Raw genomic sequence first — 60,948 nt, 5'->3', positions numbered from 1 at the left:
ACTTGTTCTCCTGGGTCACACGTGAGTGGTGCGGCAGGTTCCGGTTCGGAGTCTACGCCGGGATTGTCCGTTTCTGGTGGTGAGATGTCTGGATCTACTGAGACTTTATCTCTTGAATCTTCTGCGGATTCTGGACCTTCTATGGCTCAGCAAGGTGAACAACAGAACATTCAGCCTGTTGTGGTGTCCCGGCCTCATACTCGTCTTCAAAGTAATATTCGTAAGCCACTTACTCGTACAGATGGAACGATTAGATGGGGTATGTATAGTGGTTCTGACAAGGAACCTACTTGTTTCGATGATGCTCTAGCTGATGAAAATTGGAAGAAGGCCATGGATGAGGAATATAATGCACTGATTAAAAATAATACTTGGCATTTAGTGCCTGCACCGATAGGAAAAAATATTATTGATTGCAAGTGGGTGTTTAAGATCAAGCGAAAATCTGATGGTACAATTGATCGGTATAAAGCTCGGTTGGTGGCGAAAGGATTTAAGCAGAGGTATGGCATTGATTACGAGGATACTTTTAGTCCTGTTGTTAAGATCTCTACTATTCGTCTCGTTCTGTCTCTTGTGGTCTCCAAAGGTTGGAGTATACGTCAACTAGATGTCAAGAATGCGTTTCTTCATGGCATTTTGGAAGAGGAAGTATATATGAAGCAACCGCCTGGGTACGTTGATAAGTCTTCTTCATATTATGTGTGCAAGTTAGACAAAGCATTATATGGTTTGAAACAGGCTCCTAGAGCATGGTATTATCGTCTCTATGACAAATTATGCCAACTTGGGTTCAGTGCTTCCAAGGCAGACACTTCATTGTTTTTCTATAGGAAAGGTGATGTGGTTATATACTTCTTGGTCTACGTGGATGATATCATTGTGGTTAGCTCAAGTGATCAAGCTATTCCTGCTTTACTTAAAGATCTTAATGCTGAGTTTGCACTTAAGGATCTTGGTAATTTACATTACTTCTTGGGTATAGAAGTAACGCCGTCATCTGAAGGAAGTTTGGTGCTGTCACAAAGGAAATATGCAACTGAGTTGATCAGTAGAGCTAGGTTAAGGAATTGCAAACCGGTAAGTACTCCACTTGCTGTTTCGGAAAAGTTTTCATCGGTAGGTGGAGTACTGTTGAGTGAAGAAGATGGTACAAAGTATAGGAGTATTGTTGGTGGGTTACAATATTTAACGTTAACTCGTCCTGACATAGCCTTTGCGGTGAATAAGGCATGTCAATATTTACACTCACCAACAACTTTGCACTGGACGGCGGTAAAGAGAGTTTTGAGATATGTTAGTGGCACTTTGACATTTGGTCTAAAAATTGGAAGATCAGACTCCACTACTATTAGTGCGTTCTCAGATGCAGATTGGGCAGGATGTTCAGATGATAGACGTTCAACTGGTGGTTTTGCTATTTTCCTTGGTTCCAATTTAATATCATGGAGTGCAAGAAAACAAGCTACAGTTTCCCGCTCTAGCACAGAAGCAGAGTACAAGGCATTAGCTAATGCTACTGCTGAAGTCATTTGGATTCAAACCTTGCTTAAGGAACTTGGAGTATCACAACCAAAGGCTGCAGTACTTTGGTGTGACAATATTGGTGCAACTTATCTCTCTGCTAACCCTGTGTTTCATGCCAGAACTAAACACATCGAAGTAGATTATCATTTTGTTAGAGAACGGGTTGCGCAACGGTTGTTGGATATCCGGTTTATATCTTCTGGTGATCAATTAGCAGATGGTTTCACTAAGGCACAATCTCTAAGCAAGTTGCAAATTTTCAGGAACAATCTTAACTTGTGCAAAGTTATGATTGAGGGGGAGTGTTAAACAATAGAGATGCTGCTGCTTACGTTACTGCATAACTGATTCGTTTTCGATGCTGTATAGGTGTTTTCCTTGTGTATGTAGAATCTGTATAGGTTAGTAATATACGATTCGGTCTTGAGTTGTACTATTGTTGTATCTCTGTCTGGTATATAATGACTTGAACAGCCTCCACGAGAGGTAGATTGCCTCAATAGTTTTCACAAAGTGCATGGATGTTTATGGACTACGACTTTTATTTTCTATGTGTGGACTTGATGGATGGAATGGCTGCAATGTTTGCTTCTGCTGGAATGGATGGATGGTTTCTGAAAGTTGTGTTCCTGTGCTGCAATGTATGCTTGTGTGTTGAAATGGATGGAATGGATGGATGTTTGATGAAATGGCTTACTATGTTGAATTTATGACAAAATGTGCCTATGCTGCTTTTGTAACTTGCCTGGGCTATTGATATGGCGCAGATAGCCGGCAGGTTGCTGTGTTGTCTGCAAACTCAGCGCCAAGCAAAATGACGCTGAGATTTCAAATCTCAGCGCCAGGTAGAGCACCCATCAGAGACATTGCTAAGTTCCAAAAGTCAGCGCCAATGCGCTTGGTGCTGACGTTGGCCACCTCAGTGCCAATTGCCTTGGCGCTGAGGTCCCTGCCACGTCGGCTGGGGGATCGGCTCGGCCGCCATGGTGGCACGATGTCAGCGCCAGACCAGTTGGAGTTGCTGTGTATAAGCTCAGCGCCAAGAGCATTGGCGCGGAGCCGACGGCCTATTTTTTGTTGAAGTTTTTTTTAGGGGTTATTTTTGAAATAAGTTTTTGTAAAGGGTCAATTTGTCAAAAAAAAGGCACCTCTTAAGCTGGTTTTTTTAAAAAAAAATACTTCCTCCCTATTAGATCAACATCTCTTGATTCTGAGCTAACAAACGATATCATAGCCAAATCTACAATCTCTATATCTGGATTCTGTCTCGGATTGTTGTGTCGCTGTAGCATGCTTAATGCTACTCTGCATCCTGTTGGTACTAATATTGTGTACTACTCATCATTATCGGTAAATAAAAGAAATTGTATTTTGCTAGATATTTGTCAATTGAAATTCTATAGAAAATTTGTCAAAATTTAGACCGTTGGACCGTTATACATTGCTTCGAGATTTATAAACGAGGGAAAGAAAAAATAAAACACCACGTGCACGAGTGAGGGGCAGGGCTGCAAATACAATAGCACGATGCTCTTGTGGTAGGCTAAAGCCTAGCTCAATAATTTCACCTTGACTCCTTTAAATATGAGTGTAATCTAATTCGTATTTCCAACCGTAATACCAGATATCTTGATCCTCCTCCAACTATTAAAACCGATGCAATTTGACTCCCAGGGCAGTACAGAGAGCAGTATTTGCTGACATGGTATCCACGTATTATCCTAGTCATCAAAGAAAAACTTAAAATAAAGCGGGACTCACCTGTTATGCTCCCTTTTCTTTCCCTTTCCTTTCCTTGTCTACCCCACACACTATCTCCCCAATGTTTTCTCCACCATGAGCGGGCGGGCGACGACAGGGGGATGGAACATTGAGGAGTGCACAACGGTGGCAAGGGAGTTGGACGGTGGCTGCAACCTGATGTGATCGCAGGCCTTCCGCATCAAGCGGTGCCTCGACGAGGCTTGGATCAGCCACCCTGAGCACCTCCTCATTCACGGCACAATTTTGGTGGCGGAGACGGAACAACATGGTGGAAGGCATCGGCCATCAGGGAAGATGGGGAGCGCGCTCCACGCCACCGCTCCTCATCCCCGCTCAGCATCGTCGGTGGAAAGCGTAGGCAGAGACTGATCCACACCGCTACTACTCGTCTTCTCTCGTCTTTGCTGCTCCACGCCGCCGTCCTCGTCCCTGCTCCGTGTCGCCGTCCTCATCCCCACTCCGCGCTGCTGCTCCTTGGCGCCGGTGGAGACCACTCCACGCAGTCGCTCCTCGTCCCCGCTCCGTGCCGCCATCCTCACTCTACGCTACCGCTCCTTATTGTTGGTGGAAGGTGTCGGCGAAGAGCCGGAGACCGCTCCACGCCGCCGCTCCTCGTGGGGGCACCACACATCGGGTTGTCGCCGCCGCCCAGCTCCCTTGACATGGGGAGAAAACATCGTTAAGAGAGTATGTGGGATAGAGAAGGAAGGAAAGGGAGAGAGATGGGAATATAACAGGTGGGTCTTACTTTATTTTTAATTTTCTTTGATGACTGGGATGACATGTGAACGCCACATTAGCGAATACCACTCTCAATACTATTTTAGAAGTTAATAGTTGCACCAGTTTTTATAGTTGGGGAGTCTAGATATCTAGTATTATAGTTGAGGGATACAAATCAGATTACACTCATATTCGAGGGAGTCAACCGGACTAATCCCAAGCCTAGCTGAGAGTAGACAAAATGTGGCCCAACATCATTAGTTTTTCCCCTGCCGAGCCTACCTGTGAACCAATTTTTGCTTTGAAAAGGTCATACCTTTTATCTGTGCTGTGCAACTGATGCGGACGGTCCTGAAATAGTACAACGTAGGCATAATGTCTTCCACAATCATGCTGTTACGATCTGATCCGTTTATGAATACTGAATGATGAATCATCAATGTACTAATGTTCCACAGTCATGCTGTTTAGGTTCTTTTGGCGCCGCTCTGAATTCAGAGGTTACCACTACATCCAGTACTAATAATGTACTGGTGGATGTCTGCCGCATGGTAAGTGCAAGCGAAGAAGATCTTTTCTTTTATGTAGCGGGGTTATATGTCCGTATCTTTTAAGTTAGAGGATATGTTTCCTTATGCAAGAAATATAAAACTGCTTAACTTGTAATCCTATATATCTATAAAGTTTATCTCCATTAAATATAGGTAATGTTAACTCTCTCTTCTTTTATAAAGTCACATCATCTTAATTGTTTTTAGCCTTTGGATGATTTCACCAAGAATGCAAATTGCCTCTCTTCTCTCATAAACCACAACATACAACCTAATCATTTATAATCTTTGAATAATTGATTAATATACAAAATATATAAAGCATATGAAAGAAAATCGTACAATATATATATATATATATATGTAAACTTAATCTCCACTAAGTATAATTAATGTTAATTCTCTCTTCTATTATGGAACCATATTATCTCAATTGTTTCTAGCCTCACATAATTATCCCGCAGTAACCCGCGGGTACTCATCTAGTAAGATCATACAAAGTGTTTCTGGCTGTTGACGTAAAACACAATGTCTGGGAGATCTGCTTAACTCCAGTGCATGTCCAAAACTCGTCTTCGGGTGTGTTAGCGTGCCAGTTGATTTGATCCTGCAATCAACAAGAAATATAGACAAAGAAACCGCAGTTAAATCTATAAATGATAGCCGATCGGCTAAGTGCCGATGACATATCATTTATCTCTGAGCCGATGTCATATGTAGATCGATCGGCAGTTGGAAATAGATAATAAAGAACTAAATCTACTCGATCGGCTAAAGATATTAACAATATATAATTCTTATATCGATATATATTTAAATCAAGTGATTGGGATAGATCGGTCGCCATGCCGAGACAGTATAAATCACTTAGATCGAAATATATATTAATAATGGGACTATATATGTTCATAACATAGCTGATCAGATAGATCTAGCATGTATCGGCTAATACTCCGATACAACTCTGTGTCAAGATTTTAAAACAAGCAGAATATACCAAACAGAAGCTTAATATACTTAGATGCAATAATATCTTGACATAAAGGACATATTTAACGTATCAATGAAGCATATAGAGCAAATATAGTTAAATCAGATAAGATCGGCTGAAACTCCGATGCTACTCTAATCGGCAACCAGAAGGCAGGCTAGAGATTGATATTCTAAGCACGACTTAATAGATCAAACTCAACTGATGCAGCATTAAGTATGAAAAGAAGAACAATATCTATACAATCAAGCCGCTGGAGGTTTCATAGGGTGGTGGATATCTTATATAAACTAAACCAACGTCAAAATCTAACCTAGCCGGCTGCCCTCTGCTAACAGATGTTAGCCGATTATAGGTTAGATAACGATATTGCTAGAGATTATGTAAGATATATGATAACTCGATGAATTACATAAACAAGATTAGAGTATCATGAAGATGGAAGCACTAATCCCGAGAACGCAAACCATCATAACAAGTTTTACCTCTTGTTGAAGATCGAAACCAATGCAGCTCAACCCGAAAGCAAGAACTCGTCGAAATAAAACAAAAGCAAAAGGTGGCGATGCGCCGAAATTGTATTGAACATGTGTGTTCCCTGATTAAATGGGGTTCGGGGTCTATTTATACCCGAAAATTACAAACTATGTCCATACCGGATACGACTCTTATCTCTAACAAACTCTAAGATACTATAAGTCTTTGCGGCAGACTTTTGCCCAAACATATCTCTAAGGAAATTACATAAAATATCCTAATTAATAGATACAATTGTTTTCTCAGGACTCTATCCATGTGCGGCAATCATCTAGAAGTACCTCGATTTAACCCGATGTCATACATCAAGTCGTATTGTCGGAATCGGCTGCATCAGCTTACCTAATACGACTCAGACCCAGCCGATCCTAATCGTAGCCGATCTGGACTCCAGCCGATTCTTGCTTTGTTCTCGAACCGATCTCCGCCTTCAACTCCACTTCGATCTAATCTTCTTTTCCGATACCGATATTACCAAATTTGGTTGTTAACACTGGCAACACAGAGCTGAACTACACAACGATCAGAGAAGCAACAGTGCCAGATTTGCTGACTGACACAACGGAAGAAGAACAAGCTCTGAAATAGAAAACATAACTCGGCAACTGAAACTGAATTCAGTATGTTCATGTAATCTTTGGTTTCGTATATTCACCTATGAACATAAAGGCTGTATTTCTACCCATTATCTTTTTATTTATAAAAAAAAGATTGGTGACTAAGAAACCTTCACCAATGCAGTACCCTACTATCAATCCTCGTAGCAGAACACAGAAGACTTCTGAAAGAATAAATCATTGCTTATCCGTCTTTCCTCCTTACAATCTTCGCTTAAGACCCCCATCAATATCAACTTAGGTAACCCAACTCGAACAACCAAGTGACCAACAACAACACATTGACAATAAACAAGTTCAGCATTTGATCAACGTAACACCTTATGTTTGAGTCAATCTCAATGCCATACACTCGCATGCGAATTCCGCAATCAACTTGAGTTTTTATACTTCTGTCCGGTGTCCAGGAGTTCTGCACGAACTTGGAAGAAAACGACATGCATGATTCCTCTAAATTCCAAACAAAGAACACCGTTCCATGTAGTTGTAAGCAAGAAACTAATCACTCATGGGTTGACATTTTTCTATTAGCTGTTCATTTCTTCCAAAGTAGTAATATATCATGGACCATTAGCAGAGACGTGAATTCTTCTGCTACTCTTCTGAATTTGCCTCTAAATCTCTGACGTTGGTAGTATATTCAGTAGTTTTAATACCCCTGAGTAGGAGTATGTTGAATCGTAATAATAACCTAATTGACGGAATCATTTTTTCGCTTTAGTTTCCTAACATGCCAAGCATCCGAGGCTTCCATTTTTCCAGTGTGGTTTCAGTTGCCCAATTATTTTTTTAAAGCAGGATTTAAAAAAAGCAGTAACATGACCATGTGGGAAGATCTCAGGATGAAGTTATTTAAAATACAAACTGGATCTGTGAATCTGTCATTGCTTACGTCAATCTGTCTACTTCAGTTAAGCAAGTCAAAGTTGCTGACAAAATATAGTTTGTTTCAAGATTGGACAAGGCCAGACCCAGATCCAAAATTTCAACACGGTTTGGCAATCATGAGAATTGAGAAGAGAAGAAACTTACAAAAATCAAAATAAATATCAATCAATACAATATATAAACTTAAAATTTCAAACAATTCGGACCAGGCAATCTGCTTTCGAGGGCTCATAATATAGACATAGCCCAGACAGAAACATGCATGAGAAGCATTTCACTTCCCATTGTACAGCAGTAGCTACAATTTCAATACTTACAACACCCATCTGTGTAATTGAATATCTTTGCTAAGGAAAGGAAAAATAGAAGGAAAAGCTGAAACAACAAATCATGCACAATACGCCTTCTGTCTTTTCTGCATTTTACCTCCATCTTGCCCCCCCCCCCCCCCCCTCTTTTGAACTCCTCCAAATCCATACATTTTGTCTGTAAATAACTTACGTCCCCGTCGTTATGTTCATCCAGGTTTTGCCTTTCCATAGAGAACACAAGTTGTTGTCCACTTGTCCTTGGTTTAACCAAGTTGTTGCTACCAAAATCAACACATGAAAGATTTTACGCGCTTCACGACGAAGACGGAATGATACTCTCTTGGGGCCTGGTTCCTTTTGGCCTCCACATGGTCCTGGCCTTGACGATGGTAGGTCCTGATTCCAGGCTCAGCAAATGCTCACAGTGCAAAGTGGTTTGTCCAGAGTGCTTGTTGCAGTCAGTGTACACGGTAGTGTGTGATTGCAGCACGCTGTCTCGGCCACACTCCCTCTTGTAATCCAGGACAATACTTGCCAGCTCATGTTTCTCCAGAATGGAGATTGGTGCGCTCTGAGGGGAAAAAAGGACAAAAAGGTAGGGTTAAGCAACATGTGCGCATGTTGGTAATAAATATTTCTGTATGTTAGGAAATGCCTGAAGTGTTAATTTCCCTAATATTTTGGGTTGTTTTGGGCCCATCTAGGTTGCAGGTCACCTGAACAATTTCTTTTTCCTCATTATGTGGTCCACTGGATAAATACATACATGACTACCCCTCCCCTTCTTCCAAAACACACATACACACGGCAGATTGTCAACCAGGCAAATATGCATTATATGCAGGTGTTGATCACTCTAAAAAAAATTGAATTAAGTGAATGACTTGTGATCAAATTGCATATAAGTATTCCAGCCAAGCTCTTTATCGGAAGCAACAAGCGTACAGGGTTAGGTACGTAGGTGACCAACCTAATGTAGTAAAATCTGCTAGGATACATTACTTCTCCAACTAGTGCAACAGATATTTTTCGTATAGCTTGAAAGAGTACAAAGCTGCCAGATAAGTGGTTGCGTGCTTGAGGATAAAGTTAGGTGGACACTTGTAGAACCATAGGCACACCCTTTTGGGACCTTGACCAAGTTTATCTAAACTCCTACAGTAATGCCTAATCATAGGCATGATCTGAGCCCCCCCCCCCCCCCACACACACACACAAAAAATAAAGTACCTACAAATCCAGTACTCTTCTGATTACTGTTTATTCCCAAATTCTTGGAACATAACATATGGGAAATATAGCGAGATAAATGAATCTCTTTGAATTATGTAGCACCATCAATAGTACTAAATGTATGCCCAAAGAGAAAAAGGCAAGTAAAGCAACACAAAGTTATGCTCCACCATGTGACAACTTAATAATGAATACCGCGACAAAGATGCCTAACAGCAACTCCATGGAGTGTTTACAGTAAATAAAAACAAATGGATATTTTTTCTGAAAGTAACATACTGAACTTCAAGAAGCATTTTTTTCCCTCAAGAATCATCTAGGCAAGAGGTGTTAGCAAGGGCAATAAAGATGAACATAATAGGGGAACTTTTTTTACCTCTAGGATCCACCCTATGTATTTAACGTTATTAACATGCTGATTGATATCAAGGTCGGCCCATCGTGGCTGCATTATGAGACAGAAGAAGATGTAAAAAATGAAAGAAAAACATGCACATTTTGTATACTTGTAAACTGTAATCTTGTATAATTCCACAAAACTTACAGTCAGGCCTGTCCGGACATATTTGGCTACATTAGCACCTTCAATATCTGGCAGTTTTGGAAGTTTCTGGTTGTCTTCATCTACAATAGAAGCATGCTCAAAAAAGTATGGCTCTATTTCAGTACGTACTTCATCAGGAATTCTTGCTAGCCTCCTTGTAAGCTTGTGCATCATAACCCATTTACTGCACATTGAGCAAACAATTAGGACAAATAGGTAGCTTCATGTTGCTGTAAGGCAGCTTATAATATGTTCAGAAGAAACAGAACTTCTAGACTTCATATGCAAACAGTGGTAATAAGATGGGTAGGAAGTTGAATAGCAGATGCTAATACAGTTTTCATGATCATCAGTATTTATGAGAGTGACAATAATTCAAACCTTGTAGCCTTCAATATTGTATGGCCTGTTACAGAATCACGTATATGCCAGTCTCTGCGCATTCCATTTTTACCATGAGCACCAACCCATGTATCTACTTCGACAGTATCACCCCTGCACACAGATAAGAAGTTAATTATTGGCAACATGGCACTTTCAGGTAACAAACACGAACAATTATAACATCTCACAGAAAATATGATACATGATCAATAATATTAAGAGCACAGGAGGCTTCTGCATCATCATCGTTTACTGAAAGTCTACCAGTTGCACAAATATTTAATGCCGATAGCAAAAACAGTTAAGAGATGGGAGTTGCTCATCCATTTAAAATTGATACAAACACTTGGGAAAATCTTTTTCATATTCATTGCCAAACAACTTGAAAACTCCATTTACCTAAACCTGTTATTCCATGACTGCTGTGAAGCAAGATGATAGCTACTATAACTACAGTAACGTACTGTGACAGCCAACCATACATCTATGTGCCTCCTAATTGTCATGTAACACGAAAGCAGAAAAGCAACACCCTATTTGGAGCTCAAACTATGTAAGAAAACAAAACCAAGAACATGCTGATATGTGAAATTATAGTATTATACCAGCACGGATAACGCTCAACGATTGCCTGCATTTGGCTGACAACCCAGAACAAGTCTCGTTTACTCATCTCTGGCGTTGAGCCAAAACCATCTCCTAGCAGCCCAGCGCTCTTCACATGATTCAGTGCGGTTTCCTGCATCAAAACCAAAAACATTTCAATGTTCTGATGCCCAGCCCGAGCAATCCGACGCCTGAAAATTCACAATATTTCACCTGCAAATGGTTCATCAGCGTTTCTATAGACGCCGTCCTATCGGCCCCGATCTCATAGGACCTAATCGAGAAGTTCTGCCTGAACATGAGCCCCTCATGTATCATCCTGCCGAAACCGAACGTGTCGGTGAGCATGTCGGGCCGCTTCGGCTTCCAGTCCAGCAGCGTCCACTGCTTCTCCGCGGCCAAGAAGATGGTCGTGATGGCTGCGAGGAGCATGCTCCAGTCGGGGAGCTGGTTGTAGAACGTCCTCGGCGCCGCGGAGGAGGAGGAGGAGGACATCGTGTCGTGCTCCGGATCCGCCAGCGCCGAACTGCCGCCGTTCACCTTGGGGATGGCGGCGTGGGTGCGCGTCTTGCCGGCCCTCAGGGCGGCGGCCGACGACGAGGAGCCCGGCTTCGCGGCGATGCCGCGGACGTCCAGGCTGTCCGGGCGCTCGCCCAGGACGCTCTTGGGCGGCGCGGCCGCCGGCGACCCCGGCAAGAACGCCGAGGCGGCGATTGAGCCGGCCATCCGGAGTACGGATTACAACTTTACGCGCCAAATCAAAGACGCGCGCGAATAGGGAGGATCCCAACCTGAATCAACACGAGCACAACATTATCATCACCAGGAAATCACAAATTCCAGAAAATGGAAACAAACGAAGAGTGAGAAGCATCTTTTATCTAATCCAAGCACAAAAATCATTAGCTGCAAATCATAGCTTGCTCACGACTCACGAGGAAGAATAATCGAGGATAAACCGCTGGTCAAACGTCAAAGCAGGCGAAGCAAAGCAAGCCGCCTAAAATAAAGAAAAAAACGAGACCAAAAATCTAGAGAAACTTTTACCACGGCCGTAGCCCGTAGACCACCACTAGACCGTACAGACGAAGGAACGAGAGAGAAGATGCGGAGAGAAGAAAAAAAACACCCAAATCTCGCGGCAAATAACACGACGCAGATTACTCGAGATCCAACCCCGCCCGAAAGAAGAACTAACAAAACAAAGATCCTGAATTCCCCCGCGATTCCCCCAGCCGCGAAACCTAACCGAAATCCAGCAGCGAGTGCGTGAGAGAGCCCCTCCCCCTCCCCCTCCCCACAACAATTCATCCGGCCAGCCAAGAAACCGCCGACGAACACGGACAAAACTCCAACCGGAATGCGGCGGAGGCGGGGAGGCAAACCGACCTTAGGCAAAGCTTCTGCCGCTGTCTCCGCTGCTGCTGCTGCTGCTGCGCTTCACGACGCGGCCATTGGCGCCGGGAAGAGAGGTGGAGGCGGCTGCGGTGGCGGGACCGGATTACACTGCTTTCTCCGCTGTCAACACAGGCTCGCATCGCATCGCAGCCGCTGCTGGCCACGGCGACCTTAAAAACCGAGGCTTTTTCTTCTCTGCGTGGCGCCGGGGGGTGTGCAATGACCGTCCTGCCCCTGCCACCGCCTGGGGATCCGACGGCTGGGATGGACCGTGGAAAAGGACATCTTTGATGAGACATATAGAAAGAATAAACTATACTGTAGGTCTGTAGTGCGGGGCACGAGGAGAAACGTGGAAATAGGCCAGTTCTAAATAATATCCCCGTCTTAAAATGTATTTCTTTCGTCCCATGATATATAGTAGTTCTAATTTGAAATCAGAGTAATATTTTATAGTCCTAAATCTATATTATAGAACAGAGATAGTAACAATAAAAGATAAGAGATCACCTAAAACTATAGCCGTGTTTTGTTCCAAAGTTTTTCTTCAAACTTCCTACTTTTCCATCACATTAAAACTTTCTTACACACATAAACTTCCAACTTTTCCGTCACATCATTTCAATTTCAACCAAATTTTCAATTTTAGCGTGAACTAAATACAGCCTATGAACCTAAGGTCGAGTTTAGATTGTGTTTAGTGTCCAGATTCATAGTGTTAAGTGATATCTCAACTTTTACTAGTCAATTCATTTTAAGATATAGTAGATTTTATCTCGATTTTCGTGAGCATGTTTTTTAATTGTTAAGTAGTATATTTCGTAAGAAAATTTTCTATAAGTTGATTTAAAATATTAGATAAAACTATTTTTAAGTATAGAATAATTTACACCTAACTAATCATGATTTTTTTTAATTTTATACTTTTAGATATTTTTTAGTTTTATTAATATAACTTTCCGAAAAGTATTTCTAAATCTGAACCTTTTGGCCACGCCATCCGTCTGACCAATTCACTTTATCACGCCATGTGCAGCTGGCATATCAGTGTTGTCATGCCACACCAGTCTATTGTCACGTCATCATGGTTGGCGTGACAAAACAAAGCTGCTACACAAGTTACTCGGCTGGTGTGGCCAAAAGGTTCTATATTTTTTGAAAAGGCCTATTAAAAAATTAAAAAAGTCCAAAAAAAATAAAAAAAATCACTAATCACACGTTAATAGCTTTGTCGGTACTTAATCTTTTATCTTCAGCCAGTACTATAAAAAAAGTGACAGCTTGTTTAGTAAACCTCTATCACCTATGAATTTATTTTCCTCCTTTGAAAGTTGATGAAACACACTTTTTTTCATAAAACATCTGGAGGGTTGAACTGAGCCCGTAGCTTTTTTTTTTCAGTTGTTTGAATACCTGTGATGTTTTGATTTGGATATTCAGGTCTTATGTGAACTTTTTTAAAAAAAAGATCTCGCTATCTGCTCTTGGAGTATGAGATCTTCAGAAGCTAAGCGTGGTTGTAGGTTTCGATATGAATGGAAGGTGCAATTTACATAATAGACTCTTAGTAGCGGTTTTGACTTTTCTTAGAGAAACACAATATAGAAACGTAGATGCTTATAACACGTGCGTACTCACCAGTTGAGCTAATTCACTTCGTAATTCAAACTATATTTTAACACAAACAACCTAAACAGTTGAGCTAATTCACTTCGTAAAACTATATTTTAATTCCAAGAATCCATGAATCAAATTGTTTTTTCTTTCTTTTTTTTTCATCATCGTGAATTTTATGTGATAACGTAATTTAAATATGCAATAATTTCTATCAACTTCTCCAGCACTCTAAAGTACACTACTGTTCTTTTAAACCCGTCAAAGTCGAAAGAAAAGTCTACAAACCTTTCAAAATGAAAGAAAGTGCGATTCCAGGAAACGTTACCAAATTCAACCGCATTTAGTACTATTTTCTTTATTTTATATTATAAGGCTTTAATTTTTTGAGAGAAAATCTAAAGAATGACATTGACAAACGATCAAGTCCGAAAAATATCATCGACTAGCGTGAATCCCATTAAATACCATCGTACAAGCAATTTTGTCATAAAAATATCGTCGTTGTCAGAGTTCATCTATACCGTCACGTTAAATATACTATTCATCATGTAGCACTTAACGGAGGGTTGTTAACGAAATCCTATCAGGAATGGTCTTTTGGGACAAAGTCACATGTACAATGATATTTTATGAAACTCGCACTTATCGATAATATTTCTTGGAACTAGGCGCTTATCAATGATATTTTCTAGATCTTCTCTTCTAAAATTTTTTTTCTAAGTTTGATCAAATTTTAAATAATATAGCAATATTTTTAAGATAGAACAAACAGCGACCATAATGTATTTAATGTTAAATTTAATAAAACTAATTAATTTGATACGGCAGATATTATTATATTCTTTTATAAACTCAATTAAATTTAAAATAAATTTAATTTAATATAAGATACAAAGCGATTTATAAAATGGAAGGAACAGTTACAATCTAATCACAGTATTACAGAACCCAAGAGCCCAATTAAGCACCGCGCACCATCTCGATCGTTCTGTGCTATGATGTACCAAACGGCAAAACTTGAAGGCGTCGGCGATGACGTACACGTACTGCAAAGTAGGAAGTGGTTAACTGGTAAGTGGATGCCAAGTACCCATTTAAGTAGACGGCAAAGTTGTGAAGCAGAAGCCCGGAAAGCTCTTTGATTTTCGTTTCTCCGAAGACTTTGGTAAGCTCTGAGTCTCTGACGACGGTGATCTGGTTGGGGGAATTGAAGTGGTCTCGTTGGACATCCCTTTCGTCCCAGTTGCACTCTCACTCACTCTCCTGTTGCTGCGAGTGATACTACTACCCTGTTGACAGTTGCCCAAATGCAGTACTACTACTGTTCAGAATTATGCTATACTGTTAGGCCTTTCACAGAGCAGTGACATGGCGTGTGCATTCGAGGTGCCGCGTAAAAGATTTTGTCCACGTCGCACTCTGTCGTGTCTCTACATGGTTGCTCGGTGCTCAGTTTAGACCGACGTGGTTGACAGAACCTCACTGTCAGATAGTTGTCAAAAAAAAATCCATACCAGTCCTAGTAAGAAATCAAGTGTATCATGCACTGTGAAATATATGACTTTTTAATGATTTCTTCGACGTAGAGTCCTCTTTTTTTTCAAGAAAACTCAGATGGTGTAGCTTGCATTGGTCGTGCCCTTATGCAGCTGTGAGCCAGCCAGAAGGCACTCACTCGTTTCACATCGACTCAAAATTATGCTACCTAGTTAACTCTTTCACACGTTGCCTTTTTGTAGTTATGGTTTACAAAACAGATAGAAACCAGCTGGTTTTCGTGAACCAAGCTTGAAAACACAAACTCCTCGGTTCGCACGGTTTCTAATCAATTTTATTTAAAAAAAATCAAATTATTATATAAACTAGCATGGTGGTCATCGCATATTGTACGGCTAGCATCATTATATTTTCTCATATAATAGCATATATATTTTCTTAATTTATTATTAAAATATATTAAAATGACAACATAATTCTAAATTTTGTATTTACTTTAGCAAATACCAATGTGTAATATTCATACTGTATTGTATATACGTTATAGTTATTAATTATTTTTAATATTAAATTTTAGTTATTTCTAAATTGTATTCCTATATGGGCTCTAGATTCATCTTTCAATATTTCTTATTTTTTAATTTCGAATTTTCATTTTCTGTAAATTGTATTTTTATATAGACTCTTGGTTCTTCTTCCAATATTATTTTTTTAATTTCAAATTTTAGTTATTTGTAAATTGTATTTCTATATGGACTCTAAACTCTACTTTTAATTTTATTATTTTTATTTCGAATTTTAGTTAATTCTAAATTCCTATAGGGACTCTAGTCTCTTCTTCTAATATTCTTTATTTTTTAATTCCGAATTTATATTATATCTTAATGAATTTCTATATGGACTCTATACTATTCTTCTAATATTATTTATTTTTCTAGTTCTGAATTTTAGTTATTTTTTTATTTTTCTAATTCTGAATTTTAGTTATTTCTAAATTATGACTCTATAATCTTCTTTCAATATTTTTTTAATTCCGAATTTCCATAAGCTCTAAATTATATCCCGGCATATACTCTAGTCTCCTCTTCCAATATTCCTTATTTTTTATTTCTGAATTTTAACTATTTCTAAATTGTATTTCTATATGGACTCTGCTTTTCTTTTTCTCCGATTAATGTGAGAATTTCTAGGCTTTGAGAGCGAACGTGGAGGCTTATTTTTCTATTTCTTTAATAAGTTAATAGATTTTCGTCCGATTACACTGCTAGTCAACGGTTTAAACAACGTTTTTTTTTGGCAAAACCGGAACAACCGCTCTATTCGGAGAACTGTGTAGACAACTGTGCTTCCAGGAAGAAACGGAGCTTCAGATTGGGAATTCCAACATGGGCTTTTCTTGGGAGAAATTCCATAGTAGTACCACTTTTCTCTACTACTTTTCAGAGAGAATTCTCTCTTGTTCTAGAATGCAACATTCGTTTAGAATCTTCCTACGACTTAAGAGCAACCACAATGTAACAAAAAATCAGGTAACAAGCATTTATTTTAAGCCTACTATCCAGTATCCAGTAGTAAGCATTGTGGGAAGAGATAGTAGTTACTACCTGGTATTTGCGCTATTGCCGGCAACAACCAAATAAAATATGAAGATTCTGATAGGATTCAGGTAATGGAGGGTTGGGATGGATAGATTTTTTCAGGTGGACCCCACCTTGTTTACCACTACACTCATATAAGCATTGTGAGAAGAGTTGCAGCTTACTACCTCCTAGTCATGGGGCCCATCTTATTTACTAGTTAGGTAAGATACATTGTGCATGCCATTACAACCGAAAAAACAAAAGAATTTGCCTAGTTCTGATGACCCGTTGAGCTGGTCAAAAGAGAGCAGCTGTCAAACTATGCAAAGCGTCTCCAACTTTCTGACTCTCCAAATACTACGAGTGTTACTACGAGTGTGTTTACTTCCACGCTAAAATTAAAAGTTTGATTAAAATTAAAAGTTTATATGTGTAGAAAAGTTTAGATGTAATGAAAAAATTGAAATTTTGAAAAAAATGTTAGGAACTAATAAGGGCGTAGTATGTATTGACCAAATATATGTATTGGTAGCTAGCACTGATACATCATTTCAGCTAACATGTCAAGAAAAGAGAAGGGTTGAATGCACTAGAACCATAACACTATTCTTCTAGTACTAGGGCGGGTTTAGTTCGGGTGCCAAAACTTTTTTAAGTATACGGACACATATTTGAAGTATTAAACATAGATTAATAGCAAAACAAATTATAGATTTCACATGTAAACTGCGAGACAAATTTATTAAGCCTAATTAATCCGTCATAGCAAATATTTATTGTAGAATTACATTATTAAATCATGGTGTAATTAGGCTCAAAAATTAGTCTTGCAATTTACATATAAGCTATGTAATTGGTTTTTTTTGTCCATTTAATGTTTCATACATGTGTTCAAACATTTAATATGATGAATTTTTTTAAAGTTTGAAGTGAACTAAAGACTGCCCCTACTCCAATTCTTTTCCATGCGTTATGTACGGAATAATCAAAAGGGATTCACAACGAACCTTCTAAAGTGCTCCTCAGTGGCTGTGTGTGTGTGAGTGGCAACCAGCCTAGATGACAAGCAGAAAGTATAGGGGATCTTGGGTCAGGGTGTAAAGTTTTGATGTGTCACATCAATTATTACATAGGGTATCGTATGGTGTGTTCGGATACTAATAAAAAAAACTAATTACATAATTCGCCAGTAAACCGCGAGACGAATTTATTAAGCCTAATTAATTTGTCACTAGTAAATGTTTACTGTAACACCACGTTGTCACATCATGGAGCAATTAGACTTAAAAAATTCGTCTCGCAAATTAGTCACAATCTGTGCAATTAGTTTTTTTTGTGTTCAAACGTTCGATGTGATAGGGGGTAAATTTTTGTGTGAGAACTAAACAGGGCCTAACTTGACATAGGGCCTGTTTAGATCCCACCCAAAATTTTTCACCCTGTCACATTGAACGTTTGAACATCTGCATAAAGTATTAAATATAGGCTAAAAAATAACTGATTGCATAGATTGCGACTAATTTGCGAGACGAATCTTTTAAACCTAATTGCTCCATGATTTGACAACGTGGTGCTATAGTAAACATTTGCTAATGACGGACTAATTAGGCTTAATTAATTCGTCTCACAGTGTACATGCGGATTCTATAATTTGTTTTGCTATTAGTATATGTTTAATACTTCAAATGTGTGTCCGTATATCCGATGTGACACGCCAAAACTTTTCACCCCTAGATCTAAACATAGCCATAGCCATAGCTATAACTAACTTGGTTACTTTTTAGTTTTTACTCGTCACTTAAAACATTGACATAGTGTCAATAACTGCTACCTTTTCTAACTATATCTTTATAAAAGATATTAAAATACAACCATATAAATGTGCTTTTCACGACAAATCTACTAGTATCATTTTCTCAGTTCAGACTGCAATATCTTCTTTTAACTAATTAATCATTTAAGGCTTTTAAGACTTGATTGCACGCATATATAATACTCTCTCCATACTCGTAAAGTAAATTGTTTAGAACAATGTTTAAGTCAAATCTTAGGAATATAAATTATGAATAACTCTCAAGTTGTTGAGTTTGCAAATGTAAAAATTATATGAATAGATTTATCTTAAAAATACTTTCATAAAAGTATACATATATCACTTTTCAATAAATATTTTTATAGAAACAAGAAATTAAAGTTGTATTTTAAAGACTGTGTCGCTGTCCAAAATAATATCCTTTACGAGAATGGAGCGAGTATATAGCACGATATCTATTTGATACTAGTATAGTGGTATTAAGTGCTAGCAGAGCAAGGTGATGAAGGTGCGACAGCGAAGGAGCGGCAGCTGGTTCAGGCGAGAAGAGCAGCAGTTAACGCTGAAAAGCACGCGCACCGGCGCCCAATTTAAGTCACGCCCTCGACAGCTCGTCGACCCCGTTTCTAGCTTGTTAAATCTGCCGGCTCTGTGTTGCGGGTTGATGCTGCCTTTCCTGTGTACTTGCGGCTCTGTGTAAGGGGCTGTTTGGATACTTGCTTCAGTTTATCAAAGTTCTATAGCTAAGATGTGGCATGCCACAATTTATGTGGCTAAGAAATTTTTGGCCACAAGTTAGGCAAATGTTGGCAAAGGTATGTGCCTATGACAAGTGGGGTCACAAAATCAAAAAGTGTGGCATGACAAAGATGTGGCAATCAAGCAAACACTAGGCTAAATTAGTCAAAGTAGCTTGCCAAAGTTGTGGCAAAGTATGGTCACCATCCAAACAATCCCTTTAAATCCAGAGGGCTGCTACCCCACGGGATTCCGTTGCTCCTAGCAGTCACGGGATAACTAAAAATCCCGAGAGATTTAATACGCACCGTCAATTTCGTGGGGAAGCCCACGCTATCCTGCGATTCCACCTTATCCAATCCTCCCTGGTACCTTGGGTAAGGTACTGAGGTGGTACCTAGTATACTGGTATCAGCTGGTACCCCGGTATCGACTAATACCTGGTACCTGGGTATCGACTGATACCTGGTACACTGGGTATCGAGCTGATACCTAGGTATCAGGCCTTGGTACCTGGATATCGACTGATACCTGGTACCCTGGGTATCGAGCTGATACCTAGGTATCGAGCTGATACCTAGGTATCAGGCCTTGGTACCTAGGTATCGAGCTGATACCTAGGTATCAGGCCTTGGTACCTAGGTATCAGGCCTTGGTACCTGGGTATCAGCGTGATATCCCAAGAGAGAGGAGGAGGAGGAGGAGTCGCGGGTCGGGGAGGTCGAGCAGCGGGGCGGCGACGGAGGAAGAGGAAGAGGAGGCGATAGATCTGGTGCCTACCTTGTGCCATTCTGTCACTTGTCATCGTGCCTCGCTCCAAACCGCCGAACCCGTGGCTCCATCGACGCCGCCTAGAGCAGCTCCTCGTCGCTTATGTTGTGCCAAGCGCTCGTCCCCGGTGGCCGCGTCCCCCGCTCCCCGACCGTAGGAGGCGCCAGTGCCGCCGAGGAGGAGGAGGGCGGCAGCGGCGAGGAAGCCAACGACAAGAACGACGAAGAGGAGGAGCCGCTTGAGGAGCTTGATGGGGAGGCTTCTCGGCTGCCGTCGCCCGTGGTGGTCGGGAGCCCCGCCGGCTGTCGTCCAGGTCGTCCGCGGGGGTTGGTGGTGACGGCATCGTCGTCGTCGTCGCTGTCGTTGCCACCGCCGTCGTCGCTGTCGCCGCCTCCGTGCTCATGGGTGGCAGTCACAGAGAGAGAGAGAGATCGAGTGAAGGGGAAGAGAGAGAGAGAGAGAGCGAGTGGAGGGAAAGCGACACAGAGAGAGGGGAAGATGAGATAAGGCAGCACTACTATCCCATCTCTACGGGATGCCGTTAGATAGTTTTTCTGTTAAATCCGTATAAATAGGTAGTTACTCCCTCCGGTTCCAAAATTGTTAACGTTTCTGACCTGATCTCACATACCAAAAGGTGATTTAGGGTGTCAACTTACTATTTTGTCCATATTAAATATGATCTTGTGCTAACGATAATCACTACACCTGCTGCTACCTCGTTGGTTTGAACCAATCACCTGTATCGGTGCGAGCTAAAGGTCCAATTCCTTAGCTGTTTTACTCGATTTTTAATTGCATGCATGCAGGGTAAAGCGGTCCAATATACTCCTTACAAGGTTTAATAATTAGCAATTACTGCTTACAAGGTTTAAACGTCAATAATTTTTGTACCCGAGGGAGTATACTTATACTACCCGTAATTACCCTGGCAATGCCAAATAGGAGTACTATCTATAGCCATGCAACAATCACAAGGATTTACGCAGACATGCATCTAATGATTAGAAGATATAAAAACGAGATCTCGATAAGGCACGGTGTTTGTTTAGGTACAAATCAGCTATACATGCAGCCATTGGTTTTGTATTACTATTAATTGGTCATCATCATCATTATGATCATGAGCAACGTCCTGTTCGGGTACGGCATTTGCGATGACAAATTAAGCTAGAGAGATGACGATGATATAGCGGCGACCACACGTGGAATTAGCGCGGGGACGCGGTCGCGATCGATCGAGGCGTATGACATGAAGATGAAGAGATGACGAAGAGAGGCGGTTCATTCGTTCCGTCTAGTTGGGGCGATGGCCGGTTGGTTGGTTTGTTGGTTGGTTGGCTGGTTGGGTCGCCCCCGTTTTTAAGCCCCGCGCCGGCCGCGTCCGCTGCCCGTCCTTCTCGCGGAATCAAGCCTTCCCCATCCATCCGTCGCGGACGCAACCACCGGCCACCACCGGGTTCGCGGATGACGTCCACGCAAATATCTCGTTGCCGTCGTGCGATACGCAAATGCGAGAGGTGCGAGAGCGAGAGGGGGGAGCAGACCGACCTGCCGCTGCCGGACCGAGGATTCGATGGAGTCCCGCCTGTGACGACTTGGCTGTGTTCGGGAGCCTGGCACGTAAAACTATGTTCGCATTACGCGTGATTAATTAAGAATTAGCTATTTTTTAAAAAGATGGATTAATATAATTTTTTAAAGCAACTTTCGTGTATAAACTTTTTTAAAAAAACACACCGTTTAGTAGTTTAAAAAACGCGCGCGCGGAAAACGAGGGTTGGGAGTTGGGAACCCTAGGGAACGAATGAGAACAGTATTAGAAATTCCCGACCAGCCGGTGCTCGTTTTCCGTTGAGCTATGTGAAAATGGTAATCAACTAAAAATGAAAATGAAGATAGTAAAAGTATAGAAATTGAAACGGAAGTGATTTTGCTTTATACCAATCATTTCCGTATTTATCGTATTTTTATGGAAATTACCTTCTTATAATATGGTAATTACCGTATTTTTAAATGGAAAAGATACAAATTACCCCTGAACTATCACGGTCGACCGAATTATCCCCTTAAACCGTAAAACCAGACATTTTACACCCTGAACTATTTATACCGGAAGAATAACCCCCTGGCTCAATCTGGAGCGGTTTTAGTCCTACGTGACCGCACACATGGCACCGGCCCCACATGTCAGCCTCCACCTCATCCTCCCTCTCTTATGTAGCTAGTGGGCCCACATATAAGCTGCTCTCTCCTTTTTCCTTTGTCTACAGGCTGTAGCTAGAGATGCTCGGCTGTTGCAACGGTGTCGCCTCTGCAAACCAGACGCTCGACCGCCACAACAACGCCACCGCTGGAGGACGCTCGGCCACTCCCTCCCTCTCCTCTCCCTCCTTGTCGCCGAGCAAGTTGGATCAATCCCTCTTCTGCCGCCGCCACCTCTTTCCGCTCGAGGCGCTATGATGTAGCCGGATTTGTTGGGAAGAGCGCGGCAAGCTCGGCGCCCACGGCATACGCGTAGGTGGAGAATGTTAGCGGGAAGATGGACATCACGAGCTCATCCTCCCCCAAGCACCCGCGTCGTCGCCCCACTGTCCCACCACCACCGCCCCAGGGTCCTGCCGCCGCCAGGCACCCACACTGTCGCTCGTGGTCCTGCTGCAGAACACCGAACGAGCTACCACTCCGGAAATCCTCCGCCACCACCCAGAACGTCTCTACCACCGGCCACCTTCTCCATTCCCAGCCTTGTCCCCGGCCAGCCACCGCCCTCATCTTGAACCCCGCCTCCTCCAGCCAGTCGTCGTTGTCGTTGCCTCCATCCAACCGTTGAAGAGAGAGGGAGAGAGAGGGAAGAGGGAGAGAGAGAGAGTGGAGAAAAGATATGACAAGTGGGCCCTACAAATTCATTATTGTTGTTTTTGCTGGCTGGATTGCCACGTTGACATCACGTGTGTAAGCTTTTGATCAAAACCTCTCAAAGCAGTGACAAGGGGTTATTCGTCCGGTATAAATAGTGTAGGGTGTAAAATGTTAGGTTTTGTGGTTCATGGGGTAATTCGGTCGACCACGATAGTTCAGGAGGATAATTCATATGTTTTTCTTTTAAATATGTCGATATTTATAGTGTTCTCTATTTGAACCACGGTTTAAAGATTGATCGACTCTTTTTTAATCAAATTTCTAACTTGAGTGCATGGCTAAAATGAGTTAATTTATAATTTATATAGTCTAAGCTTGAATTTATTTATAGGTATTACATACTTATGCAAAGTTAAATATATGTTTTATAGTTTAGTGTTTTTTATTTTGTTACTGGTTTCTGATACGTACCGATATCTTTTCATCCGTATTATTCCGTATTTGGTTTTCCGATATTTCCGATATCATTTTCATTTCTGATTTTACTGTTTTCGATTTTGTTTCCAAGAAAATATGGTTATGGAAATGGTTGAGGCTGCTTTCTGATTGTTTCGGACCGTTTTCACTCACTACTGCAAAAGTGATTTTTCTGTACGAGGCCCCATCATTTTTCCATGCGGACCGTAACTAGTGGCGTCTGCAAAAATCGAGGGCCATTTTCCCATACGGCTGCTTAAGTAGCCCGTATGGAAAAATCGATTTTCCCATACGGGCCTCTTAAGAGGGCCGCATGCAAAAATGAGCTCATTTTTGCATGCAGCTCACTTAAGCGCCCGCATGGGAAAATCGATTTTTCCATACGGACATCTTAAGCAGCCGTATGCAAAAATAATTTTGAAACTTTTGAAAATTTTGAAACTAGTGTATCTCACTCATATGAACTCCAAATTGGACGATTATTTTTCCAAAAAATTTCTAAAATCATGCTCTATGATGTTCTTATGTTCTTACTGCTATTATTTTGGCCATTTTTTCTTGTGAATTTGTTTTATCAATTAAAAATTTGAATTTCAAAACTTCAAACAATATTTTCAAATACTAAATGATTTCAACTGAAAAAGTCATCAATAACAAAGTTGTATAACTTATGAAGATCTATAACTTCTATTTTGATCATTTCTTCATCCGACAAAGTGACGGTAATATTTGTTCAAAATTTACATATCTTTCTGATAGTTTATAAAACTATATGAGAGATATGTATATTTTGTGAATAATCTTACAAATCACTTTGTCGAATGAAGAAATGATCAAAATAGAAGTTATAGATCTTCATAAGTTATACAACTTTGTTATTGATGACTTTTTCAGTTGAAATCATTTAGTATTTGAAAATATTGTTTGAAGTTGTCATAATTTGAAATTCAAATTCAAACTGTCGAAACAAAGTCATATAGAAAAATGACCAAAACAAAAGTTGTAGATCTCGATGCGTTTTACAACTTTGTTCTTGATAATTTTTTTAATTTCAAATCATTTACTACCCGAAAAATTATTTGAATTCCTTTTTTTTAAAATTCAAATTTTATATAGTTCAATCAAACTCGGATGGCGAAATGACCAAAAGAAATATAGTAGATCTCAATGTGTTCTACAACTTTGATTTTGACAACTTTTTCATACGAGTTGATTTAGTGCCGTAAAAATCTATCCGAAATTTCAAATGAAAATTTTCCCTCCTCACCACTTCAAAATTTTTCAATCTCTCCTCCTATTCTCTCTCCCCCTTGATATTTTCTATCTCTCCTCCTATTCCTCTCTCTCTCTCACTCTTTTCCATCACTCACTCTCTTCTCTCCCCTCACGGTCTCGGCGCCACCGTCGACACTCCCCTCCACGTGCGGCCGCTCCTCCCCGGGGGTGGTGGTGGCGGCGGCGCCGACCCCGACGACGACGACACCGACGACGAGTGGGCGGCCACGGCGACGACGAGTGGGCGGCAACGACGACGATGACGACGAGTGGGCGGCCACGACGACGACGACGAGTGGGTGGCGACGCGGGCGGCGGCGCCGCCGGCAACCCGGCCGCCTCACCGTCACCAACGGCGACCACGAGGAGCTGGGCCAGATCTGGCGGCGATGGGCCTCGTCCCACCCGGATCCGGCGGCGACGGGCTTCATCCCGCCCGGATCCGGAGGCAGGAGCGGGAGCGAGGGCGGGCGGCGGCGGGAGCGGGAGCGCGCGCGGGCGGGCGGCGGAACCGGGGCGGCCGGCGAGCTCGGGCAGCGGTGCTAGGGTTTCTTTTTTCTTTTTTTTTTATTTTTGGAATTTTATTTTTTTTTCGCGATTTTTTCTCTTTGCATGCGGTCGTCTTAAGCGTCCACATGCGAAAATCAGATTTTCGCATGCGGTTGCGCCGGCCGCATACAAAGATCGTGATTTTCGCAGACGATTTAGTGCATGCGGTTGCGCCCCCTTCTCGCCCGTATGCAAAAACCATGTTTGTAGTAGTGACTTTTCATGATTCCATATCCGTGTGTGACGTACGCAATGCGAGGCGCTTCGTTTGCGAATTCGTGTGCGTGCGGGTTTTGATTCGATTCGATCGGGCCGCGTCGAGCGACGGGAGTTGGCCGGGGACCCATGCATGCCACGCGCGTGCGCACGCACGGGTTGTGGCGGTGTACGTAGGCGTGTTTGAGAGACGGAGAGACGTACGTGTGCCGGCCGCGCGACGTGCGTGTGGTGGGATGGGAGGAAAGCAAGTGGGCGATCGACCGTATACTGGGCATGGAACGTGCATGCAGCGTGTACGTGATCGATCGCGAGAAGTAGGGAATACGAGGTCGTGTTTGGTAGGCCTTTAATATAACTTCTAGATTTAAGTAAAATTACAAGTAGTTTGTACCCAGCTTTCACCTTGATTATTCATTTCAAGAGAGCTCCATAACCCGTTTAATTCTCTTATTTTGGATGAAGATACAAGCTGAGCTAAAGCTACGCTAAACATGCGCTGAATATGGGATGGCAACCGTGTACCGTGGCAATCGGTTGTGAGATAGGAGCGGAACTTGCGGCAAACACACTTCTCACGATTACCCGGCCCGTGTTTTTCCCTCTTTATTGGAGATTTTGAGTGAGTGACGACCCTTGTTTTGTCGGCCCGTTTTCCTGAACAATAGCATCACACACACGTACGTGCAATAATCCTCCAAACCAGAACGTCGCGCACGTTTTGCACTAATAATACACATACTATATCATATCCTCCATCCACACGCAAATCCAGTTAAGCTGCGCTGCCTGCCTGCCTGCATGTCGCGCTCTCGGGCATTACATTTCCGGTCCGCGCGGCGCGCGCGTGGACGCCGAGCATTGCGATCCTGTGGAGGCGGAGGCTACCACATGTGGCCACCAAACAAACCAACCTTTCACCTAAACTGGGCTTTTCTCCACACGCCTCGTTTCCATTTTGGCGATTAAAACTCGGCTACTAGAGGCAGCCGTCTGGGTTGACCACTGTGGACGTTGATGGCGAGTGGCTACAGATGCTCTCTCGTCACAGCCTGGCGAAATGACACACGTGCGCGACTACTGATTATTTGCTACTATAGTGCTATACTAGTAGTACGATTTATTTTGTACAGTACTACTAGGAGAATAATCTCAGTTCCTTGCGCTGGCAGGCAATTCCTCCTGTCTGTTTCAATATTTTTGTTTTAATATTTACAGAAATATTATGCCGACGAAAATATTTATAGAGCGGGCATGCAAATTTTACATGCGGCGAAAGTTGCATTTCACCCCACCTCAGGGCAAAATGCACACACGGTGCCGTGTGCCACGTCACCTTGCCACCCTCCACTTAGGCAGTAAGGTCTATTTTTGTAAATATTTTCGCCGGTATAATATTTCTGAAAATATTAAAAAAATAAAAATGAAAAAAATTCCTCTGGTAGACATTTTCTTCGGCACATCGCACATGCGTTCTGTCCACCAAATATAGTTGAGCTCAAAACATATCCCAAGTGTAAATTGCTTATCTAACATTCATTTAAAAAAAAACATATCTCAAGTGTCTAGCCCAGGATTGAAATAGAATTTCAGCCCATATATTCTACTCCATATAGTTAGGTGAAGCGGCGGCTGCAGTGAGACCGTGTGCATGCTCACTGGGCCTTTGAGTTGATTTCAGTAGAGTGATCTAGCTAAGTTAGGTTGTGTTGATTTCATCTGCGGTGTGAGTTAGCAATGGCGGGCACAACCATGGCGCTGAGCACTTGAGCAGCTCCTTCGCTGCCACCGCCGGCGCGCCATGGCGTGTCGTTTAGTCGTTGGCACTGGCCACGCCGCGGTAGGCTTCCCCGTTGCCAGGGTCGCACATCGCCGGCATGTTGCACTTGTTGTCAAGGGCCAAGCCGATGTGAGTTGACCATTACTACATTCATATTTTATTTTATTTTAATGTATGACGCCGTTAACTTTTTTTCAATATTTGACCATTTATCTTATTAAAAAAAATTATATAGTTATTATTTATTTTATTATGACTTGATTCGTTATTAAATGTTTTTTAAGTATGACATAAATATTTTAATATTTGCATAAAAATTTTAAATAAAACGAATGGTCGAAAAGTCGACGGCGTCGTACATTTGAAATACGGATGAAATATTTTACTGTCTGTTCTGGTGATCGCTTGTTTGCTAACTTGGGTTGTTGATTGATCTGCAGATGGACATGGAGCAGACGAAGGGAAAGGATGGCAGCGTTGTCTCCGGTGACCCCGTGCTTGAGCACGAACCTTGTCAGACATGCTAGCGTCGACAGGTCGATGCCGGAGCGGATCAACAGGCGGCTGTGGTGGTCGGCTGCCATGTCAGCAGATACCACCTTCAATAATGTCTTGAAAGTGATTTTAGACGGTTTTAACCGTTGAAGGAGTAATTTATAACTAGTTTTATGGTTGAGAGATGCGAATCAGATCCGATCTATATTTGAGGGACTGATAGTGAACTTATTCCTATATTTTATGCACCGGACATTGAGGCCCACAAACGTTAGGCATAGTGAAGGCCCATTATCAATTTTCCAAGCACCACGAAGGCCTATATTGCTTCGGCTTCTAGCCTTCTAGGCTCAACCGCCCAACCGCTGAATATCCCTTTTCTTCCGGAATAAGTTCACTATGGGTCCCTCTATTTGTCGCCCTGTCCGATTTTCGTCGCTCGACCGCAAAACTGGGTATGATCCGTCCCCCAACTTACGAAAACCAGGTAAACGTAGTCCCTCAGCGATTTTGGCTGATGTGGCGCCTACGTGATTTGTTTGACTAGGTCTCCGTTCCACGTGGCATTGACGTGGCGCTTACGTGGCAATTATATCTCGGAAAAATAATAAAAAGCGTGGCCCCACATGTCAGCTACACCAAAAAAATATGGTGGGGCCCACATGTCAGCTACACCAAAAAAATATGGTGGCTCCACATGTCATTCTCAAATGATCAAATCCAATCCTCTTATTCCTCCTCTCCTCGGCTCTCCCCATCTCCCTTCTACTTCCTCATCTCGCCGGCGAAGATAAGGACACCATGGAGAGGCGCAGCCTCCTCCACTCCCGCCCCCATGGTCCTAACGTCGGCGGCCGGCCGTCCCTCTCCTCGTCGCTCGCCGCGCCTGCCTCCGCCTCCACCGCCGCACACACCACCAACAGCAACACACCTCTCCCCGTCGACGATGAGCACCCGTTCCAGCGGGAGAGGCGGCCGGCTACGAGCGGCCGTTCGAGCGGGACAGGCTAGTGGCGGTCGGTGGGAGAGGCGCGCGATGGGTGGAGGCTCGACGGTGGCGGGCGGCAGGAGAGGCACGCGGCGAGTGGGGGCTCGATGGCGACGGGTGATGGGCTCTTGGAGGTTGGCGGGTAGAGGCCCGCAGCGGCCCCTTCCTCTTCCCCTCGCCGCTGCAACCGTGCGCTGCCGTCGGGTCGTCTCGATCTGTGCGTACATCTTGGAGGTGAGGACGATGACAACGCCGCAGCTTCCTGATTCGGTGCAGATCTCGGACCACGTCGCCGCCGCCCCTCCTTTCGTGCTCTCGGTCCCGTCCTGACCTTGGGCAGCCGCTCCTCCCTAAACGCTGACTCCTCCCCGTCCACCATCCTTCCTCGCCAGCCGGTGAGTGCGCGCCCTCCACTTCCTCCCGCCGACCCTTCGCTTCTTTCCTCCTTGTTGAGGTCCACCACCAGCGTCACGCCCTGCAGCGGTCGCTCGTAGAAGCTCGCCGCTGAACCACCCGATGGGGAACACCGCGCAGAGCACGTCGTCCATGTCCACCCCGCACCGCGCACCGACTCCACGAACGGCGGGTGCTTCGGCGGCAGCGCCAGCGTCACGAACTGCTCCTCCAGTGTCAGCGTCGGGAGGGCGGCGCTGCGGTGGACGACGTGAGAGAGGACGGATGCCGAGGAGGCGTTAGCAATGTTGACGCGGAGCTCGTGGGATTCGCCGCCGGCGCGGGCGATGATGAACGCGCAGCGCCACTGCTGCCACCGCCCGCCGCCTGCCGTCGCTCCGCCTGTCACCCCCTTTGCGTCGCCGCTCGTCCTTCTCCTTTGCCGTGTAGGGGAGAGAGAGGGGGGATAGAGAGAAGAGGGAGGCTGACATGTGGGACCACATGGGTCCCATAGTTTTTTATTATTTTCCCAAGATCCAATTGCCACATAAACTTCACGTCAATACCACGTGGGATGAGGTCCTAGTCAAAGGGAGCCACGTGATCTAAAACTGGGCATAATACTGCCGAGGGACCTCTTTTATATGGTTTTGTAAGTTGAGGGACCCGTCGTACCCGATTTTGTGATTAATGGATGAAAATTAGAGAGAGACCTGAAGTGAACTTATTCCTTTTCTTCCTTATCTCTGAATTCTGAAATCTGGCCGCCTGGTCGGTCAGGTCACGCCACGCGTGCGAGTACGACGCATCGCAACTCGCAGTCGCCGCCGCCCTCCTCCCAACCCGCGCGGCGCCGCTCGCTCGCGCAGTCCATCGAGCCGCAACAAAAGCGGAAATAAATCCCCCACAAACCCTACCCTTCTCTCCCCTCCACTCCCCCACCTCCGCGCCTCTCTCCGCCGTGTTCCTCCCGCCCGCCGCCGCCTTCCCGCCGGACCTAGCTCCTCCCCCGCCGTCCTCGACCTCACCGGAGGTGAGCCCCCCTCCCCCCCGGGAACCCGCATTGCGGTTTGACGTCGAGTAGGTAGGGTTTTATCTGCGTGCGAACGTGTGCTGATGTAACCCTAGTTTTGGATCCCCCTAGGTGGCGTGGTGCGGGAACGGGCAGGGCGCCGTGATGGAGATCCCCAAGCAGGGGCAGCCGCCGCGGGTGGCGGGGACGCCGCCGACATTGCCTGGGGCGATTACCCACACTACGCAGGTTGGGTACCCGGCCGTGTTCTACAATGGCAACTGGGGCGCGCAGGTGCCGGCCAGCAGCTACCTGATCGTGCCCATGAGCGAGCCGCCGGCGCAGGTTGGTGTGCCCAGGCCCAACGCGCTGGGCCTCTCCGGGTCCGGGGCCAGGCCGTTGAGTAGGGTGTCGCTTAGGCCGCCGCAACAGGTGCTGAGTGTCCAGACAGCTTTGCCTGGTATGGCCGCGATGATGCCATCGCCGTCTATGATAGCAGGTAAGAAGATGGCAGCGTCGCCGAAGGTTCAGATGCTGAAGTCTGTGCCCTTTCGGTCTGCTGGTAGCAAGCGTCCTGCGCAGGAACTGCTGCCCAAGGCACAGCCGCAATTATTTGAGTCCGTGAGATCAAAGTTCAGAGAGACTCTGGCTGCTGCCCTGAATATGGATTCTGACCAACAGTGTGCCCCGCAATCCGTTGAAACCGTGTCACATGTTGGATCTGCTAGCGAGAACAAGCAAGCCGATGGTGCTGGTATTGATTCTGTCACAGAGACTAGTGCTTTGAAAAGCGGGCAACATAACATGTTAAGTAGCAATTCGGCATCAAACATGTCGATCAAGGTGAGTGATGATATGCAGCAGCAATCAATACATGTTCCTTTGGAAAATAAAGTACTGGATAACAATTCTTGCACTTTAGATGAGCTTCTGCAAGGCCATGGACTTTGCTGGTCTTCTGACGTTGTTGGAGCTTCTGAAACTATTTCTCAATCCGATCCAGACAGAGTCAGAAAATCTGATATTGATGAAGGTGTTGATGTATCTCTGATTGAGCATGAGTCTAAAAGAATAAAGACTGATGATGGGGCAGCAGAAGAAAAGAAGAGTGTAACCCAAAAGGCCCAAATTTTAGCATTTGAAATTGAAGGTGAGCTGTTCACTTTATTGGGAGGAGTTAACAAGAAATACAAGGAGAAGGGTCGATCACTTCTGTTCAACTTAAAAGATAAAAGTAATCCTGTACTGAGGGGACGTGTCTTGTCTGGAGATATAACACCCAAACGCCTATGTTCAATGACTACTGAAGAACTCGCTTCAAAGGAACTTTCAGACTGGCGGTTGGCTAAGGCTGAAGAGCTTGCAAAGATGGTGGTTCTTCCTAGTAAAGAAGTGGATGTTAGACGCTTGGTGAGGAAAACACACAAAGGAGAATTTCAAGTTGAGGTGGAAGAAACTGACGGTATCTCTGTGGAGGTTGGAATTGGGGGTGATTTGCTTTCGCATGTTCCATCAAGACCTACTGAAGGTCAAACCAAAACCGATGATAAAAGTGTACACACGGAAGAAAAAGAATCAGACAATAGTGAGCAAGATGGAGTTATCGTGACAGGCGGCAATAACATGCCAAGCAATTTAGAACATACAGAAAATGAGAAAACTGATCTGATGCAGGAACTGATGGTAGATGACCTGAAAGATACAGAGAATCTTCCACCAATTATGTCACTGGACGAATTCATGGAGACCCTTGATTCTGAACCACCTTTCGAAGATGATTCCACTCAAACTGTGAAAGATGATCCTAATTCTATTGAGAAAACTGACATTTCATTGAAATCGGAAGATTCTTCCAAAAATGTGGATAGTGCTTCTGCATCAGATTCTCAACTTGATCCGCAAACATTATCTCCTCAAGATAAGTTTGAGTCCAAGTTACAGTCACCCAAAAAAGACGCAGGCTCAATTTTGTTTCCAGTTGAACAAATAAAGGAAGATCTGTTAGTCAAATCCTCCCCTGAAAAGGCCAATGCTGAAAACATTGATACTGGCAGTCAGTCGATCCCTGAATCTATCACGGATTGTAAATCAGCTCCTGATGCTTTGCTGACACATGACAGTGTATGGGAGGGAACAATTCAACTTTCCTTGTCATCACTCACAAATGTTGTTGCGATCTTCAAAAGGTTTGTTTCATCCGCAGTTCTGCACTGCTTATCTCTCTTGTATATACAATTCACTATTGAAAGTACTTCTCTTGCTAGTTTCTATATCTTGAGCACAATACATGGTACCATTTTATAGAACAGTGCACAACTTGACAAATTAATATTTCAGTTATATATCCTCAGTCGATTATTGTTTTGTCTGTTCTGTAGCGGTGAAAAGACATCCACAAACGAGTGGCGCCATTTCCTTGATATCAAGGGAAGAGTCAGGCTCAGTGCTTTTCAAGAATTTCTTGAACAACTTCCTAAATCCAGGAGCCGTGCTATAATGGTAATAGTTATTTCTCATTTGCTATTCTCAGTTGGATGACTATATTTTTTAATTAAAATTGGCAATTACCACAGTATGGAAATGTGAAATACATCGATGTTGTACAGTTGTACCTATTGACTTGCTAGCAGTAGCATCTACTGCTTCTTCTGAATGATTGATTGTAAGATGCTACGGAAACACATTTTTGTTTTGTAAGATAATCTTTGTTGTTAACGTTAGGCATTTGCATAAATATTCCGAACTCCGTGTTCAGGGGATTCCATAAATCTAATGATGGTAGCCATTCCCTTAAAAGAAATACTGGGTCAACATGACATGCTGTGGCAATTCCTTTCCTTTTTTTTTTTTTGCAGAGTGTTATTCAATGTCACTGTTTTCTGGTTGTGTTTTAATTGAGTTCTACACATTGCATTGAAGTGCACTGCAGATATAGTGCTATACCTTCAGTGGAATGGACTGTCGCCTCTGTTGTCCTTACAGCAAATTGATTCCTTATGGGACTCGGTACACAAACCTAGCAAAAACAAGTTGCGCACATGGATTTGCCTATGCAAATTGCCCTCGCAGATCAACAGAAGAAAGCCACGAAAATAACTAGTATCCTGAGAAAGGGCCTGTTTTGAGTGCTTAATAAAAGTTAATATACATAATATACATCTGCTAACGAGATATTTCTTTTTTTACCACTGAACGAACCTCCATTCTATTTCTTTGTGCTCCAAAATGACACTGTGTTTCTGTATTAACCCTTTTTGCACTCCCAGTTTGACTCTTTTCGAACACATAAAAAATACCACAAAATCAAGGGAAAAAAATCAGAATACACTTAAAAAAAAAGCTCTGTTCAAAGAGGGTTCAATACTATGTTAGGAACTGGGTAGTTCATGTGGAATATGTTGAAACTGTGGTTCCAAATACAGTGTAAAACACCTTATACTGTTATACATGCAATTAGGCTTTAGATATTATGCGAGTGAATTTGAGAAAACCTCATGTTTGTGGCCCCTTCTGACACAAAATCGCAGATAGATGGGTGATAGTTACAGAAAACCCCATAGTCGAATATAGCATTGTGATGTGGACATTCGGCCCAACCGTGGCCTTTTTGCTGTAGGGTATGTTCCTGAAAAAGTTGGAAGTTTGAAGAAAGTTGGGAGTTTGGAAAAAAAGTTGAAAGTTTATGTGTGTAGGAAAGTTTTTGATGTGATATGATGTAATGGAAAGTTGGGAATAGGGGGGAAACTAAACACGGCTGTAGTGTGGCACTACATCCATCTTGTGTGGGTCCTTGGTGTAAATCTAGAACCACGTTCGCATGTCAGCCTGTCAGGATGGACAGCTGTTGGGCTACGCAGTTAGGCAACCGCCATAACACAACCTTCTGTCCTGATACGTGAGCCATTCAAATATGGCTTAAGAATTCCATAAAGGCCCACACTAGACCAGTGTTCTAGAAAAAAGGTCTACAAGGCCACATTCCAGAAAAAGGGTCTACAAGGCCAAGCCACTGGATACATGGAACGGGTGCCCCAACCTTGCACTGGACACATGTTGTGCCCTGTTGGCAAACCTAACATCATACCACAATGAATTTTTCGGTCTGGATTGCAACAACTCTGGGTTTCATTTACTAGCTTCAATTGACGTGTGTTATGTGAAAATATTTTTAAAACGCGTGGTTTTGTGGTACACAGGGTTGTATTTGTACCTGGAGTTTTATGCAATTTATTACTCGTATTGGTCCACTAGGCCACTAGGTATTAATGTTTTTGAAATGGGTTGCATAGTTGCACTAATGTTATGTTGAGGCATGGACCTTTGCCAATGTTTTACACTTTAAGTGTTAGTTGGAGAAACAAATAAATGAAAGAAAAAAAGGGAATGCCCTAATAAGAAGACTATGACCGTATTATAGCCTGAATGTTGGATTGTGCTATGGTTCCCGCACTGATTCATGAATGATAGAAATATTATGTACTTCGGAATTGCATATGTACTTTTGTGCTCTTGAATTTGATTATTCACTATGCTTAGTATATACTCCCTCCGTTTCATATTATAAGACTTTCTAGCATTGCCCACATTCATATAGATGTTAATGAATCTAAATACATATATATGTCTAGAACTCTAGATTCATTAGTATATATATGAATGTGGGCAATGCTAGAAAGTCTTATAATATGAAACGGAGGAAGTAGTTCCACATTCCACGCTATGAGAAATCCACAATTTTCATTTGAACCTGCTTTTCTTTTGCTTAGAGCCTAGCAATTAGCACATACAAGGTCTTGTTCTTAAAGTTCCTGACTGCACCCCAAGTATTTCATATACCTGATTAGCCCAAATAAATAGGTTATGTTCATGCATTAAATGTTGATTTGTGCATATAGAGATGCTATCTGATGGAAAATGATTTACCTTGTGCCATCCAGATGGGTAATCTTCCATTATTTCTGCTCCTGAAACATATGTTATTTCATTAAGAACCTGTTACTCGTTTTACAGGTAACTGAGTTGCGTTGGAAGGAGGGCTCTCTTGAGAGTGGGCGCCAGCATCTCTTGCGGGTTACTCCCTTAATTCTTGTCATCTGTTACCTTTTGCACGGGCTCAGCGTAATGCTATTGTGGGACTCCTGATCTGCTAACCACCTCTAATTTTTCCTGCAGACCATTGACTCATATATTGCAGACGAGAGAGTAGGACTAGTGAAGCCTGCAGATGGAGTGGAGCTTTACCTCTGCCCTTCTCAAGGGAAGGCAGCACAGATACTTGCAGAGCACCTACCCAAGGAGCAGTCGAGCAGCTTAACCGTGACAGGAACATCAGCTATTGGAGTCGTCGTGTGGCGGAGGCCCCATGTTTCACCTAGGATACCCGCCAGGAACGATGGCTCCAGAAACCAATCCATCTCGAGGAAGCAGCATGCCGTGATTGCCAGTGCAGTGCCCTTGTCTTCCAAGCCTACCAATGAGCGTCAGCACCACGGTCAGGATGTTGTAACTGATGATGTTCCTCCGGGCTTTGGCCCTGGTGTTGTTAGGGAAGACGATGACCTACCTGAATACGATTTTGTTACCGTCCCAAACGCAGCTGCCAACGTAGTACCATCACGACAAGCACACAGGAGCCAGCAGCAGCATTCTCAGGCCGCGTCCCGCCGCCCGGTAGACCATGTGAGGGAGATGGTTCGCAAGTATGGTAGCAGATCCGCTGCCGCAGCCCAACCCTGGGAGGATGATGACGATGATGACATACCAGAATGGGATCCAAACCAAAGCAATCTGAATCTCCAGCAAACACGGCATGCTATTCCACAGCCACCGTTGCCTCCACCCGGACCTGTTCATCAGCAAATGCACGCGTATCATCAGCAGCATCAGCAACAGCAGCAGCATTACCAATCCATTCAGCAGTATCACGCAACACAGGAATCGCAGAACACCTTGTCCCAGGCTTACTACGTCCAGTCCCACTCACAGCAGCATTCCGTGCCCGTGCAGCAGCTGACTCATTTGCAGCCTGGCTGGCAGACCACCGCCCAGTGGCTGGCCGCCGGCGCCGCGCATTCCGGCTTGCCGGCGAACAACGTCGTGCAGCAGTACTGCACTTCCGCGACGCCTGACGGTAGTGGCCAAGGCTACGCTACTGGGAACCAAGGCTCCATGCCTTGGAACCTACAGTAGCTACGTTACCTTTGTGCGAGTCAGCAAGCATCCGATGTTTTTGGCCCCCTATTCTCCCTTTGTGTCTACCATGCAGTTCATGTAATTATATATCATGCGAACTGCACCACCCAGATAAAAATACAAGTGTTACTACTAGCCGCTTAGGTAGTTGCTGGTTGTATGCAAATGGTGTAGCAGTAGACATGTAGTAGCAAGAACTTGATGCCATGAGCATATGCCTGCTAGGCTGCTACTTTGGTTTTTTGGCACTGCCGTATCCAGCTGCCCAATAGTGCGCTCCAAACTTTTTGAGGTTCAAGCGAGAAATTTTTGTTTCTTGAAACTTTTTTTTTTACCTTTTTCAAAACCTAATTTCCAAAATCTGAACTTTTTTTTGGTCACGCTAGCCCGCCTGTGTGGCAAACCAACACTAGCACGCTATGGGCAGTGGACGACATGACACTTGTCAGCGAGAGCGGTGTGGTTAAATCACGCTAGCGAGGCTGGCGTGGTCAAATCACGTTGTCATCCTAGCGGGAGCCACGTGACAATATTGTTGTCACGTCAATGTCAAAAGAGGTTAGATATTGAAAATAAGTTTTTGGACGGGTTTATTTTTAAAATTAAAAATTAAAATGTTCAAAAAAAATTAAAAAAAATCGCAAGACGATGGTGCGTAACCGTGATGTGACGTGACTTGCAACGGACTGCTGCTCCCCCATGCCGTGTGCTATCCTTGCTTTACGCGTGCCACAGTTTTGATTGCCCGGTGTTCATCGTTAGATCCTGATTGGATGGTCCAGATCTTGCAAGGTCATTGTTCATGGAACTAGTTCAGCTGCACCGACAGTCGGAAAGAGGAAGAGTTTGCTGCTCCAAGACTCTGCAGGACCGCACCGATCAAGGGGGCTAGGCTAAAGCTTCTAGAACATGAACACAACGACTTGTTTATTCAACCACCTGCCCACCATCCAAATTACCAATCCAACGAACACAAGCCCATTGATCATCGTACTCGATCTAAGCATTACACTACTATTTTAAATGTCTGCCATGTTTCCAAATGCAACTTTAGCCATGGATAAACGTCTTGTATTAGAAGAGCATGACGTTATGAGAAGCAGACCAGTGTTTATTAACTTCTCATTTCTAATTAATTTTCTAGATTATACTTCCTCAATTTTAAAATACAGTAACTTAAGATGAGATTAGATCATTCTATAACTATGAGGGCATGTTCACTTTAATGACATTTTCAACCTTATCAAATTTTGGCATTACCAAAATTTTGGCACATGATTTCTTATATAGTTACCAAAATTTGGCAGCAAACTAAATATATGCACTTTTTAGCAACTTTACCAAAATTTGGTAAGGTTGAAAATGACATCAAAGTGAACAGACCCTGAATCTTAATATAATTATCTTCAGATTCACATGTTGCTGTATATTAGGACGAAGATAGTAGTAAAAATCTAAATTGTTTGAGGAGCTTAAGAAGCTGCATTTGCTAAAACTTCCACAGATAAGACCAATTTATATACTATGAAGTAGTACCATATTGATATGATTTATGTGCGTCCATTCTTAAATAACAATAGTCGGAGTTACCCTCGTTTGGGGTACAGTAACCCCTCTTCCCCGGTAAAGCAAACCCCAGTGCACGACATGCCAAGAGAAAGCAGCAGCAGCGAGAAACCCTGTCCGCAACGCAATCTATGCGAAGCGCACACGATTCCGGAGCTCAACAAACCGAGATGGCGACGCCTAGCCCCTTAGGCAGGTAGACGACGCTTGAGCTTGACATGAGCACATTAGCATATGGATGCAGCGACAAATAACAGATGCATCATCACGCATATACCACACCTCGCTTGCCCTCTCGCAACCCCTTTGCTTAAGCAAGAGGAGATTCCAGACAGTTGCTCCCCACCTACTAGTCGTTCCAGCAGAACACCACAAATGTTAACTTCTCCCCCATACATACAAACTATGTTTGTATGCTTAGGGTGTGTTTAGTTCACGTGAAAATTAAAAGTTTGGTTGAAATTAAAACGATGTGATGGAAAATTTGGAAGTTTGCATGTGTAGAAAAGTTTTGATGTGATGTAAAAGTTAAAAGTTTAAAGAAAAAAAATGGAACTAAACTCGGCCTTAATGTGAGAAAAATATACTGTGCAAATCTAAAAATTACTATAGAATAAAAAATAAACGTCTAAAATTTATCCATACTTATCTAAATTTGCATTACATATTTCCCGCTTAATCATATATAAACAACAATTTTTACTGCTACTTTAATTTCTTTTTCTTTTTGATTCGTTCAAAAACCAAAAATTGGATAGTGCTTGAGAGCCTTATAAATATCTCTCTGAATTTCTTAATCGTAACGTGGCAAGCTCGTGCTACCTGTACAGCTCACTGTTTATGACGTGGTAACAATGTTTTGCCAAAGATTTGTCATGCCATATTTTGATTTTTGAACGAATTTGTTTTTGCCACGGTGACATGGAAGGCCCTGCCGAACGGTTTAAATTAATTACCTGAGCGTTCATTTCTGAAACTTATTGAAATCTTCTTTAAAAGAACATCAAATTCGCAGCAAAGGGGAACCCGGTCTCAATAATTAATCGAAGGAATAAGCACAAATGCTTCGCATTACAGGCGCGTATACATATATATTTATCGTATTTTTTAATCTGATATATATATAATTTTCTTCTTCTAGTCTACTACGGCGAATGAATGCCATGGCGTGCGTACAGCGAGAGGAGAGAAAAAACCCAAAAAAAAAAAGAAAAAAAGAACGAATCAAATTGCGCCGGCGATGTCGGTGGCGGCGGACGGTGAGCTCGCTCGGTTATTAGTCGAGGCGCATCATGTCGTTGTGGAAGGCGTCGACGGCGTCGGCGGCGACGCACTGGGTGATGAGGCGGGCGCCGGGCTTGTGGGCGGAGGGGCGGACGAGGATGCAGGTGGCGATGTAGTCGAGGTTGGTGAGCGGCACGACGTGGACGGGGGCGCCCCACCCGTAGTCCACCTCGGCGAACCCCAGCCGCGACCAGTCGGAGACCAGCAGCGTCCGGTAGTCGGAGGTGATCCGGTACGGGTCGTCCTCGCCGCCGCCGCCGCCGCCGCTCCACCGCGCGAACTCCCCCGGGAGCCGCTTCTTCCCCTCCCGGATCAGCCTCACCACGTCGTTCACCGACGCGTCCGCCACCGCCCCCGCCGCCGCCGTCACCCGCATGATGTAGTAGCAGTTGCCGTAGAAGCCGTCCGGGAGCGCGCGCCGGAGCACGGGGCGCGCGTTCATGGCGAAGCACACGTGGACGGGGGACCCCGGGGCGAACCCCGCCGCGCGCGTCCGCGACTGCCACGCCTTGGCGATGAGCACCTCGAACGCGCTGCACCGGTGGCCCGTCTGCTCCAGGAACCTCGCCTTGAAGTGGTCGATGTAGTCGGTGGAGATGTCCATGGCGAGGTACTGGAGGCGGAGCTCCGTCGGGACGGGGAGCGGGCCCACGGCGGCGGACGGCGGGCACGGGATCGCGTCGCGCCCCCACGCCGGCGCCAGCGCCGGCGCCGCCCGCCCGCGCGCGATCTCCCCGACCGCCGTCATGAACTGCGCCGCGCCAGGGCCGTCCGCGACGGCGTGGCTGAACCGGAACCCGACCACGAAGCCGCCGCACGCGAACTGCGTGACCTGCATTGGGGAACGGACAGCTCAATCACACGCCATTGCCATGACATTGCCAACCAACCCGTTGACCACAAGAATCGCTCGAGAAATTTCCTCGCCATTGTTGTCTTACCTGGACAAGGAGGATGAGCGAGTCTTCGGGGTGAGACTCGGAGGCGGGGTAGGTGGGGTGGGGGAGGAGCTCGTCCTTGTCCACCATGAGCGGGTACTCGAGGTAGTCCACATCCTCGAGGGAGCAGCTCGCCGTGGCCTCGATGAACCACACACCCTCGCCGGTACAGTCGACGACGAGCTCCCCACCATCCCCGCGCTCCGCCAGCCGGCCGGCGATGGGGTAGTAGCTCACGAGCGCCGCCGCGAGCGCGCGCTCGATCGCCGCGGCGGGCGCCACGGCGGCGTCGGCGCGGCCCTTGAAGACATGGAGGGACTCGATGAGCGCGCGCTGCGTCGGGTAGCGGTCGAGCCAGGACAGCGGGAGCGCGCCCCCAGGCGTCGCCGCCGATGGGGCCACCACCCGCTGAGCCACCCGCGTCACGGTCGCCGCCGCCGCCGCCGCGGAGCCCCGCATGGTGGTGGTGGCGGCGAGGTGGGGATCTGGGTGGTGGTGGTGGTGGGCTTCGCTGGCTGGGCTCGGCTTGGAAGCAAGCGGTGACCGTTCTCTTGGATTTTATAAGGTCTTTCCTGTAAATTGTAGTGTGGCCGCTACGACTAGTTCTTTAGTTTTTTTCTTCTTTTTTTTTTCTTTTTCTCTGCGTGTGCGTGTGTGTGAGGGTGTGTGTGGTGTTGTTGATGACTGGATGTGAAAGGGATTGCCCACCGCACGATGCAGAGATGGACGAATCGGATCCGGCCATTTAGGGGCTCTAATCACCTCCAGAATTTAGGGTCAGAATAATGCTACAGTGCTTGCTTTACAAGAAAAATGCTACTCTCGGTTTGTCACATGGTATTGTCAGGTCCTCCCTCCGTATTAGGATGTCGTTTTGGACAGTGACACGGTTTTCAAAACACAACTTTAACTTATTATTTCTTAAAAACATTTATTGAAAAATGATATATGTATAATTTTATGAAAGTATTTTTCAAGATAAATCTATTCATTTAATTTTCACATTTTTAAACTCAACAACTTGAGAGTTATTCATGATTTATATTCTCAAGGTTTGACTTAAACATTATCCTAAACGACTTTCTTTACGAGTACGGAGGGAGTACTAATCAGTATGGAAAATCTATTAATTTATTAAAGGAATAGAAAAAAAGAGCTTCCACGTTCGCTTTCACGGCTTAGAAATTCTCATATTAATCGGAGAAAAAGAAACAGAGTCTACATAGAAATACAATTTAGAAATAGTTGAAATTCGGAATTAAAAAATAAGGAATATTGTAAGAGAAGACTAGAGTCCATATAGAAATACAATTTAGAAATAACTGAAATTTAGAATTAAAAAATAAAAAAATATTAGAAGAATAGTATAAAGTATATATAGAAATACAATTAAGAAATAATAGAAATTTAGAATTAAAAATAAAGAATATTAGAAGTAGAGTATAGAGTTCATATAGGAATCTAAAACAAACTAAAATTCGGAATAAACATAATAAAATTAAAAGTAGAGTTTAGAGTCCATATAAAAATACAGTTTACAAATAACTAAAATTTGAAATAAAAAAACATGGGAAGAAGAGTCTAAAGTCAATATAGGAATACAATTTAGAACTTAGAAGTAATTGAAATTCGAAATTAAAAATTAAATAATATTGAAAGATGAGTTTAGAGTACATATAAATACAATTAGAAAAAATATAAAATTTCAGAATTAAAAATAAATAATATTGGAAGAAGAGCCGATAGTCTATATAGAAATACAATTTCAATTTACAGATAACGAAAATTCGGAATTAAAAAATAAGAAATATTGAAAGACTAAGTGTAGAGTCCATATAGGAATATATTTTAGAAATAACTAAAATTTGATATAAAAATAATTAATAAGTAACACGTATATAAAATACAATATGAATATTACACATTAGTAGTTTCATAAAGTTAGTACAAAATTTAAAATTATGTTGTCATTTTAATATATTTTAATAATAAATTGAGAAAACATATATGCTATTATATAAGAGAAAATATAATGATACTATCTGCGCAATCTGCGGACCACCATGCTAGTTAGTACTAAACAGACAGTATGAAAAATTTGGTGTACTAGCTTTTTAAGGCACTGTTCTTTTTTTTCAACCCCAAACTTCAATTTTCTCGTTTTTCGTTATCACGCTTTTCAAACCATTAAATAATATTTTTTAAAAAAATTGTATAAAAGTTCTTTTAAAAAAATAAATTTATTTTAAGTTTATAATAATTAATATTTAATTAATCATGTGCTAATGAGTTTTCTCATTTTGCGTTTACAAAAATTTTTCCTCCAAACTAAGGCAAAGAATGTAACCAAGAGTGAATGTTTGTTGCCTTGATAAAATTTGGTATTAATAAGAGGTTGGTTTCGTCAACGAAACAAACAGTCTTTTACTTTGTACTAGCAGAGTACATCGTACTTGTGCAGTGTATTTACTGTAAAACAAATTGAAATAAAATTGTACTGAGTTTGATAATAATGCATAAACTTACTGTCCATGATGCCAACTCTTAACCGTATGAGCTCTGCTCAGGAAGCAGTAAGCGGGGTAAAGCGCGTGGCACGAATTTTTCTTCAGTTTGAATCAGTACAAACCGTGTAATTAACCTTTTCTCTGAGTTCAATTTGCTGCTATTTTTTCAGGCCAGTGTACGTACGGCAAGTTGCTGTCGACGACCGTGTGTATATATTCAGTGTTCTGAACGCGAAGTTGTCGTTGGACAGCAACCAGTGTCTTCTTCTCACCCTGATTAAGCAATCGTTTCTCTGCCTGCGAAATGGACTTCATCAAAGATTACAAGCTTTAAGTGTAAAAAAAGAAGATCATTGGTCAGTAGACCTAATCAAGCGTGACAATTGGGCTGCAACTTCGCTCTCCTTTTATTTTCTTTTTTGCTTTTGTTATTCATACTCACTTTGCTTCTTTATTCAGCTTGGAAGCATTAGGTATTTGTCACAGCAAAGGTGTGCAGGTGATACTTGAAGTGAACTAATATAATCCCTTTCCTAAACCAGAAATCGCTAAATCCCCAGACGGCTGGTGATCACCAGGGGGTGGCTGGCTACACTACACGTACACGGGAAGCAACTCGACCCCACTGTGATCAGGATGATCGGTCTCAATTGCTTTAGGCCTTGTTCGGTTGCTTGGGAATTAATCCCCAAGGGATCCTATCCAGGGAGGGATTGAGAGAATCCCTCCTATCTCACTCAAATCATGTGGGGTTCGAATCCCTGCCCGTTTCTAATCCCTGTCATATAAACCCTGCCTTCGTTTAGCACAGGGAAATATAAAGCAGCAGCTGTACGTTCCCAAGCAAGCAATGAAACAATATGCATTCTCCCAGATCAAATCCATAGGACGCAGTAAAAAAAAACATTGTTTTAGCACAGGGAAAACACACATGCATGCTGTACGTTCACAAATGCATACATGAAAGTGTCACAAAGTAATAAAAATGGTTACAGTTCAGTTGTTTTTTTAGAATAAATAGAAGTAGCCAGCTAAGAGCTAAACTACAAATTGAATGCAAGTGTTTAAGCTTAGCACTAATGCCACCATGAGCTTCAGTCACCCAGCTGCAGTGTTCCCATCTCTGAAAAAAAATGGAGCAAAATTGGATCAATTCCAAAAAGAAATACACCATATATGTTCTTTCCTGTCAACCAAATATCAAATTGAACAAATGTAGAGTACAGATTACATAAGAGCAAACAAGTAAAGCAAAGAGCCACACTAATATCCAAACTAACGCTGATGCACTACATGGAATGCTAACAGTCTGATAGAACCAAAGATGAAAAGAGACCTAAAAGTTCAGGAACTAGGAAGCTAACAAAAAAAAAAGCTAACAATTCAGCCTTGACAACATAGTAATAATGAAGTACATAACTAGAGCCACACGGTACCTTAAAAAACATTCTTTTATCAGGAGCAAAGCAGATGCTTCAAAGTAAATAAAATTGCACTGCTATACTGCTTAAGTTTAGCTTTTTCAGATGCTAAAAGTAGTATCAGTTCAGACTTGAGTGAGCTCATCAGCTCAAGAAAATAAAAGAAAGGTGAGTAGCCCATAATGTAAATCCTGGTTTACAGCCCTAAACAACATGCATGTAACTAACAACAGAGAGTCACACAGGACAGAGTGAAGCCCATCTTACTCGCCTAGCAGACCAAAAAAGATTTATATGGAAGAGAAGCGGTACCTTTCAAGCCATCTCACTTCTTAACCAACTCAAGGCAGATTCTGGATCCTCATCACAAGCACTCACAAAAATCTCTCTGTTCTCTGAATTCTTGAAGACGGTATATGCTTTGACCTTTTCTGCCTTTGTCACATCCATCGAATTCAGAACAGATATGCACCTCTTGATTGAAAAATCATTACTTTCCTTTTCTCTTGCTAAATGAGCCTCCTTTTCTCTTGCTAACTGAGCCTCCTTTTCTCTTGCTAAATGAGCCTCCTTTTCTCTTGCTAATTGTGCAGCCTCATCTTCAGTTTGTTTGGTCCTCATATCAAGGTACCTTTCCATAAGTCCTTCTACGCCAACACTCTTCTTTTGCCTCTTGGGTTCTTTTTCTTCTTTGTTTCTTGGTACAGCAACAACCCTTCTATGCGGCATCTCTTTAAGCCTTTCAGCATTTGCATTATCATCTTCAGTTGCATCTACATCATCTTGTACTTGATAAGCCAAGGTGTCCTCATAATCTAGAAATATAATCTCAGTGTTACCAAGATCATCTTGATCACTCTCAACTTGAGTAATGATTGGATGTTGCAATGGCTCAGTTGAGGTGAAATTGTAGGTTCCTTCTGCAGTATATCCTACACAAGAAAATTGAGTACAAGAAAGGGTAAGCAAGAAAGCATGATTATAACTTGTGATATTGAAAACAAGGATTACAGCTTGTGATAGAACTAACCATCGTAAAGTTCTCCCAAGGCCTCAAATAGAGGGAAAGATTTGGTGCGAAACTTCTTGGCTTTAGGAAATGACTACACAATAAAAGGAAAACACTAAAAAGATGCATAATGTAATTAACTACAAAATTAAGTAATGGTCAGAAATAATCTTACGATGATTATATTGTTCCATATAGCAGGCTCAGCCTCAATGATGCATCTCTGGTTATTCCATGAAGCTCCACTTTGTTTTCTAGCCTCTTTCAGCATCCTATATTCTCTTTTTAGCTCTTTCTCCTTTTCTTGGATTTGGGACTTTGTTAAGCAGACATATCTGTCCTTCTCATGGAATTCCTTCACGATTTTGTTCCGAGCTTCTGAAGTCCATCCATTCTGACCCCTATACTCAGGAGTGTTGTGCTCATGCAATAACTCAACAAGAATCTTCTCTAGGGCTGGGTTCCAAGAGGTTCTTGTTTTTTCTACACAAGATAAGAATTGATGTATAATCTACATTTAATAATTTCAAACATGAATTTCACATGTTCTATAATTGCATACCTATTGGAGAACCTCCATGCTTTTTTGTAGGACGACCTTTCGGAGAGTTCTTCTTTTGTGCAGCTTTCGCTAAAAGCATGGTCAACCTTGGAGAACCTCTTCCAAGCATATTAACTGAGAAAGGATGCATAACACAATATTCATAACAAAAGCATTGTAGCAAATGTATGTCACATGCAACCACCATAGTTCATTTATAACATAATATTTGTAATATGTCGTAGTTATTACAGCTCACAAAACATCAAAAAAAAATCAAATATACTACTTATTACAACCCACTAATTCCTATGCTGTCGATAGTCATTCCACATTTGATGTGCTATCGTGTCCCTCAAAAGATTCCCTTGATTAGTGCTTTGATCATTGCCTTCATCACCATCTGGCAGGTCAACATAATTGCTTGGATGGATATTATGTGGTTGGTTATTTAACCATTGCTCATCCCCATTCAGTGATCGAATAATATTATGGAACACTGCAGCAACCACTGGTATCTTCACTTGGTTATTGATTTTGTGGAAAGTTGCAACTTTGAGGATAGGGAAGCGCTTCTTTACAACCCCCAAAGTCCTTTCAACATGATTCCTCAATACCGCATGGCGATGGTTAAATAACTCTTTGTAGTTTTGAGGTCTACGCCGACCTACCCCATACTCCTTTAGATGATACCTGACTTTACGATATGGTGCAAGGAAAGAATTGGTGTTGGCATATCCACCATCAACCAAATAGAACTTTCCAGGGGGTACTTGGAAGCCTTTGTTTACTGCAGAGGTAAGAACCCTGGCATCTGTAGCCGACCCCTCCCACCCAGTAGACATGAAAGTGATCTTCAGATCAAAATCACAAGCTATCATCACATTTTGGCTAAGAGTATTTTTCCTATTTCTAAATGGAGCTGCTTTGTCAGATGATATAGATATGGGTATATGGGTGCCGTCAATTGCACCAAGGCAATTCTGCAGCAAAAAAAAAACCACATATGATTTTCTAAAAATGTAAAACAGCATATTAATAAGGATATAAGTGTTTAGGTAAGAACCTTGAAATAGGGATAAAATCTAGGATCTTTTTCTATTTTCCAATGAACTTCATTAGGATTTGGAGGCTTCAGAAACCGCTTCGAGAGCGAAGGGACAACTGAGTTGAAGAAATGCTTTACGTGACGATGAAAGCTATCCCCACTGTGCCCAAATTTCTCTTGCAAATCCTCAAATGAAGCATTGTGACTAAGCATGTATAAGAAGAACGCCAACTTCTCTTCAACTTTAATCCTAGTATCATCGACCAACTTTTCAGTTCTAAGGTAATTGGCCAAAGATATAAATATTTCCGGCTCCATCCTGAATGCTACCCGGCAATTTTTTACATGCCCTTCAAGCAACTCCCGAACACGCTCCTCGCATGTTATCTTTGATGTATGGCATCGCTTCTTTTCCCTTGCTCCACTAGAACTCAACAAATGTAGTGCAGGGAAAATAAACAACATCATATCATCGTCCTCCTCTTCCCTCCTCTTTCTAGCGCGGTCTCTTGCTCTCATATCCATAGTAGTACTATAGATAGCACACAAATTATTTACAATTTTGCACTTAGCACAGCAACAAAAGATCTAGAAAGATAATCACAAAAGAATCACTAAACTATGGGAATTAATCTTAAGAAGATCCAAGTTATGAAGCATATTTAAAAATTGATGGGAAAAATGAAAAGAACAATAAGAATCTTTTTTTCTTAAAGAGTGCACAGTGCAACAATAATTGATGGCAGTAGCACTTACAGAATGTATGAAAAAGCAGATTACATGGCAGTAGCACTTACCAAATTTAGTTGTCAAATTTAGTTACAGATGATCTTTTATTAGTTAGCGCCGAGCATGTTCAGAATTCAGAAATCTGAAAAATCTGAGAACTTGTATATTCTCTATGCTTTTTTATACAAATTTAACCGTATGTTGAAAGGAAAAGAAATTTTGGTCTACATTACACCACTTCTTTTATTTTTTATATTTACATCACAAAATATAGATAAACAACTTAAAGCAAAGGGAATAAATAGATCTAGTACCTCTTGGAGAGGGTACAAGGTCCCAGGAAGGAGAGGGTACAAGGTCCCAGGAAGGAGGAGGTTGGTCTTCTCCAACTCTAATGGGTGCACGTGCAATCTACAAAACAAGCACAACTTATACACATCACTGACAACTCAAATTCAGAACTAGAACTAGAGTTACATAAAACCCAGAACTAGAGCTAGCTAGCATCAAAGTAGGAGCTGCTGTTTTTCAATCAAATAGAAGGATCTCATCATCAAATACATTATAACATGGGTACAGAATTAATCACCCAATCAGCTCATTTAACACTAGACATATTAGTGCTTGAATAGCTATGATAAACATGTTTTATACAAGTATCATGTTGAGGAAAACAAATCTGTTAGTCTAATGAGACTAAAAGCTACTGTTGTTAGTTTAAAATAAATCAGTTTAAGTATACATTACTGTATATACTACTGCAATTTGTTGCTAGTTTGTTTGTGAAACAATGACGATAGAATTAGTTTACAATTCAGAAATGTTAAACTAATTACAGAGTACCTCCATAGCTCTACAATCCTCAAGATTAGGACACCCAACCCTTGTAATTTCCAAACAGAAATATAACCAACAACCACAAGTTGGGACTCCGAAAGCACCAAGAACTGAGTACTTCACTGTAAAAACTTGTATAGTCAATTTTACAAGACATGCTCAGGCAAGCATCACAGCATCAGTCACACTAAGCAAAACTAATCAAGGCAAGCATGTTTCCATAGCCACCGTACAGCTCTCGCTCTCACCATCTGCTGCCTCAAAGCCACCGTGAATCAAGAACTCAAATCAAGAACCAGAGTTGGGCGGTGCGGTGGCGGCGGCAAATCAAGAACTCATCCCCACCCAACCAAGAAAAAAAGCTCCACGCCCAAATCAAGAACTCACCAGATCGAGCAGGATACGAGGAGGAGGACGACGAATCGCTAAGCGCTCACTCACCAAAAAGCTGCACGGCGAGAAGAGAGATGGCGGCGACGACAGGAAAGGGAGAAGAGAAGAAAACCCTAACCCTAGCTTTGCAAGAGGAGGGAAGAAGGGGAAAGGCAGCGTGCTCACCGGAGAGAAGGTGGCGGCCGGAGGAGAGAGCCGTGTTGTCGCCATCGCCGTCGCCGTCGCCTCCGGGTCGCGCCGCGCGCCGCCCCCTCCGTCGCGTCTTCGTTGCGCCGCCGCCTCCTCTCGAGGAAATTTTCCACGCCCCAGGAGTAGATGATTTTTTCCCAGGCCTAGAGAAGAGGGAAACCCCATGGTGGGCCGGGCTAAAATTCACGGTAGGGCTTAACCAAACGCACAATTTCGCATGGGCCGGGATTTTTTCCTCGCCGGGGTGATCCACGGGGATTGGGCCCCGATCCCGGCCGGGAACAGCCCAACCGAACAAGGCCTTAGGAGGTTCGATAGTCTTGAGTGTTCGTGCGTGGTTCACACGGTTGTTTTTGGTGGGCGGAAGTCATAGAGGACATGTGTTTGCCCTTGGTAAGTTCTGAACAATCGATCGGAGGCATGGAGTACTAGTGCAAGGCTTTCTTCTTTTTTTTTTGTGGGGTGGGGTGAGAGGTTGGTGTCTGTTAGATGGATCTCTCTCCCCTTGAGCCCAACGGCTCAAGGGGGCCTTGAACCACGCTCTGATCGGGGGCGCCCAACCCAATGGCTGGTGGGCCCCGTCACCCTGCGCCATATAAAGAGGGGTGGATGACGGGACGGCACAAGACACGAGGTTCGTCGCCGCCGCCACTCCACCCCACAAACCCTAACCGATCGAGGGGGCACAGCCAGTGACGGGAACACGCCACCGCCGCGCCACGCCTCGTCGTCGACACCGCCGCTGCATCACCGCCATCGGCACTGAGTTCACTGTCACCGCCGTCCACGTCAAGCCCGCGACGACAAAGACGATGGCCGGCCGCACATCCTCCTCCTCAACATTGACCGGTCACATCCCTAAACCCTCTCACTCCCTCTTTTTTAATTCATCTATTGTTGTTCATCCATCCAAAGTGTTCTACCTGACTAGATCTAAACCTAGGTGATCCAATAGACAACCCTAACAATGGTATCAGAGCAACCCTAGGGCTTAGATCGGTTCGGGGATAGACATCCACATATAAGAAAGAAAATCCAAAGATCAAAAGAAAAGAACAGCACACGATCCGTACGGGTCGAAAAGAAAAGAGACTCACCTACCGCCGGCGCCGGCTGCCGACGCGCGCGGGAGAGAAAAGAGGGGGCGGCGCCGCGCCGCCGGCTCGCCGGGCGCCGCTGCACAGCCGCTTGACGGTGGCGCACTCACTCTTGGGTGAGTGCGCATGTCGGCGAAGGGGGGTGCGACAGCACCGCCGCGCCGTGCCGCCGCTGCACCGTGCCGCCATGCCGCCGCGCCGTGCCGCCGTCCCGCTGTGCCGTGCCGCCGCGCTGTGCCGCCGTGCCACCGCGGCTAGGGTTTCGGCCGGTGAACGGCTAGGGTTTTCGGCCGGCGGACTGGGTGGTGTGGGTGTTTTTGTTTCCCCGAAAGTGGCGCTCGGCCGTCCGATCGAAACCCTAGCGATCGGACGGTCGGTGATGGCTGGGCTGATTTTGGCCCAAGAGGGCGCGCGCCGGGGGCTCCTTTCCCGGCCCAGGCCCAGGTTGTGGCCTGGGGGGGGGGGAGGGGGCACCCACGCGCGTGAAAGCATGCCGTGGGCCGACCGGCTGCGCCGCAATAAGTTTATTTTAGGTCCCTCGGCCGAAGAAAAAAGAAGTTTAACAAATGTCCCTATTTCAGAAGCTTTTTCAATATGTTTAATGATTGTGTTTATTTCTAAGCATTTTGAACCAATGTGAAAATTGTTTAGAGAATAGATAAATGTGAGAAATGCTTCCGAACATGTATTTTGTATATTTTCATGCAAATTACAATAGAATTTGAATTGTTTTTGCATGTTTTACCTCTGTTTAAATTTGAACCAACGGGAGAATTTTTACAGAGTAAATAATAGAGTTTTTTTATTGTTTATATGAATTGTATATAGATCTTCCGCTGCAAATAGATGAAATTGATGAAAATTAGTGTTTCTAAAATTAAATTTCGAATCAACGGGAGATTTTAATTTTAGGAACATTAACTATATGCTATGATGTTGTAATTTTCGGACCAACATTGATAATTGCAATGTTATAGTTATGGCTCTATGTGTTATGTCTATTTTCTGCCCAATGGTGATGTAGACTTAATACATAATATTTTTTATTGTTAATTTTGTTCTCACAATACATGATTATCTCAGGTGGCTACTCCTTGATGGGTTACATAAAAGATATTCCGACCCTAACAGGAGATAACTACAGAGAATGGAAAAGAGAACTCGACCTTGCTTTTATCTTGGGAGAGGTGGACTGGGTGTTGACTACCCCATGTCCTATAGAACCTGCTGGTGGCTACTCCTTGATGGGTTACATAAAAGATATTCCGACCCTAACAGGAGATAACTACGAGAATGGAAAAGAGAACTCGACCTTGCTTTTATCTTGGGAGAGGTGGACTGGGTGTTGACTACCCCATGTCCTATAGAACCTGCTGAACTTTTCAGAGGTGAAAATGAGTCAAATGCGGAACGGCAAAAGAGAGAGAGGGACAATGCTTCCCTCATCATGTCGTATGAAATTGAACATGCGAAATGGTCCTTAGCCAACAAGAACTGTTTGGCTGCGGTAAAGAACACGATTGAGCCAAGCATATTGGGCTCATTCCTAGAGTATGACACTGTCTCTATGTACCTCAAAAGTATAAAGAGCAAGTTTACTGGTTCTTCAAAGTTTTATGCGACACAGCTCATAAAGCAGCTTGTAACAGAGTGGTACCATGGAGGTGGTGTAAAAGACCACATTCTTAGGATGAGCAACATGGCTTCCAAGTTAAAGTAAAAAGATTTGGGCATCTCAGATGACTTTCTGGTCCATCTGGTTATGTCCTCATTGCCAGAGAACTTTGACAACTTTGTTGTCAACTACAAAGTAAGTCTAGAAAAATGGAATCTTGAAGAGCTCATCTCTAATTGTGTGCAAGAGGAGGAAAGACTCAAAGAGACCAATGGTGGCTCCATTAACCTTGTTAAAGATAACAAGGAAAAGAGCCACGGGTCACCCTCCTCAAAAGCAAAACAGCCTCAGCATCTGCCTCAGCAACAACAGTTCACAGTTGAGACAGGATCAGTGTCTCCACTGCAAGAAGACAAGACATTCCAAGAAAGATCGTCCTGACTTCCTGACAGTGATCATGGCAAAGAAAGGTGAGAACATTATTACATTTATAAATGAATCTCATTATGATTGGTTATTCTAGATCTACATGGTGGATTTATTCTAGAGCAACTATTCATATATGTAATTGTTTAAAGGGATTCTGTTCGATGAGGACTACGCAAAGAAGCGAAAGATCCATTAGAGTTGCAAATGGAGTTGAAGCAAAAGTTGAAGCTATTGGAGATCTTCTCCTAGAGCTCGCGAATGGCTTCACACTTTTACTTCGAGATGTTTTATGTCCGTTCTTTGCAAAGAAACTTAATAAGTGTATCCAAATTGGATTTTGATAGATATGATTGCCATTTTGGAAATGGCAAATGTGAACTATGGTATAATAATGCATGTATTGGTCTTGTTGTGTTGCAAGATCAGCTTTATTTGTTATCTCTTTCTGAGAATGTGAATGTTGTGTCCTTGTTGACAAAAGAAAAAGAAAGCGAATTCCTGATGTCTCATCAAAATTATGGCACTGTCGTTTAGGCCATATTTCGAGGGGGAGGATTGAGAGACTGGTTAAGAATGTAATTCTTCCTCCATTGGAGTTCTCAGTTTTGGAACCATGCATACAATGCATAGAATGCATCGGTGCCCAAAACACTGTATGAGCTATGGATCCTCCTTGTGTGGGGGAGTCCTGCAGAGGCTAAAGTATTTAACCCAAATATTGGGAAATTGGATCCCAAAAAGTAAGCTGCCATTTTATTGGCTATCCTGAAAGATCAAAGGGTTATCATTTCTACTGTCCAAACAGTTAAACAAAGTTTGTAGAAACGAGATGGAAATGATTAGGGGGGAGCTCGGTAGTACGAGAAATTGATCTTGAGGAGAGGCGGGTGTCTGTACCCGCTCCCTTGACTCAGGAACCTTTCTTCTCTCTACCTGCTGATGTTGTGCCTGCAATGCATGATGTTGCGGTACCAACACCTATTGTTATCTCTCCTGTGGCAACAATGAATGAAAGTGAGGAACCTGTTTTACAGGATTCAACAGAAATTATTGCCACACCAGAGGAGGAGCTGCAACAGCCTCAAACAGATAATGTGCCAAATGAGGAGGCCCCTAGAAGGTCTGAAAGAGTCAGAAGATCGGCAATCCGTGATGACTATGAAGTTATAATATAGAAGAGTCGCATATGGAGGATGATCCCACCTCATATGAAGAGGCCATGAGAAGCGCTCGCTCATCTGAATGGTTGGAAGCCATGAAAGATGAAATGAAATCAATGAAATTAAATGGTGTCTGGGATTTTAGAAGAAATTCCTAAAGGTGTCAAAATAGTTGGCTGTAAATGGGTCTACGAAACCAAATATGACTGCAGAGGGAATATAGAAAAGTTTAAAGCGCGACTTGTGGCAAAAGGCTTCACGCAAAGAGAAGGGATTGATTACAATGAGACATTTTCTCCAGTCTCTTGTAAAGATTCCTTCAGGATTATAATGGCACTGGTGGCACATTATGATTTGGAATTACATCAGAAGGATGTAAAAAGGGAATTTCTAAATAGAGATTTGGAGGAAAAGTATACATGGTGCAACCGAAAGGTTTTGTCATGAAAAGAAACGAAAATACGGGATGCCGTCTAAAGAGATCCATTTATGGATTAGAACATGCTTCGAGACAATGGTACTTGAAGTTTGATGGGACAATAAAGAAATTTTGGGTTTTCAAGAGAATGTCGAGGACAACTGTATTTATTCAAAGTTTAAAAATAGTAGATTTATTTTCCTAATTCTGTATGTAGATGACGTTCTACTAACTAGTAGTGATGTCAGTCTATTGCAGGAAACAAAGAAATTCTTGTCCTCAAACTTTGACATGAAAGACCTCTGTGAGGCTTCATATGTTTTGAGCATAGAGATTCACCGAGATAGAACAAAGTATGCATTGGGACTTTCTCAAAAGGCATATATAGAAAATGTGTTGAAGAAATTCAATATGTACAGATGCAGTGCTACACCTGCTCCTATAGTCAAAGGCAAAAAGTATGGGGCATCGCAATGTCCCAAAAATCAGTATGAGCTCAATGAAATGAAAATAAAGCCATATGCGTCAGCTGTAGGAATCCTACAGTACGCGCAAGTGTGCACACGACCTGACTTGGCATTTGTTACCGGGATACTTGGCAGATTTCAAAGTAATCCAGGCCTAGAGCACTGGAATTAGTAAAGAAAGTCTTGCGTTATTTGCAAGGAACAAAAGGCCTCATGCTGTCTTACAGAAAATCAGAATCGCTCCAGATAGTGGGGTATTCAGATTCTAACTTTGCAAAAGATAATACAAAGTCAACATCGGGATATGTGTTCACCCTGGCAGTAGGAGCTATTTCATGGAAAAGCTCAAAACAGATCACCACTTGTAACATCCTCAAATTTTAAACTAAAATTTGACTGCATCATGCTGGCTTTTGATTAAATTAGTGTGTTTTAAAAAAAATCTATTTGATCCTTAATTGGTTCAAGTGTTACTTCCTTAGAACCTTGCCAATTTACCCTAATTATTTCCTTTATTCCAAACCTTAGTGAATTTGAGCAAATTCTCTCAAATTTCAAACTATAGATTATTTCTTTAGTTTACCCTAATATTAGTGAGGATTTTCTTTACTCCAAACCCTAGTGAAACCCTTCCAAATTCATAGTTTAAATTCAAATCTTTTCTAGGGAAATTTTCAAAAATTCCTGAAAACACTGTTCATTGCACACAAGGTGCTTGATGAAATGCCCAGCCCACCTAGAGCAGCCCAATCTACCCAATCTTTTACAAAGTTTAGAATTGATCCTAGGGGGCCACACCCCACTCAAAAACCGTGGATTTCTTTGCTTCTTCCTCCCCTTCACGCGCGCCCCCCGGTCATCCGACTTAGCCGCGCGCCGTGTCGCCGCGCGTAAGCCTCGGGGCCGCTTGCGCGTGCCCGATCGCCTTGGCGTGCCGCTAGCCGTCCGACGCCCTCAGACTGCCATTGCCGCACCAATATTGATGACGACAAAGCCGGGATGACGACCGCCGCAAGAAATCGCCGCTCGACACCGTGCGCTCCCATCCAAAGCCGCCGCCGAGTCCGATTTTGATTCTACCCAGGGTGAATCGCACCAATTCTTGGATTAAAGTTAGATGGTGGTTTCCCCTCTCACAATTCAAATCATTCACCCCCGAGCCGGCCGTTTTCACCCTCGCCGCCGCCGCGCGTCGCGCCCGGATTGGCGCCAACACGTCGCTAGCCGTTTCTACTTGCGGTCAAGCCAATCTTTCACCGGTAAGTATTCAAACGTGGCCTCCCGCCACTCAAATTTATCTTGGCCGCCCTCTCACAGCCCTTGCCGCCCCAGCCATATCTAAAGTTCGAGCTCATCCATGGCGATGACGGTGCCCGAGCTCATCTACTCCTTCTAGCCCTACAAATAGGACCTCAATCCCTTCCTTGTTCATCATCGATCATCAACAACCATAGTCCCACAACCCCGAAGCTCTGCTTCACCAATCCATCTCATCAATCACTTTCGCCCGTCGGTCGAACACCTTGTGCGCGATCGACACCACACCCCTCCATCCATCCTCCGCCCTAAATATCCCTTAGAACACCTTATATCAACCATGTTCTAGTATAGTAGACCCTAACCGAAGCCCTGCGTCGAGTTTTACCTCGCCGCACCAAACCGAGCACCGCCTCTCCCGCGTTGCTCTGTTCTTCACCGCCACGAAGTTTTTCCGGCCGCAATCCGTCGTTTCAACCGATCTCGGTGAGTTCTTTCGTTTCAACCATCTACATACTACCTAGAGTCCATTTTTGCAATCGGTTTGCACTAGCATGCCACCCTCTGGGCTGCCGACGTGAGCACGGCCGCCGCCAATGGAGGCGCTCGTCGGCAAGTATTCTCCGTGCCTTGCCAAAGGTCGGCAAGCTGTTGGAATCCATCTAGGCACTCCGTAGATGCTCTAGAACCCCTCCCCTAGCCATATCTAACTCACATAATCCCAATCGCCTTCACGGCCTAACCATGTCACCGCCGCCCTAGCCGCTAGGCCGCTCGCCGTCGCCGGAGAACCCTAGCTCCCTCCCCTCCTCGGCCGCAACCCCTTTCCCCCTCTAGCACCGCCGCAATCCCAAACCCTAGCGCCGCCGGCTGCATTTGGGGATCGGCCGGAGGTTGAAGAAGAGAAGAGAGAGAGACTGACAGGTGGGACCCGCACATAGTAACATTTCACATTTAATTGATTTTCAAACTTTAGAAGCCCATATCTTTTAAAATATAAATCCAATTCCAGTGAAACTTGGACCAATATTCTTCTAAAATCATTCTCTATCTTTTGAGCCCCTTTTTGTTATTTTTCTATTTTATTTTATTTTCTCTATTTTTCTTATTTTTGGATTTTATTTGAATTCCTTTTGAATTTGAATTTTATATGCTTAACCCTAGGTCTTGAGGATTCTTCTGACACATTAGATAATATCAATCAATCTCAGGACATCGAGCAAGGCAAGTTACCATATACCTTTTGATCATTTAAGCCTATTTTTTACAAATTATTTATTTATAGCCTTCTATTCAATATTCTATTTTATATGCATAAATCAACCATAGAAACCCAGATAATTTAGTGTTGCTTACTTTGCTTACAATCTGGTTTAAATACCTTATACTTAGATTGGGGTAGTACGTAAGATTTGGTTGATTTCCGTGTGGCTAGTACTGTCTCGATCAATATAGTTTTTACCAGGTACTTATGTCGAACGAACGAGTACGACCGCAGTTTCTAGAATGGGGACAGACCTAGTTATTATGTTAATTAGCAATATGGCACCTCTGTATAGTGGTTCTTATTTTTAAGTCCTCGCGTAGGAGGCAACTATAGCCGCGAAGGGCAACTTTAACCATTACCATGTACAAGTAAATGGTTTGTGATACTCGAGTATAAACTATATGGTATATTTCTAAACCCTGATCGAGATGACGTGGTGTCATACGATCAGTTCCCCTTAAATACCTCGGGAACGCCAGAACTCCTCTTGCTGCTGTTAACAATACGTTCAGGGCATATGAGGATATAAGTTTATGGAATAGGTGCCACAATTGTTAATAACTTAATACTGAGCTATGACTAAAGCCGATGATTATCAGCAAGTCGTGGACTGTGGGTAAAGCGTACATCTGCTGCAGTAGAATATCCTTGAAACTATTCGAATAGCCGTACTCATGGAGTTGAGTACCGGGATTCATATGGTACCCTGGTTAGAAATCTAAAGTCTATATGTTTATAAATTCTTGCTATAACTCTTCCAGATTGTTTATTTCTACTTTTTGCAAAGAACCCTACTATATGCCAATGCATAACATATTTTCATGATAACTTGCTGAGTATTGTGAATACTCGTTCTTGCTCTCATAACCCCTTTTTCAGATCTGGGTTAAGAGGACCCTTATGACTATTACTACGATGACCCCGATAATTTAGAGAATCCTTAAAGGTTATACCTCCCTAGTCAGAATGTATAAAAACTTCCGCTGTGTATTAATTCTAGTTGATCAATTAGATGAGTACCTATTATTGTAAAACCCTTAGTATTGTAAAACTTTATCGTATGCAATGAAGAACCGGTTATATTGTATGTATCGATATCTACTGATCCAGGGATTGATACATTAATTTATGTCGGATCCAAGTTGTTAGTTCCGAGACCCGACACCACTGCAGGGTCTACTATGTATACCGAGTTTATAGCATGCTATGAGGCAACGGGGCAGGTGAACTGGCTAAAGAAATTCACACCCGGTTTAAAGGTGGTTGACAGTATTGAGAAACAACTAAAGTTATACTGCGATAGCGAACCCACAGTAATGTACTCTCACAACAATCAGTCAAGTGGTGCTGCCAAACACATTGACATAAAGTACTATGTTGTGAAAGACAAAGTCCGGGATCAAACAATCAGTCTCGAGCACATTAGAACAGAAAGGATGCTCGCGGATCCGCTCATGAAAGGCCTACCTCCCAACATGTTCAAGGAACATGTAGCATGCATGGGTTTAAGGGAAGCCTAATGAATCCTGGACTATAGGGCCCAAAAGTTAAAGTATCTGTTTCTGAATAGAGATGTGTATAGTGAATAGAGATGTGTATAGTGGCTGTCGAATCCATCAGTAATTAACCGTGACGATGAATCATGCTCTATATATAAATCTGTGATGGAATAGAAAAAGCTAAAAGAAATAGTGAGATCAAGGGGGAGAATGTTAGATGGATCTCCCTCCCCTTGAGCCCAACGGCTCAAAGGGGCCTTGACCCGCGCCCTGATCGGGGGCGCCCAGCCCAATGGCTGGTGGGCCCCATCACCCTGCGCCATATAAAGAGGGGTGGATGACGGGACAACACAAGACACGAGGTTCGTCGCCGCCGCCACTTCACCCCATAAACCCTAACCGATCGAGGGGGCGCAGCTAGTGATAGGAACATGCCACCGCCGCGCCACGCCTCGTCGTCGACACCGCCGCTGCAATCACCGCCATCGGCACCGAGTTCACCGTCACCGCCGTCCACGTCAAGCCTGCGACGACAACGACGATGGCCGGCCGCACTTCCTCCTCCTCAACATCGACCGATCACATCCCTAAACCCTCTCACTCCCTCTTTGTTAATTCATCTATTGTTGTTCATCCATCCAAAGTGTTCTACCTGACTAGATCTAAACCTAGGTGATCCAATAGACAACCCTAACAGCGTCATCCAACGTCATCGATTGTTTGTTATTTCCTTGTTAAAGTTCGCGAAAAGAAATTTTTTGGGTGTCACATCGGATGTTTGACCGGATGTCGGAAGGGGTTTCCGGACACGAATGAAAAAGCTAATTTCATAACTCGCCTGGAAACCGTGAGACGAATCTTTTAAGCAATTAATCTGTCATTAGCATATGTGGGTTACTGTAGCACTTATGGCTAATTATGGACTAATTAGGCTCATAAGATGGGTCTCGCGATTTCCCCCCCTAACTGTGCAATTAGTTTTTTTAATCTATATATAATGCTTCATGTATATGTCCAAAGATTTGATGTGATGTTTTTGGGAAAAAAATTTGGGAACTAAACCAGGCCTTTAGGTGAAAATCTCGATCTATTTTTGGATGATAATGTTGGACAAACACCGTGTCCTTCTTAAAAGGTGTTGTTCCAGAGCACGTGTCTAGCTCTTTTGTTGATTGTTCATGAGTTAGTTATTAGTCTCTCTGTTGTAAAATATAATTATTTTTGCACACTGTATATCTGGACGGAGATATATCCAGGTATATTTCAGGAAATATGTAAAAAAATTGCTTATATTTTAGAAAAGAGATAATACAAGACAACATGATGTGTTCGTGTGTGTGTCTTAGGTTTTTTTCATTTTATTTATCTTTGTTTTTTTTTCTTGGCTATGTATTGTAGATGTAGAGACCGTGTGTAATTTTAGCGTACAATAAAATTCTTCCATTATCTAAAATAACCAATCCTGAAAGTACCCTCACCCCCTCATCATAAAAAATGATTATCAAGAAAAGTTCCAAAAAAAACCCTTCATCCTCTGTTTTCCTCCTGATTTTTTCCTTCCTCATTTTCAAAAACAAGATCTTGTCTGTGATGGCTCAACCAAGGGACCGACAGAATATGGGAAATGAACTGGTAAACCTGCAGCATCAAGCTCGCACCCATTTTCACCCCACACCATTGTCTTGAGTAGGGCTGTAAAAAAAAAACCTCGAGGCTCGTGAGCTGCTCGAGCTCGACTTGTTCTAGGCTTGATTCGAGCTCTAGACGAGCCGAATCTGAGCCTCTCCCTAAGCTCGTAAGCTTTGTCGAGTCGAGCTCAAGCTTACAACGAGTCTAATAATATATGATTTTTTTGTTGTTATTTAATAAATTAGAAGATCAAATATGTTATTTGTATGTCTTGTATTGATATCATATACTCCATCCATTCCAAAATATAAGGCATAACCACCCTTAATCCAAAGACCAAGAAAATAATTATTATCATCTTGTAGTTTGGATCATCCTAATAAATACAATGCATGCATCCAATAGAATTAGAGAACATGAGAGTGGAGGATTTTAAAAAGTAATAATATAATGAAGAAGGGGTCATAGTTAATTGCCTACATGCGCATGTCTTATATTATGAAACATCTAGAAAAGTGGTTGTGCCTTATATTATGGAATAGAGGGAGTATTTATTTTATTCTTTTTTCCTATTCTATTAATACGATAAAATATAAATTAATTATTATTTTTAAATATTATCCTTGAAATATATATCGTTTTAATTAAAAATCATGCTCGGTAGTCGAGCTCGAGCTTTTGATCGAGCTCGAGCCGAGCCTGCTAGACAGCTCGAACATTTTATAGGCTTGGCTTGAGCTTATATCGAGCTCGCTCAAGCTTGACTTGTTGACAGCCCTAGTCTTGAGGCTAATTTTCAACACCATTCTCACCCTAGTCTTCGTCCTTGGTGTCACTATCGTTTCTCATGTTATCACCAACCTTCCTATTTCAAATGACAAAGGGAATGATGACTATTAATTAGAGGGGCATTGTTTTTTTCTTGTGCTTATGCCAACTAACTTTTATAGATTCTTTTTCTGTCTCTACCATTGCCATGATGATATGGCAATTTGCCTCAACAGATCAAAACTCCTCTTAATGTATTCTTTTAGGAAGGGCAACACAACAATATTGTAATGGACAACATATCGACCCACCACACCTTTTCGATACCACCATAATACTTGGTCCTTTCCATTAACAAAATATACTCCCTCCATCCACAACAATTAGGCATATTTCATAGTTTAATTTTTTAAAATAAGTTGTTTCTATTTGTAATCTTTATATATTCTAAACTTGAATGTAGAGCTAAATTAAATATTTGATCAGAACTCGAGGAATCATCTTAATACTCATTAGTTACATGTGTACATACACTACTTATCTTTGTTACA

General features: G+C 42.9%; 4 protein-coding genes, 2 long non-coding RNA genes and 1 pseudogene across 8 annotated transcripts; 2 read left to right on the top strand and 5 right to left on the bottom strand.

Moving 5' to 3' along the window:
* Positions 1–7,738: 7,738 nt before the first annotated feature.
* LOC4341431 (palmitoyl-acyl carrier protein thioesterase, chloroplastic) lies at positions 7,739–12,217 on the bottom strand. Its single transcript, XM_015788816.3, has 7 exons — positions 12,066–12,217; positions 10,890–11,467; positions 10,676–10,809; positions 10,068–10,181; positions 9,687–9,870; positions 9,519–9,587; positions 7,739–8,480 (listed from the first exon to the last, which is right to left on the bottom strand). Exons 2-7 carry the CDS (start codon positions 11,400–11,402, stop codon positions 8,223–8,225), a joined length of 1,272 nt encoding a protein of 423 aa, XP_015644302.1. The 5' UTR covers positions 11,403–11,467; positions 12,066–12,217; the 3' UTR covers positions 7,739–8,222.
* Positions 12,218–14,499: 2,282 nt separating this feature from the next.
* LOC136357096 (uncharacterized) lies at positions 14,500–20,577 on the bottom strand. Its single transcript, XR_010742168.1, has 2 exons — positions 20,100–20,577; positions 14,500–14,737 (listed from the first exon to the last, which is right to left on the bottom strand). It is a non-coding gene; the product is annotated as an uncharacterized lncRNA (long non-coding RNA).
* Positions 20,578–29,990: 9,413 nt separating this feature from the next.
* On the top strand, positions 29,991–36,585 carry LOC4341430 (uncharacterized). Its single transcript, XM_015785624.3, has 5 exons — positions 29,991–30,158; positions 30,270–32,323; positions 32,516–32,636; positions 35,148–35,207; positions 35,310–36,585. Exons 2-5 carry the CDS (start codon positions 30,303–30,305, stop codon positions 36,324–36,326), a joined length of 3,219 nt encoding a protein of 1,072 aa, XP_015641110.1. The 5' UTR covers positions 29,991–30,158; positions 30,270–30,302; the 3' UTR covers positions 36,327–36,585.
* On the bottom strand, positions 34,872–35,316 carry LOC112939378 (uncharacterized). The gene is made up of 2 exons (XR_003243033.2): positions 35,061–35,316; positions 34,872–34,973 (listed from the first exon to the last, which is right to left on the bottom strand). It is a non-coding gene; the product is annotated as an uncharacterized lncRNA (long non-coding RNA).
* A 2,318-nt stretch (positions 36,586–38,903) lies between the features above and the next one.
* LOC4341429 (acyl transferase 7-like) lies at positions 38,904–40,670 on the bottom strand. The gene is made up of 2 exons (XM_015785938.3): positions 40,121–40,670; positions 38,904–40,011 (listed from the first exon to the last, which is right to left on the bottom strand). The coding sequence occupies exons 1-2, from the start codon at positions 40,574–40,576 to the stop codon at positions 39,172–39,174; spliced, it is 1,296 nt and encodes a 431-aa protein (XP_015641424.1). The 5' UTR covers positions 40,577–40,670; the 3' UTR covers positions 38,904–39,171.
* A 2,895-nt stretch (positions 40,671–43,565) lies between these two features.
* On the bottom strand, positions 43,566–48,869 carry LOC112939257 (uncharacterized). 3 transcript variants are annotated; one of them, XM_066311818.1, is made up of 3 exons: positions 48,768–48,869; positions 47,687–47,783; positions 45,748–46,578 (listed from the first exon to the last, which is right to left on the bottom strand). In XM_066311818.1, exon 3 carries the CDS (start codon positions 46,474–46,476, stop codon positions 45,898–45,900), a length of 579 nt encoding a protein of 192 aa, XP_066167915.1. In that variant the 5' UTR covers positions 46,477–46,578; positions 47,687–47,783; positions 48,768–48,869; the 3' UTR covers positions 45,748–45,897. The 3 variants fall into 3 exon arrangements, 2 of the variants coding, with proteins under 2 accessions (XP_066167915.1, XP_066167914.1); XR_010742127.1 differs by lacking the exons at positions 45,748–46,578; positions 47,687–47,783 and adding an exon at positions 43,566–43,747 and having other exon boundaries at positions 48,768–48,809; XM_066311817.1 differs by lacking the exons at positions 47,687–47,783; positions 48,768–48,869 and adding an exon at positions 46,662–47,189.
* A 1,206-nt stretch (positions 48,870–50,075) lies between these two features.
* Positions 50,076–51,944, top strand: LOC136357037 (uncharacterized; annotated as a pseudogene).
* Positions 51,945–60,948: the final 9,004 nt, after the last annotated feature.

This window comes from Oryza sativa, chromosome 6 (assembly GCF_034140825.1).
Source record: "Oryza sativa Japonica Group chromosome 6, ASM3414082v1".
Classification (NCBI taxonomy): Eukaryota; Viridiplantae; Streptophyta; class Magnoliopsida; order Poales; family Poaceae; genus Oryza; species Oryza sativa.
This window is presented reverse-complemented; position numbering and strand designations above follow the sequence as displayed.

Excerpts from the sequence above, each read along its gene's own strand:
- LOC112939257 (XM_066311817.1), bottom strand. The coding sequence starts at position 47,168 with ATGGATATGAGAGCAAGAGACCGCGCTAGAAAGAGGAGGGAAGAGGAG. Across the intron at positions 46,579-46,661 it reads GATTTTATCCCTATTTCAAG|AATTGCCTTGGTGCAATTGA; the intron begins GTTCTTACCTAA and ends TTTTTGCTGCAG.
- LOC4341429 (XM_015785938.3), bottom strand. The coding sequence starts at position 40,576 with ATGCGGGGCTCCGCGGCGGCGGCGGCGGCGACCGTGACGCGGGTGGCT. Across the intron at positions 40,012-40,120 it reads CGCTCATCCTCCTTGTCCAG|GTCACGCAGTTCGCGTGCGG; the intron begins GTAAGACAACAA and ends TCCCCAATGCAG.
- LOC4341430 (XM_015785624.3), top strand. The coding sequence starts at position 30,303 with ATGGAGATCCCCAAGCAGGGGCAGCCGCCGCGGGTGGCGGGGACGCCG. Across the intron at positions 32,324-32,515 it reads GTTGTTGCGATCTTCAAAAG|CGGTGAAAAGACATCCACAA; the intron begins GTTTGTTTCATC and ends TCTGTTCTGTAG. Across the intron at positions 35,208-35,309 it reads GGCGCCAGCATCTCTTGCGG|ACCATTGACTCATATATTGC; the intron begins GTTACTCCCTTA and ends TTTTTCCTGCAG.
- LOC4341431 (XM_015788816.3), bottom strand. The coding sequence starts at position 11,402 with ATGGCCGGCTCAATCGCCGCCTCGGCGTTCTTGCCGGGGTCGCCGGCG. Across the intron at positions 10,182-10,675 it reads GTTGAGCGTTATCCGTGCTG|GGGTGATACTGTCGAAGTAG; the intron begins GTATAATACTAT and ends ATCTGTGTGCAG. Across the intron at positions 8,481-9,518 it reads ACATAGGGTGGATCCTAGAG|AGCGCACCAATCTCCATTCT; the intron begins GTAAAAAAAGTT and ends TTTTCCCCTCAG.